This window comes from Lepidochelys olivacea (assembly GCF_965140295.1).
Source record: "Lepidochelys olivacea isolate rLepOli2 genome assembly, chromosome: 24".
Classification (NCBI taxonomy): domain Eukaryota; kingdom Metazoa; phylum Chordata; order Testudines; family Cheloniidae; genus Lepidochelys; species Lepidochelys olivacea.
Window position 1 is genome coordinate 12,347,364 of NC_140434.1, and position 71,779 is coordinate 12,419,142.

At 48.8% G+C, this 71,779-nt stretch overlaps 1 protein-coding gene and 1 long non-coding RNA gene across 2 annotated transcripts; one reads left to right on the top strand and one right to left on the bottom strand.

Annotated features, from left to right (window-relative positions):
* Positions 1–11,030: 11,030 nt before the first annotated feature.
* On the bottom strand, positions 11,031–24,433 carry LOC311512120. The gene is made up of 3 exons (XR_014709399.1): positions 24,267–24,433; positions 15,901–16,006; positions 11,031–11,639 (listed from the first exon to the last, which is right to left on the bottom strand). It is a non-coding gene; the product is annotated as an uncharacterized lncRNA (long non-coding RNA).
* A 2,764-nt stretch (positions 24,434–27,197) lies between these two features.
* LOC311512232 (uncharacterized protein) lies at positions 27,198–32,509 on the top strand. Its single transcript, XM_084613338.1, has 4 exons — positions 27,198–27,288; positions 29,369–29,421; positions 30,136–30,252; positions 31,025–32,509. Exon 4 carries the CDS (start codon positions 31,073–31,075, stop codon positions 31,997–31,999), a length of 927 nt encoding a protein of 308 aa, XP_084469464.1. The 5' UTR covers positions 27,198–27,288; positions 29,369–29,421; positions 30,136–30,252; positions 31,025–31,072; the 3' UTR covers positions 32,000–32,509.
* Positions 32,510–71,779: the final 39,270 nt, after the last annotated feature.

Consider the following 71,779-nt stretch of genomic DNA (forward strand, 5'->3'; position numbering starts at 1 on the left):
GTGAAGAAGAGCTCTGTGTAAGCTCAAAGCCTTGTCTCTCTCACCACTAGAAGTTGGTCCAGTACTAGATATTACCTCACTCACCTTGTCTCTTTGTAACTTATGAATGGAAATACATTGAAAGACCAAGGTCAGGACATTAACTTTTAAGGACTGGCAGCCAAAGGGAGCAGCACACATGAAATCAGTGTGACTGCTGATTGACAGAAATCCACAGGTGTCAGAACATGGTGTTAAGAACTCAGCTGGGCAGTGAAGTGGTGGAGAAATGGAATCCTGGATACACTGGGCTAGAGCACCTGAAGGGAACGGTCTGTGGCTTCAAAATAACTAGTATAGTAGTTTGGAAACACATTTGTTACTAGATTGAGGAAATCTTATATACCTGACCATTTTGGGGTATCCCCTGTTTTCTGGCAGTCTGACCTGAAACTGGTGCTCTTAGCTGTGTCCCATACAAGGCAACATGACAGGGCACACTCCTAGAGAGATGGTATAGAAGAGTGACAAAGTGGGAAATTTTCTGTACTATTTTTATGAGTCCTGTGTGTGCCTTGCTTTGCATTGTTACCTAGTGGGTGGATGTGACACATGGCAGAAAAGGTTAAGCACCTTTCAGGCTAATTGACCCAGATTCAACCTTTAGAGATATATTGGTAGATAACTCTGTTTTTGCATGTTTACATATTGTGATAGACCCAGGCCAGTTTGGTACAGCAGAGTAGCCTTACTGGGATCCAGGAAGTGCTAAAGGATCCCGCCCCCCCCCCAGCCTAAGAGTGGGGTCCACAGGACCTGGAAACCAAATAATTATCGGGGACAACTAATGAAAGAACAGGGACAGGAGTGTGGTCAAAGGGTCAAACGAAGGGAACCAGACGGGGACACCAAGCAGAGAACTCCGGACAGCGCCCACTGCTCCTCGAAGGCATCAAGGGAGTTAGTGGATGCCACCCAGAGGAACTCTGCCTGGAGATGTGAACAGACCGAGGATCAGAAATAGGTCCCACAGTCACAGGAGACTCCATCAGCCAACCTCCTCACCCTGGTTTTATAGATGGCCACTTTAGCCAGAGCCAGGAGGAGGCTGACCAGGAGGTCCTGCGACTTAATGGAGCCACGGATAGGGAGTGCATGGAGATGAGGGGAAAAGTGCAACCAAAATCTTAACAAAATATTTGTGAGGAGCCGGAATAGGGGCTGCAGCCTGGCACACTCCAGGTATACGTGCGCCAGTGTTTCCCTCAAAAGGGGCAGGTATCTGGGATAGGGGTGAACCGCGCCAAGTACATGCCCGTGCTCACAGCCCCATGAATGAGCCAACTGATATCCCAGGCGGGCCTTGGGACCAGGGTGGAATATAGGCTGGCCCACCGGGGCTCCTCACCCTCTAGAGGTGGCAGGGGGTCCCACCACTTTGTGTCGGGGCAGGACACGAGGGTGAGGACATGAAGGATGTGGAGCACAAGCGTGTATAGATGTTTCCTTGACGTGGTCTGGAAACGGACTGGCTGCAAATTGTGCAGCTGGCTCACGGTGAAGGGACGGGGGGGGAGGTCGGTCGGGTCCACGGGGCAGGGGCCCGATGAAAAGGTCCAGAGGGTCTGGGGTGGAGGGTGGGCGGGGCGCGCCCTCTCTTAGGACCTGGTCGAGGCAAACCCGAGCAGCGGGCGGCAAAGCGGCCCTCACCTCCTGAAGTACGCGCCGGGGAGTACGAGGTCTAGAGAGCCCCATGCACTGAGCGAGCGTTAGGAGATCCAGCCAGTCTCCCCGGTCATAGTCCAGAAAGTCTCCGACTCTGGTGACTTCTGCCAGGACCAACCTCAGGCTCACCGAGGGGGACTCCACCACCTGCCCGTAGAGCTGGGGGTTGTGTAGCAGGGGCTCCGCGAGGAGATCTGCCCCCACAGTGGCCGCCACAGATCTGGTCGCTGAGAACAGTTTCCAGGTCCGGAGGAGGTCCTGGTAGAAGACCGGCAGCCCGGAGAAGTCTCATGGAAGACCTCACAGATGGAGATAAAGGAGCTGCCCATCATATCAGAGCCCTTGGAAGCGGCGCAGGAAGGCATGCGCCAGTAGGCTCCACGACAGACTACCTGCAACATAAAGGAGCCTCTGCAGTGCCTAGAGGCAGAAGACATGGACCTAAGTGTGGAGACACTTCATGCCCTGCCCTCCCTCCTCCAGGGACAGATGGAGAACCCCTGCAGAGACCCAGTGCAGTCCTGACCAGAAGAACTCCAGAATCAATGTCCGGAGATTGGCCAGGAAACCCAGGACCGGAACCAGAGGGTTGAGCCGGTACCAGAGCATGGACAGGACTAGCTGATTGAGCACCAGCGCTCTCCCTCGAAGGGAGAGGCACTGGAGTAGTCCTCTCCATTTCCAGAGAAGCTCTATCACCCTGCCATCTAAACCCTGCCAGTTCTCTCATGGAGACGGATGCGTGGCAGAAAGGTAAACGCCGAGATAGAGCAGCAGACCCACGCTCCACCAGATGGCCTGAAGTGCAGGTGGGAGGGAGCTCACCTGCCAGCTGTCCCCGACCACGAGGCCAGAGCTCTTGACCCAGTTGACCCAGGTGGAGGAGGCTGCCAAATAGATGGCCTGACAAGCCTCCATCCACGCCAAGTCGCCTGGGTCCTGGACCACGAGGAGCATATTGTCGGTGTACGCCGACAGGACCAGCTGCAGCTCCAGCTCCCGCAGCACCAACCCTGTTAACCTCCTGCGGAGGAGACAGAGGAAGGGCTCGATCGCCAGAGCGTACAGCTGGCCCGAGAGGGGGCACCCCTGCCGTACTCCTCGCCCGAAGCTGACCAGTTCGGTCAGGGTCAAGTTGAGCCTGACCAGACAGTCTGCGGAGGTGTACAGCACCCGGAGAAAACCCACAAACTGGGGTCTGAAGCCAAATGTTCGCAAAGTGCTCAGGAGATGCCCGTGGTCCATCCTGTAGAATGCCTTTTCCTGATCCAGGGACAGGAGGGCGAATGACAGACCGTCCCTACACCCGAGTTCCAAGAGATCCCGGACCAGATACGGGTTGTCAAAGATGGTGTGGCCCGGGATGGTGTAGGTCTGGTTGGACCACGTCTGCCAGCACAGACCCTAGCCACAGGGAGATGGCTTTCGCTACAACTTTGTAGTCCATGCTAAGGAGCGAGTTGGGATGCCAATTTCGTAAATCGCGGAGGTCCCCCTTCTTCGGCAATAAGGCGAGCACGGCTCGCCTGCACGAAAGAGGGAGGACCCCGCTCTGCAAGGCCTTGGCCCAGACGGTGACGAGGTCTAGGCCAAGGACGTCCCAGAACACGTGGTAGAACTCCATGGTCAGCCCGTCCATGCCCGGAGATTTGTTGGTGGGCATGCAGCGGAGGAGAACTCGGCCAGAGTGAGAGGCAGCTCTAGCCGGTCTCTGTTGCCTGCGCTGACCATCGGGAGTTCGTCCCAGAGCACTCTGCAAGCGTTAGGATTGGTCAAATCCAGGGAGAAAAGGCTTGCGTAGAAGGCTCTCGCCCTCCAGCACATCTCCGCCGGATCCGTGCCATCCTCTGCTTGGAGGCAGGTGACATGTTTCCTGGCCCCCCGCTTTTTCTCCAGGGTGTAGAAGAAGAGGAAGCCGTGATCCAACTCCCAAAGGAGGCGGATGCGGGATCGAACAAAGACACCTCAGGCCCAATGGTCCTCGAGGGCCCAGAGCTCCTCCCACTTCTCCCGGCACACTTCGCACAGGGGCGGATCCTCGGGGCTGGCAGCCAGACGCCTCTCCATCTCTAAGACCTCCAATTCCAACTGCTCTATTGCCACATCGCTCCATCAGCTGGCGCCCCGGGTGTAGTCATGGCAGAAGAGCCGGGCGCACACCTTCCTCATGTCCCACCACCGCCATGCCGAGGGAAAGGCACACCGCTGCCCTCGCCAGCCAGAACTCCCAGAAGGAGGCCACGAAGCCCACATCCTCCAACAAGCTGGTGTTGAAATGCCAATAGGCTGGTCCTGGCCTCTCTGTGCAGAAAGAGGCCGTCACGGTGGCTAAATGATGATCTGAGAATGGGGCCAGCCGGATGCTGGAGGAGTGGGCTCATGAAAGGTGGAAACATGATAAACAGATGCGGTCCAACCGGGAGTGGCACGACTGATGGGCCTCCACCCGGACAAAGGTGAACCGGGTGGTGGTTGCACCAGACGTCCACCAGGGAGTGATGTTCAACTATCTCCAGGAGGACGTCCGTGGCAGCCGGGCACTGCTCGGTCCCCGAGCGGTCCTGTCCTCGAGGGTGGTGTTAAAGTCCCCGCCCAGGACCAGGCACTCGTGAGGATCCAAGGTGCCAATGAAGGCGGACGCCTGCTGTTAGAAACACAGCTGCTCCAGGCCCGATGTCGGGGCATAGACGTTGACGATGTTGACCACAAGCCCCTCCATGTGGACCCAGAGGTGCAGCAAGCGGCCCAGCACAGCCTCGGCAACCTCCAGCACCTCAGGCCGTAGGTCGGGGAAGAACAGGGTCACCACTCCAGCCGTACAAACTGTGAGATGGTTAAAGTAGACCCTGTCCACCCCTTCCAGTTCCCAGCTGTCTTCGCCGGCCAGATCCATATGGGTCTCCTGCAGGAAAACCACAGAGTACCCCCCCTCCCGAAGGAAGGAGAGCACCTGGCACTTGTGGAGACCCATCCTACAATCCTGGGTATTCAATGTTGTGACAATGAGAGGTGCCATAAGGAGGGCTGGGGGGATCCTCGCCGGCAGGGTCGCTTGTGGCCCCCCTCAGGCCGCGCAACAAATCGTGACCTACCCCGTAGGTGAGTAAGGAGTCACAGAAGAGGCAGACCCGCTGGTAGGCCGCGGTGACCTGCTTCCTGGTCCTTCTACCCTGCCCCATGAGGGCCCTTGTGGCCCGGAGGATTTGGTGGAAGTCCCCCCATCGCTGGAGAGCGAGCTGCACCTTGCTACGGGAGCCATGGATGTCCTCAAGGAACTCCTGAAGCTCCTCTCAGTGTATGGGGGGCCAGGGTCACTAGCCCCCAGCTTTCCTCCAGAGGGGCCTCTGACACAGACCTGTGCCCTACCAAGATGGGCAGGCAAGGGGTGGACACCCAATGTGGCACCTGATGGGCTGGCGCCACGTGGCCCCTTCAAACCCCGATTCAGTTGGGGGCAGGGAAAATAGCAGCTCCTGGTGAGTAGGGACAGGGAAATACAGAGGCCGCTCCCTGGGGGCTATCTCTGGGAGCGAGGAGATGATGGCCCCAGGGGCGGCAACGGTATCATGGGAGGTGGAGGGGATAGGGACGGGGTTGGCATCAGGGGCGGGGCAGGGCAGGGATTAAGGGTAGGGGCAGGGCAGGGGTTAGGAGCAAAGTCAGGGAGAGGGGCAAAGGTAGGATCCTGGGTTCCAGTTGTCATGCCGCTGGGAAGTGGTCGCTCTCAGACAGGCTCAGGGATCTGGGGGGTGGGAAGGGGGCCCTCTGTGATGCTGGCTCTGGCTCCATGGCCGGCATGGTAGCGACGGCATCGAAAGGTGGACAGTCTTCAGTGGGATCCCCGCCCGGGAAGGAGGTTGGTTGCCACATACCTATGAGTGACATCCCATGGGGCTTGGGTCCCGGCCCCGTGGCACCGGCCATCGCCTCAGTGGGCTCGGTGTCCAACAGTAGGGTGCCACCTGTGGCCGGGCAGATGGAGGAGCCCAGGGGACCCTCGGAGGCAGAAGCAGAAGCAGCGGTTTGGGGGAGGGAGCATGGGGAAAGGGGGGCTGGGGTGAGGTCGCTCAGATCGAGGCACACTGGCAGAGGGTCGTCCTCCTCCTGGGTGACCGGGGTCAGACCCTGGGCCTTGATCTCCTCGTAGATGGAGGGGAGCTCTCCTTCCACCACCCTGGATGTCTGCCCGCCAGCGCCTGAAGCGACGCTCGCCTCGGGGCTCACAGGAGCTCCAGATGTGAACGGGGCAGGAGGGGCTCCATCGGGGGCCTCTGAGGGAAGGGACTCCAATGGAGGAGCGGTACTGCCCTCCAGTGCTGCCACGTCTTCCCCAGCCTGCACCGGTGGATGAAACGCACCCGTGGGCAAAGCGGAAGGCTTGGCATCTGTGCCCCCCTTCCTGGTCTTCCGAGGGGCTTCAGCATCGGATGGGAGGAGTGGAGCTCGAGCCTTCCGCTTGCCCTGCTTCCCCTGGACTAGGGCCCAGCCCTCCATGGCATTATCCAGGGGCTGGCTAGCAGGGGTCGGGTCAGGGGCGATGGCTCAGGGACTGGGGGGGGGGGTAACGGTAGGGCAGCACGAGGGAGGAAAGATTCCCCCTGGGGCGGGCCCTCTCCCATGCCCAACGGCATCCCTGCCGCACCCTCCTCTAGGGGCCCCACCAGTTTGCATACAGCAGAGGTGGGGCTCTCCCACTTGTCTGGGCACGCTGGGGGAACTACCCTTCAGGCCCGAGTGGGAGCAGAGATGGACTGAGGAGGAGGAGGGGCGGCTCTGGGCACTGGGCAGCCAGGGGTGCTGGCGATGACAGGGCCGGTGCCCTGTCAGGGCTTGGGGGTCCCAGATGCCCCTCCTTGCCGGACCAGGGGGCAGTCCCTCTGGACGTGCCCCATCGCCCAGCAGAGGTAGCACTGGGTCTCCCCCGTAGAATAATGCACCCAGTAACAGGCCCCCTGGTAGGGGACCAAGAATGACCCCTCAAGCATCTCTCCGTCACGTGCCACTGGCGGCAGTTGAAGCTGCACCTGCCGGCAGAACGAGAGGATGTGACGGAGGGCGGGGTCTTTGCAGCCAAATGGGAGAGGGCTGACCATGGAGATGGGTTTCCCCAGGGTGGAGAGAGCGGGTAATAGGGCGACATTGGGAAGAAAGGAAGGGACAGAGGTCAGGACCAGACAGACACCCAGATTCTCTAGTGGCTCTAGGGGGACAAACACCGCCCCCGCCCCGCCAGGCCCTTCTCCACCAGCTCAAGGGCGGCGGCCTCCGATGCTAAGAAGAAGACAATCTTTCCGTACATTTTGGAGGCTGCCACAATGGCCGTGGGCCCCACCACCCTCGGTGACGCCCGCACGTAGGTCTGCACATGGGGCGAGGTGGGCACCAGGAGGCAACGGATGCTGTGCTTCCTGGTCATGGTGGGAAAGGGGCCCCGGCCGCTATAGACGGTAGCGGAGGCGGTGGGCGGGAGAGATGACAGAGCGGCAGGTGGGGTGGCTGCCACCACCTGGGTGAATGCCCTGGGGGCCAGGGGAGGGGCACCCGCAGGGCTGGTGGAGGGAACAGCAGGGAGGGACGCTGTGGCTGGTGGCGGGGTCGCGGCAGTGGGGACAGTCCCTGCCATGGAGGGCTTGCTCTTTTTGGTTGGGCCCTTCCCCTTCTTCTTACCCTGGCCCTTCCTGCCAGCTGGGGGGCCTCCCCCAGAATCTGAGGGGCCGAGGGATGTGGCAGCAGCAGAGATCACCCTGGTGCCTGCTGCTGCCGGTGCCCCGGCAGGGGCAGTGGCAGGTGGTTCGGCAGCAACGGTTGAGGTAGAGGCTTGGTTGGGTGACGGAGGGGCAGGCAGGGGACTGGCAGCTGGGTCTGTTGGAGGTGCCCCACCCACCGTTTCCCCCACCATAATGAACAGGAAGGGAGGGGAAAACACCAGAGAGAGGCAGGGAAAGGGGAAGCAGGTTGACCACTCCTCCCCGCTAGGCTGCAGGCAGGAGAGGAGGGAACCAAAAAGGGTGGGTTGGATGGGGGGCTATCAAGGGCTTGTGGGGAGCAGTCACTAACTCAGGATGGAAATCCGGCTCCTCTAGCTGCACTAGGGGAGGGGGGTTATAACAACGTTAGGGGGGTACAGTGAGATAGGGGCAAACTCAAACAGGGGAAGGGCACAAGCGCATGGGAGGGGGCATGGGCACGTGAGGGGAGTGGTTAATCAGGGCAAGGGGTACCGCAGGGTGGGGGAAAACAACCAGGCTGGAGGTAGGACAGGGAACCAAGGAGCTAGCTTCAGAGGCCGGGGCAGGGCAAACAAACAAAAGCAGCAGAGGGAAAAGGGCGGGGCAGGCAAACAAACTGAAGCTAGTAAGGGGGGGGGCTGGGTCAAATGGAAGGGCAAAAGGGTGCAAGGGGCAAAATGGGGCAGGTAGCAAGGGACAAAGCTGGGGGCTTGCTGAAGGGGGTCAGTCGGGGGCGGGGAGGGGGCATGCACGCCCACGTGTGCTTGCAAAGAGTCAGTTTGGGCTGGCTGCTGCTTCAGGCCCAAAAGGTGGTGAAAGAGCGCAGCAAGCCAAGGAAGCAGCAGAGTCCCAGAGGCAGGAGCTTGAGGCAGATGGTAAGTGTCCACAGGGGGCGGTGGAGGGTTGCAGTGAGCCTCTGAAGCTAGCATAAACCGCCTGGAAGCGCGGGCCCCATGGGGACAAGGTTGGAGCTCTACAACAATGTATACTGTTAAAGGTTGACAATGTAATCAAACAGTTCCTGTCTATGCTGTATTCTGTTAAATCAGAGATCAAAAGGAGATCTTAACATTTAAATGAACTGTAAATATAGTAACATCACCTGCAAATGGTGGAAGATGTTAATCTGTGTAATTAATTACCAGTGATGTTTAGGAAATCGGTCTACTTCAAAGTAGGAATTATTGCCTATTGTTCAGCTGAGGACTCTGTGCTGTCAAGAGAAGGCCTGGAACTGTATAAAGGACCCTTGGGTCCTGATCCTTTTAATCTCAAATCCGCTTATGCTTTATCGGGGAAGCATTGAGCTGCAAGATTGAGGTCTTCAAATGTATTTGGACTGAACCTATGGACTAAATCTAAGAATTCTTTATAACTCCAAAGCTCACCATCTCTGCTATGGAACTGATCTCAGAACTACAGTCATGTCTGTACGGATAATGATCTTTTTAACCAATACTCTTTTTTTTTTTAATAAATTCTAGCTTAGTTAATAAGAATGGTTGTAAGTTTGTATTTGGGTAAGATCTGGAATATTCATTAACCTGGGAGGTGATGTTTCCAATCCTTTGGGATTGGTAGAACTTTCATATTTGATCTGGCTGTCTGAGAGGTAGCCAAAAGGCTGGGTTGCTTCAATAGAATATAGAATATCAGGGTTGGAAGGGACCTCAGGAGGTCATCTAGTCCAACCCCCTGCTCAAAGCAGGACCAATCCCCAATTTTTGCCCCAGATCCCTAAATGGCCCCCCTCAAGGATTGAACTCAACCCTGGGTTTAGCAGGCCAATGCTTAAACCACTGAGCTATCCCTCCCCCCTCAGTAAGGTTTGTGGAAGCTGTTTTGTGGCTGGCTTAATGAATCTGAGTATCACAATAACCATCCGCTTTGGGGATTGTCTGCCCTATTCTTTGCAGTTTGCCCTAATTGAATGATCTCAGTGTGGACCCCTGGGACCCTGGTCACAGTGCAAAGGGACTGTTTGCTCTAGGGGCAGGGTAACACACAGGTTTGAAGATACCTAGCTGTCTGGGACTAAATGGGTCATTGGAAAGGGACTGGCTGGTAACCCCATATCAGTGGAGAATCCATGAAGACAGTACAAATCCGATCACTAGGACACTGAAACCCAGCAACCAGTGACCATAGATTGCCCACCTCTCTGCAGGAAGCCAAGTAGCTTTTCCCCAGCTTGAGAACAAAGGACTGCAGAGGTGTGAGGTGGATGATAAGAGCTGGCTGCTGGAGGCAGTCAGGGGCTCTCACCTGAGTCTGGCCATGGAGGTCAGACAGAGAAAGACAGAGCTTCAACCCAAGGGTTCATTACTCCTTGGGTGGGCTCTGGGCTATGCTTTAATTTCTCTGTGCAAACCCAAGGACTTCCTATGCTGTGTTCCAGATGACTAATAAACCCTTCTGTTCGGACAATGCTGTGTTAGTGTCACTGAAAATGCTGGATGAGGTGCCTGAATAGGGGACAAGTCTCCCTCAGCCGTCTGTCTCAGTTTTACTCACTGAACAGAACTCAGGGTGTGAAGCAGCGGTGCTGAAGGCTCAGAGGTCCAGTCTAAGGAGGTGGTGAAGCTGCATGGCTGACCCTGGTGGAAGAGTGAGACCCCGAGGGGGTCTGGCACACTGAAGGGGATCCTCCTAGAGACTATTCCAAAGCAGGGCCATAGCCATGATCCTATGGATCTGTGACAAAAGAGGCCAGATTGCCCTGTGGATCCATGCCAGAACCTTACCATGGACCTCACAATGCAGAATTAATTCAGCTATGCAGCACTTAGATACGACAATGATGGGCACGCTAAAAACCATCTGAACAACAGGAAAATAAATCTGATGCACAATGGTTTTCATCTTTTTACTCTCCTGTGGCTGTTCAGCATTATACATGGCAGCAGGGGCATGAGAACAGAGAATAAAGTGGATAATGGATACGGAGGTGTTCCTTGGGGGTTGTATGCTGGTTTTGGTCCCAACCTTCAGTATCTAAAGAAAATAACCCTGAATAAAATGTTAAACAATAAAGTTATTCTACTAATTCCATGGAAAGATTAATATCTGGGGAAAGAGAGAGTCTGAGGTAGAGCTAGTATTTTCTATATTGCTGATACTGGGACGACAGACTCCCTTGGACACAGTTCAGCATTTCTTATGGGCTGGCACAGTCTCACCTCAGCATTCACATCTGAGATGTGGTTGTTGGTGCATGTTTCCCGAATGGTGGTGCTAAGAGTTTCTCCGGTTTGATAAGTGTATGGATGAATGTGGCTGTTTAGGTACAGAGATGAGTCCTCATCTCTGTACCCATCATGACCACCTCACATTCGTGAATGATGGGGACTTTCATTTCACAGGTGGACGGATGTTTTCGCAGCTTGGTACGACTGGTACCGATATGATGGAAAAGTTATCTCTAATGAAAAACATACTGATGTCCCATTGAAAATGGGAACTTTTGTGCTGATAGTGGAAATCACTCCATTTCAAGTTGGGTGACCAATGTTCCAATTTTGCTGATTAGTCATGGTTTCCTTTATCTTTTGAAAATTGTTAAGGATTTTGGACAAAGTTAAGATTGGAATTGGCCAGTACGAAAATTTTGCCTTATTTATTAAATACTGAACTTTTGTTGTCTCTTGGGTGTGTTAACAGTCAGAACTTCGTATTCTTTGTAACACTTCTCTTTGCCGTGATGAGGTAAGAAGAAAGCTTTAAACCTAGGGACTACTTTCCCTAAGCCATAACCATTCCTACCAACGAAAACGTTAACTCCTGGGTAGCTTGGAACTGACTTTGGTGGAAAAGAACCATATAATTCTTTCTTCCACTCTAGCACTTCAAAGTTATCCTCATTTACCAACATTCTGAAGTTTGAGGTGCGATGTTCTTGATCAGCATTGGAATAGTAACAATATGGACCTTTGCTTTCAGTGAAAAACCCAACAGAACATCCTGCCTCTGCACAGACATAGTCTGTGCGAGATGCCGCCTCATTCCAGATGGAAACTGCCCCACTTGGAACTGACCCTTCCCACTCAACCCATTTCAGGTGTATGTGGTCATCAAAAATGATCTGGCCCTTGTTCTTTGGAGGTATTTTGCTCTTCTCCTCCTCTGCTGTGTAAGTATTCAGTACAGAGGTCCCTTCCTGGAGGCTGGAGATCAAGAATGGTGCAGCATGGTTGCTGTTTCCCAAGGCTAAAAATGAAAAAAGATGTAAAGCATATGAGTGGAATTTTGCATTTCCATTCATTTTTGGGGGGGTTGGGTGCTCTCTGTTTAGTAGAGTAATCAATGCAGGGATGGATTTTCTACTGTGGTCAGAAGATCTGCCAGTATAGAAATTATCAGTATTTTGGTAGGGTTGATGGTTACTTTGGTGGTAACCTTTCACAAATGAGACTAATCATCCAAGCCTATATGGAAAATCTCCATTTCCAAAAGGTTCCTATTGCCGCCTTCTCTATGAGCACCAGATAGAGTGATGTACTGCACAAAATCTAATGGAAGGCTGGCGGACTACACACCCAGTGATGTCCTCATTTCTCTTCCCACTACTGTCATGAAATCCTGTCCCCAAAAAGTCATTGGAAAGATCCCTATTGATTTCACCCCTTTCCTCTGCTTAAAAATCGACCCTAGTTCCAACCCTTAAGAAATATTCACTTTACAGGGGAAAGCACCTATTTCTTTTTATATTGGGTCCTTACACTCTGAAGATTTACTTAATACACCCAGCACACTGAACAAAGGTAAAAACCTACTATTTAGTATTATAGGTATTTGAGACATTAAAATGATATTTTAACAAACTCTTTAGGACGTAAGCACCTACCCATGTATAATGATACATCACTGTACATATAGGGCACACTATCTGCATGTCTTCTTGCTATTTTATGTATAAGGAACAATGCAATACAAGCTATACAGAGGACCTGATCCAGAGCCCACTGAAGTGAATGGAAAGGTTCCCACTGACTTCAGTGAGCTTTGATCATGCCCAAACAGATTTAATGCACTAAATTCTGGCCTGACTTCCTACTGCCCTTGTAACCATAGATTGTTGTTAGCCCTGTTATCACCTGAATGTCAGGCATCAGTTTTCCAACATGTGCAAAGTGATACATTCTCTATGATGTGTATAGAATACTGATTAAACTTATTTAGAAACGTGGAGAGAGTCAGAAAAATCCCTGTAAAATGGCACTGTGCGGGTCCCTCTTTATTGTCTCAGCTAATTGATGCTCAATTTGCCCTGGTACAGATGAAAAAGGTGTTGTTTTTTTTCCAGTTGCCTGCCCTGTAAGCTCAACCTGGGACCTGAGATCAAGCTGGGTTCTTTTGGGCATGCTCTTCCTCATCAGTAATATAGAGTCTGTAGTTGGAATTTAGATTGGGATTTTCAAAGGCTCCTAGGGAGTTGGGTGCCCAAATCCCTCTGAAAGAACCCCCTTCTGCCCCTGCACAGGCTACCTCGAATCCTTGGGCATGTTTACTTTGAGCCTTTCCCCTAATGCAAGTGAGCAGGTCATGGGGAGTGGGCAGAGAGGGGAGGAGACTTGGCCCCACTCGCTCCACACCTAGCATAGGAGGTCAGAAAGTGTAGGGGAAAAGTGAGAACGGCCAAAAACCAAGATGGACCATGCAAAGGAAATTTAAACCCACAGTAAAAGGTTCTATTGCCACATAAATGAAAAGATAGTGCAGAACGATGGAGAGGGACCACTAAACACTGAGGGTGGGGTGGAGATTAAAGATAATTTAGACATGACCCAACAACTAAATGGATACTTTTCCTCTGTTTTTAATAAGGGTAATGGGGAGCTAAGTATTAGTGGCAGAGAGGCTAATGGAAATGAGGATATAGAAATAGCACACACAAGGTGAAAGCCAAACTCAAACAGTTTAATTGGAGCAAATTGGGGGTCCTGGCTAATCTGCATCCAAGAATATTAAAGGAACTGGCACATGAAATTGCAAGCTCAACAGCAAAGGATTTTTAATGAATCTGTAAACTTAGGGGATGTACCCTATGAGTAGAGAATTGCTAATATAGTCCCTATTTTTATGAAAGAGAAAAAAGTGATTCCATGACTACAGAATTTCTAATATAGTACCTACTTTTAAGAAAGGGAAAGTGATCCAGGAAACTAAAGGCCTGTTAGTTTGACCTTAATTTTATGCAAGGTCTTGGAACAAATTCAGAAAGAGAAAATGCTTAAGAACGGTAACTGGGATAAAATACAAAATGGTTTTACAAAATGTAAATTGTTCCAGACCAACCTGATCTCTTCCTTTGAGAAGATAACTGATTTTTTTAGACAAAGGAAATGTAGTCTATCTAATCTACCTGGATTTCAATAAGGCATTTGATACAGTTCCACATGGGAAATTATTAGATAAATTGGAGAGGATGGGGATTAACATGAGAACTGAAAAGTGGATAATGGGGAGTCTACAACAGGTCATATTGAAAGGTGAACTGTCAGGTTGGAGGGAGATTACTAGGGGACTTCCTCCGGGATTGGTCATATTTTAATTAATGACCTTGACACAAATAGTGGGAGTGTACTAATAAAATTTTTGGATGCAACAAAGTTGGAAGGTATTGCCAATATGGAGGAAGACTGGAATATCATACAAGAAGATCTGGACTACATTGAAAATTGGAGTAATAGAAATGGGATGAATTTTAACAGTGCAAAGTGCGAGGCTATGCAGTTAGAGACTAACTACAAAAAAATTTCTCTACACTGGGGATTTATCAGTTGGAAGCAACAGAGGAGGAGAAAGACTTGGGTGTATTGACTGATCACAGAATGACTATGAGCCACTAATGAGGCTGTGAAAAAGGCTAATGCAGTCCTACGATGCATTAGGTGAGGCACTTCCAGTAAAGATAGGGAAGTTTTAGTACCATTATTCAAGGTATTTGTGAGACCTCACCTGGAATACCATGTTCAATTCCGGTCTCCCATGTTTAAGAAAAATTAATTCAAACTGGAACAGGTGTATAATGGGCTACTAAGATGATAAGAAGAATGGAAAACCTACCTTATGAGGAAAGACCCAAAGAGCTTATCTTGTTTAGCCTAACTAAAAGAAGACTGAGGGAGATATGATTGGTCTTTATATCAGAGGGATAAATACCAGGGAAGGAGAGGAGTTATTTAAGTTAAGTGCCAATGTTGACCAAGAACAAAGGGATATAAACTGGCAATCAACAAGTTTAGGCCTGAAATTAGATGAAGATATCTAAACATCAAATGAATGAAGTTCTGGAACAGAGTTCCAAAGAGAGCAGTGGAGGCAAAAAACCTAATTGGCTTCAAGACTGTGCTTGATAAGTTTATGGAGTGGATGGTGTGCTGGGACTGCCTACAATGGCATGTGGCCCATCTGTGACTCCTAGCAGCAAATATCCCCAGTGGCCAGAGATGGAACACTCGATGGGGAGGGCTTTGAGTTACTACAGAGAATTCTTTCCCAGGTGTCAGGCTGGAGGGTCTTGCCAACATTCTCAGGGTCCAACTGATCGCCACACTTAGAGCCAGGAAGGAATTTTCCCCCGGGTGAAATTGGCAGAGACCCTGATAGATTTCTGCCTTCCTCTGCAGCATGGGTGACGGGTCACTTGAAGGTTTAAACTGGAATAAAAGGTGGATTCTCTGTAACTTGAAGTCTTCAACCCATGATTTGAGGATTTCAGTAACTCAGCCAGAGGCTAGGGGCCTATTACAGAGGGGAGCCATTGATGGACCCATCCTCCATGAACTTATCTTGTTCTTTTTTGAACCCTGTTATAGTCTTGGACTTCACAACATCTTCTGGCAAAGAGTCCTACAGGTTGACTGTGTGTTGTGTGAAGAAACACTTCCTTTTGTTTGTTTTAAAACTTCTGCCTGTTATTTTCATTTGGTGACCCCTGGTTCTTGTGTTATCGGAAGGAGTAAATAGCACTTCCTCATTTACTTTCTCCGCACCAGTCATGATTTTATGGACCTCTATCATATCCCCCCTTAGTCGTCTCTTTTCTAAGCTGAAAAGTCCCAGTCTTATTAATCTCTCCTCATACAGAAACCGTTCCATACCCCATATCTTTTTTTTTGCCCTTTCCTGAACCTTTTCCAATTCCAATATATCTGTTTTGAGATGGGGAGACCACATCTGCACATAGTTTCGAGATGTGGGTGTACCATGGATTTATATAGAGGCAATATGATATTTTCTGTCTTACTATCTATCCCTTTCTTAATGATTCCCAACATTCTATTTGATTTTTTGACTGCCGCTGCACATTGAGTGAATGTTTTCAGAGAACTATCCACAATGACTCCAAGATCTCTTTCTTGTCCTATTAGCTTCATCTCAAACTGTGTCCCTTTGCTAGTCACTGGTCTGTGGCACGTCAGTAGGAAAAGGCTCTGGAGACTACAGTCCCTTTCGAATTACTGACCTTTTTCTTTTTCCTCCCCCATCTTGGAGGCAGATTCGTTCAGACTGATCTTTTCCAAGAGTTCTCTGTCTGCATCCATGGCCATGTCCTTCTTGTAGAATTCCAACTTCACAGAAAATTTCAGGGAGGAAAAGTGAAAAACAATAATTGTTATTACAAGAGGAATTTTAGGTAGAAAAAATATAATTATCCAAGGTACTATCCTGTAAGGATGTCAGTTAACATCACTTCTTGAGCAAAAAAAGATAGGATTGTAATAGATTCAAGTGGTCATAGCCTTGGTTCTATGTCTTTTCCTAAAAAAACTAGAACCTTGAGTAGAATCTTACAGTGAATAGCTACAGACATATACCCTGCAGTCATCTGCTGTGTACGCTTGCAGCTATAAAACTTTCCCAAAACACAGACCTTTACCTGAGATCCATGGGAATTTCTATCACATATCAGTATCCTCCTGCTTCCAGTGGGTGACTCAGTCAGAAACAGAAGTGATTCAGTAAAGGGCGTATAGGGCACGTATACATGTATGACGTGTATAGGGCACGTCTACATGTATGACATGCATAGGGCACATGTGCACGTATGGCGTGCATAGGGCGCTTGTACACGTATGGCGTGCATAGGACGTGTGTACATGTATGACGTGTATAGGGCATGTATACACGTATGACATGTATAGGGCACATATACACGTATGGCGTGCATAGGGTGCATGTACACGTATGGCGTGCATAGGGCGCATGTACACATACAATGTGCATAGGGCGCGTGTACATGTACGGTGTGCATAGGGCGCGTGTACACGTAGGGCGTGCATAGGGGGCATGTACACGTATGGCATGTATAGGGGGCATGTGTACACGTATGGCGTGCATAGGGCGTGTGTACATGTATGGCGTGTATAGGGGCATGTGTACACATATGGCGTGTATAGGGGCATGTGTACACGTATGGCGTGCATAGGGCGTGTGTACATGTATGGCGTGTATAGGGGGCATGTGTACACGTATGGCGTGCATAGGGCGTGTGTACATGTATGGCGTGCATAGGACACGTGTACACGTATGGCGTGTATAGGGGGCATGTGTACACGTATGGCGTGCATAGGGCGCACGTACACATATGAAAAGGTTATAACACCATGGTCAAGAACGAAAGAAAAAAAATGCTGGTTCAGTCAATGATGTGACCTCACCCACCTTGTTTCTCTAGTACCCTGGGGCCAACACAGATACAGCAACACTGGAAGCCTTCTCTCCAATGTCTGGCATTTTTCATATTGTACAAGTCAATGATGTAAACATCCTCCCCCCCTCAAAACACATACACACCTACCCCTGATGTTCGTCAAACAAAGCGCAGTGCTGCACATGAACAACATAATCAATAGAGAAGGGACTTTTACTTTCTCTCCATCATTGCTCACGAGACACACACCCTTGTAATCCTTTGTGATGTACTGAGGAGTTTAGGGAGGTAACAAAAGTCTATGTATAGAATCAAACCTGGGGCAAGGCCTAGAGATAAGCAAGGTCAGTATAGGGCCAGCAGGTGCAAGTGGGTCAGGAGTCATGGAGATCAACCCCATGGGGCAAGATGAGGTAGCAAGATCAGAAAAGGATCAGGACATGGAGGAGTGATGCCTTGGTATGTTAGGGTTAACGAGGACACGGCAGGCTCAGGAAGCAGGGTGGGCCATAGGGTGTTGTGGATGGTGCAAGGTCAGAATCAAGCCAGGTGTGGGGATAGTTAGGGAAAGTTGTGCACAAGTGAAGAGGGATGAAAGGGAAGTCCTAGCAAGTTTGGATTGTAAGTTGGATTGTAAGCAAGTTTGGAGGGCAGGGGGAAAGGAGTGTTAAGAGAGAAATCATGGGACTGCACTAATTTGAGCTGAGGAAGTGAGTAGAAGATGCAGTGTAAAGACTGCACAGGGTAGTGATGTGGAGTAAGAAGGGGCCAGATTATATTCTTTCAATGCTGCTAGTAAGATTCACCCCTTCTGAGATCTGTTATCTCCGCTCTACACACCTTTGGACAAAATCAACTCCATGTTTCAGAGGGTGGGGCCCTACTAGGGTGTACTAGGCCTTTCTAAACTGTAGAGCTGGGAACTCAGCCAAGTTCATGTGGCAACAGGAAATACATTAGACTGCTGATTACTGCCCTGAACAAAGAACTATTGCCAGTTATCTCTTATGTACCTATTTACTACAGTCCTGTGTCCTGGCCCCCTGCGAAGTGCAGACAGCTCCTTGAGGTATTCATTCATATTGCTGAAGAATACAGTGAGATTGGACAAGGAGACCTTATTGAGGCCTGAGGGATTAACCAGGCAGACAGCAGGGGAGAGGATCTCCAGCTCACGTCATGAGTGGGATGCGGTGGGCACAGATTTTTAATACCTCCTGCCTTCATATAATTAAAACCTCTTCTAAAAAATCTCAGAAGCTGGAGATCCAAAGCAGACTTGTCCCTCACTGTGCTCTCTCCAGACTAAATTGTGATGGGCTCCCAGCACTTCCACTAGAAAATTACTCACAATTGAATAGACTTCTCAGGAAATTAAGCTTAAATGTTCCTTTGCTTGGTGTAATCCCTCAGTTCTCCATCCCCTCTTGTACAAGGCTGCACAATCCTTTTCAATCTGTACCATTCATATACCTGTAAGCAGTTATATGATATTCAAAAACAGTCTTAAAAGGATTATAAAAATTGGACTCATGCCCTTTTTTGCTTGTTTACAGGGCTCAAAGAAATCATGACCAGGTTTTTTTCTCTAACACCAGGTCTCAACTATAAACTGACATTGGTAGAACATCCACCCCCCTGAGAGACATCATTATACTGACCTAACTCCCTGTGTAGACAGCGCTTGTGCCAAGGGAGCTACGTTCTCCCGTCAACATAGCTACTGCCTCTCACAGAGGTGGAGTACCTACGTGCTCCCCTCGGCATAGGGAAATGCTACAGTGATGTCATTTCAGAACAGTTCTGGAGGGGACAAAGGTGTGTCAGCATACAGAACAGTACATGTGATTATATTATATCTTTGAGAAGTTGGGTGAGGGCATAAAGCATATAGACTCAGGAAAAGTAGGGGGGCCAAACCAAGGTCGGGGGGGGGAACGGCCCCTCTTGCCTCATAGCAAATGAGGCCTATTCTCCCAGCACAAACATCCAGCCATCATGTCAAACACCCACCTGTCCCTATGATCCATCCCCCATTTTCCTCATATCCCCTCACCAATAACACCTCCCACCTCTAAGAACTCACCCTTGGAGTTTCTTGTGCGGGGAGATTGGGCATTCCCGCTCATATCACCTCTGAGGGTGACCACCTAGCCTGCCCCCCAACACCTTCATAGAGGGGGAGAGAAGGAATCCTGTTCCCCAGCCCATACCATCCTGCCTGCCATCTTCCCAACTCTTTCTCAGACACGCTACAGGAGACTGGCTAGCTGGACAGGCAGCCCATACAGATCAGAGCTGGCTGGGAACTGTCGGTCAGAATGATTTTCCAAAGGAAAATGATCTTTTCACAAAATCAAAATTTTCTGGAGGAAAAATTCAATTTTGTTGGGGGAAAAAATGGTTTTTCCTCAGGAAAATTGAAACGTCCAAACCCTGACTGTCCCACTGCAGGAAGAAGGTAATACCTCATAAAGTGGAAAAGTGCTTCCGAATGACAAACGCTTGCCCATGCTAAAGCATAACAACTAACACAAAATGGCTGCCTACAAAACCATTTCACTAAAAGAGTTATCAACATGCCCCCTAAAACTCAGGACAGCTTTTTTACCCCCATGGTCTGATCTCTGTGGCTTTTTTTAAAATTTGTTTGTCCTCGGTTTAGGTTATAAAAAACAATAAAAAAGAAGAAGGGGGAAAAAAGGGGGGGTCATCTTCAGATAGGCTATCTCTAAGTTTCATGCAGTCACAAAGCGACTGTTTTTGTCTTTTACAATCAGTAAGTGGAATAAAATACTTGTTATAACTTTCACAAAGTATCTTTCAATGCAGCCTCAGCATTTGTTAAAACTTTAACAGCGTTTAAAAAGTTAGGAAAAAAGTCTGAGTAAAAAACCAAGCAAACTGAAGGAGTGACCCCAGAGCCTTGCTAAGGCAGACTATAGTGCATGGACCACTGGCTAGCCTAATTAGGCTTATCTGTTTTTAAAATGTAGAGAAACTAATACAGCTTCAGCCTGTGCTGTATTAGTTTAATAAAATCTATGGACCCAAAACAAACACAGGAGCTTGTCTCTGTATCTCAGCACATGGTTGCAAACATTTAAAAACCAAGACATTCTAATAATGCAACAGAAAAATTCATACTTCAATCTAAAAGTCCTAAGAAAATAAAAGCTTAATATTACTTTTGCATGGATATGTTAAAAAGGGGGGAGGAAAATAAACTTCTCTCTAATCCACTGGGTTACAGAATAAGGGGAATAGAAACTCACTCTTACGAAGGTTCAATGGCTTTCACTCTGGGGTGCTTTCTGCATCTCTTTTTTTTTTTAATTGAAACAAAACATGTAAAAATGTTAAATAAAGGGCTCTGTCTTCATATAGGTTTGTCTTTTAAAGTGTTTATTCCTTTACAAAACTGAATAGAACTTTCACTTGTATTTGTTAAAAAGCAGGCGAAGAAGCAGCCGCCTTCTCTCTGATCCACCGGTTTACAGAGGCTGTTTTTGCTAACAGCTGCAAAAGCATGCTGTTTCAAACTGTCCTTACTAAAAAAATGACCAGTGCTCATCTAAAACAGAGTGGGAAAACATTTTTATCACTATACATTGCTTTTATAAACAGGATTTCTGTGTTTTTAACCCTGGGTTGTTTCTGCAAACTCACATTTTATTGAAACACCTGTTCCAAAGGGGGGCATATAAAGAAATGTGTCTTCAGATAGCCTTGTTCTTCAAAGGGGTCTTCTTCTTTTCTAATCCACTACCTTCAGAAGGCTGTTTCAAGTTGTTCTCGCTAAAACATTGGGGAAAAACTTTTTCTTAGTCAGGGTTTAGGCTCTGGGATGCTTTTTTATTGAAACACCCCTGTAAGTAAAGGGTTGTGTCTTTAGGTGGGTTTTTCTTTTAAAGTGTTTATTTAATAAGTTAGAAAAGAGGGGATTTTAGGCATTACTTTACAAATATACACATTTTTAAATTGTTTATAGTGTGTGCTGGTCACCTTTTGTTACAGGGTCCAGTTTGTTCGGATAAGAGCAGAGCAAGTGGCCTCTAAAAAAAAAGAGGGCAGGAATTCTGGGCTACATACTTTAGCTTTAATGATTAAAAAGCTTTTTTTTAATATAGTAAGCTTATTTACAGTTAAAGTTACTGTTCTTTTTAGTACAAGTCTTTGGTATTATTTTGTTTTAAAAGCAGGCCTTGGGCTTTCTTATTTCTGATCACAATGGCTTCTTTTTTCACATTGTTCTTACTGACCATGTTAGTCTAAAACTTTTTTGTGTTTTTAATTCCTGAACTGTTTCTGCAGGCTTACTTTTTATTAAAACACTTATGCCTCTGGGACTAAATAAAGGAGTGTATCTTTTCAAGGGTTTATTCCTTTACAAGACTTTCACTTCCCTTTGTTAAAAAATGACAAAAGAAACAAACTTCTTCTCTCTGATCCAGGGATTAACAAAATAAGAGAAATATAAACTGTTACTAGAAACCTGGGGTAATTCTGCCTGCTCTATTTTATTGAAACACCCCTGTAAATAAAGGGCTGTGTCTTTTCAAGTCAATATAAAGCAAAGCTTTATTCCATTACAAAACTTAATGTAACTAACTTGTATTTGTTTTTTTGAAGCAGGTAAAAAAGCAAACTTCTTCTTTCTAATCACAGCTATCAGCTGCAAAAGCCTGTTGTTTTATATTGGGCTTACTAAAAAAATAACCAGTGCTAGCCTAAAACCTAGAAAAAAAATTTTTAAATTGTTTGTTACTAAAAGCTTATGGTTTTAACTTTTATGAAAACCCCCTTCTAAAAAACTACATGGTGGGTAAAATGCTGGGGGTCTGTTTCTTTAGATAAGCATAAAGCAGTTAAGGGGGGGCACCCTTGGGCCTATAAAATTGGTTCAGAAAAATAAGCTCTATAATGCCGTTGTAAAACAACCTCTGATTGGCCCAATCCAAAGGCGGGAATAACAAATCTGAAAGTTTCTAAACTGTGCAGCTGCCTCATTTTACAGAAAGACAGGCAAGGTAAAAAATCTCTCTCTCTTTTTGATTAACCATGTGCTCTCTATCTTTCCTTTGTTCTTTCTTTTAATCTACCCTGATACTGAATGCTTTTCAATTCACTTTTTTATCATGTGCTTCCTAAATTTCCTTTTTATAGCTTTTAATGGTTTTTTAGCCAGCATTTGTCCCTGTGCTTACTTAACAGGTTTTTAATATTGTTTAATGCTTTTTTATAATGTGCTTAGTAAATTTCTTTTTTAATCCTGTTTTTATAGTTTTTAATGCCAAACTTCGGCGCCAACAGAAACGGGGTGGGAAGGCAGGACAAACGCCCCAAACGGGGCGTGGAAACCTGTCAAAAAATGCATGATGATGAGTACTATTGAGGTATTACTACTAGCCCCCATTCCCTGGGACATGGACTAAGCAGTGAGGCTGCACCCAACCCTGACACAGCACAAGGGCGGACCTGCCACAGAAACGCCCAGGGGCCCTGCCCCTCTGTGCCAAGCATACCAATATTGCGAGCAAGAGGGACAGAGTCTTGCATGCACATGTAGCTCTGACCCTGATACAGGTATGGGAAGGCAGGCTCAACCTAACAGGATCCAAGTGTTGAGGGGCTTAATATGGGGGGATCCAGGTGTGGGGTGAGAGGATTCTGTGTGGGGCAATTTAGGTGTGGGTGGCCTGGTGTGGGTGGAATCTGGATACAAAGGGGCTTCTTGAGGGGGTTCCAGGTGCAGGGGGAATGGGAGTCTGCAGGGTGGTCCAGTTGATTGTGGTTGGGGCTAAGCAGGAGAGTCTGGGTGCAGGGGGCTCGTTAGGGTGGTCCAGGTGCAGGGTTTGGGTGCAGGGGGCTAAGTGGGGGTGTTCTGGGTGTGGGGGAGTGAGGCTCAGCAGGAGTGTTGGGTATGGGGGGGTCCAGATGCATGGGGGTTTGGCATCGGGGAGCAGCTCCTTGTACAGTCACGGGGGCTTCCTTGTGGCTACAAGTTCATCAGAGCTTCAGCTCAGAACAAGCTGTCATTCTTCCCTGTCTGTCTTATGAGGCCTCAGTAGGCCAAGTTCTCCCGAGCCTACGCTAAGGATTGGGACCCTCCGTGGACCAGGTGTCCTGTCCATTTGCTGGATCAGGAAGAAAGCCCAGAGTCATTTTACGCTCTGTCTCTTCATTCAAAAGTCTTTTCTTTGTCTGTTGGTCTCTGGAGAATCCAGTTTGAACCAGTATATGCGTCTCTCTCTCTCTGGAGAAGGGCAGGCTTCAAAAGCTGATAATGGAGAAGGTTCCCTAGAGAAGGTACATACATTGCCACAACAACACATCCACAATGTACCTGAAGGTATTAACCCTAATTCAAAAAGGTTTAACTTAAGTCAATAGAGTTTATGTGAATTCCATAAAGTTAGTTCAAGATATTGCAAGATATGGTCAGTCTGTCACTTTGCCAACAAGACAAAAAAAAAAACATTTTCATTCTCCCAAAACAGATTTTTTTTTAATTTCTCTCCCACAAAAAATGTGAGGTTCTATTCTTTGTCCTGAATTGGGATGAAATACTTCCAAAACCTTCCCATTTTCCACAGGACAGAAATTCTGTTTTCTGGCCAGCTCTACTAAAGAGAATCTAAGTAGGTCCCTTAAACCCACTTTGCTCCCTGGCCCTAGAAGATCTGATCTGATCTGCCCTTGGTCTCATGGACCTGCTCGGCTTCAACAAACCAGTCTCCTCTCTGGCAAATCACAGAAGCATCATCCATGTCAAACACACACGTGAACACAGAACACAGACAGACATGCAAAACATACCCGCAGAAATTCAATTACTGATTAAACACTATTTACAAGTTAAACAGAAAAAACAGATCTTCCCAAAGCAAAGTGCCAAGAAAAGGAAAGGGAAATGCAGAGGAAAATAAGGTTTAAAATGCAGAACTAATGAGAAAATGAAAGAAAAAAACTGCAGGGCACATGAATAACAAAACCTCTTAGTGTCTCACTTTCTTCACTGTTAGACACCTCCACTAAATGCTCCTTTCCTTAAAACATGTTTCTGTTTGAAATACCCCTGGGATTCTCCTTCCAAAACCTCAGCTGAAGTACATCGTCATTGCACAGAGGGAAGTGCAGATTGTGCGTTCAGTTGCAACTTCAGACAGAAACCTCACCTTCCAGTTTTCATTCCATCGCGTTAAAGATCACAAACTGCTAAAATAACCAAGTCATTCCTTAATTCTCCTTCTATAATATGGCCCCACGCATCTGCCCCTGGGGCATGTGGTCCTCCTTCCCTGCAGACTGGTACTGTCGACCCCTTTTGCCTCTCTCCGAGAAGTATACAGGAAGATGAAAGTAAAACTAACAGGCACAAAGGGCAGAACTCTCCTCTGTGCTGGGAAGTGGGGGAGAGCTTGCACAGCGTGCTTAGATTCAGAAGGCATCTTAGTGGCTTTCAGGTTTTGTTCAATTTTATATTTATAAATGAAGTTTAAATACCATAAATTGACATCAGTTTTCCCTCTGATCCTCCCCAAACCTGTATCTGTTCAGTGCAGAGGACAAAGCTGAATTGTCTAGTTTATTCTCATGCTATTTTCAACTAGTTTTCTATTCCAAATCCTTCCTTTGGTCATTTCCCCACAGAGCCTAATGTAACAAAGTTCTAAACTGTTCTCCAAGGTCTACACTGGCTGCTCAAGTGCTTATATACGAATGCACAAAGCCTTGGAAACAAGCAGGGAGAACTGGAGGTCCTGGTGATGTCAAGGAACTATGACGTGATTGGAATAACAGAGACTTGGTGGGATAACTCACATGACTGGAGTACTGTCATGGATGGTTATAAACTGTTCAGGAAGGACAGGCAGGGCAGAAAAGGTGGGGGAGTAGCACTGTATGTAAGGGAGCAGTATGACTGCTCAGAGCTCCGGTACGAAACTGCAGAAAAACCTGAGTGTCTCTGGATTAAGTTTAGAAGTGTGTGCAACAAGAGTGATGTAGTGGTGGGAGTCTGCTATAGACCACCAGACCAGGGGGATGAGGTAGATGAGGCTTTATTGCGGCAGCTCACGGAAGCTACTAGATCACATGCCCTGATTCTCATGGGTGACTTTAATTTTCCTGATATCTGCTGGGAGAGCAATACAGCGGTGCATAGACAATCCAGGAAGTTTTTGGAAAGCGTAGGGGACAATTTCCTGGCGCAAGTGCTAGAGGAGCCAACTAGGGGGGGCGCTTTTCTTGACCTGCTGCTCACAAACCAGGTAGAATTAGTGGGGGAAGCAAAAGTGGATGGGAATCTGGGAGGCAGTGACCATGAGTTGGTTGAGTTCAGGATCCTGACGCAGGGAAGAAAGGTAAGCAGCAGGATACGGACCCTGGACTTCAGGAAAGCAGACTTCGACTCCCTCAGGGAACGGATGGCCAGGATCCCCTGGGGGACTAACTTGAAGGGGAAAGGAGTCCAGAAGAGCTGGCTGTATTTCAAGGAATCCCTGTTGAGGTTACAGGGACAAACCATCCCGATGAGTCGAAAGAAGAGTAAATATGGCAGGCGACCAGCTTGGATTAATAGTGAAATCCTAGCGGATCTTAAACATAAAAAAGAAGCTTACAAGAAGTGGAAGGTTGGACATATGACCAGGGAAGAGTATAAAAATATTGCTCGGGCATGTAGGAATGATATCAGGAGGGCCAAATCGCACCTGGAGCTGCAGCTAGCAAGAGATGTCAAGAGTAACAAGAAGGGTTTCTTCAGGTATGTTGGCAACAAGAAGAAAGCCAAGGAAAGTGTGGGCCCCTTACTAAATGAGGGAGGCAACCTAGTGACAGAGGATGTGGAAAAAGCTAATGTACTCAATGCTTTTTTTGCCTCTGTCTTCACTAACAAGGTCAGCTCCCAGACTGCTGCACTGGGCAACACAAAATGGGGAAGAGATGGCCAGCCCTCTGTGGAGATAGAGGTGGTTAGGGACTATTTAGAAAAGCTGGACGTGCACAAGTCCATGGGGCCGGACGAGTTGCATCCGAGAGTGCTGAAGGAATTGGCGGCTGTGATTGCAGAGCCATTGGCCATTATCTTTGAAAACTCGTGGCGAACCGGGGAAGTCCCGGATGACTGGAAAAAGGCTAATGTAGTGCCAATCTTTAAAAAAGGGAAGAAGGAGGATCCTAGGAACTACAGGCCAGTCAGCCTCACCTCAGTCCCTGGAAAAATCATGGAGCAGGTCCTCAAAGAATCAATCCTGATGCACTTGCATAAGAGCAAAGTGATCAGGAACAGCCAGCATGGATTCACCAAGGGAAGGTCATGCCTGACTAATCTAATCGCCTTTTATGATGAGATTACTGGTTCTGTGGATGAAGGGAAAGCAGTGGATGTATTGTTTCTTGACTTTAGCAAAGCTTTTGACACGGTCTCCCACAGTATTCTTGTCAGCAAGTTAAGGAAGTATGGGCTGGATGAATGCACTATAAGTTGGGTAGAAAGCTGGCTAGATTGTCGGGCTCAACGGGTAGTGATCAATGGCTCCATGTCTAGTTGGCAGCCGGTATCAAGTGGAGTGCCCCAAGGGTCGGTCCTGGGGCCAGTTTTGTTCAATATCTTCATAAATGATCTGGAGGATGGTGTGGATTGCACTCTCAGCAAATTTGCGGATGATACTAAACTGGGAGGAGTGGTAGATACGCTGGAGGGGAGGGATAGGATACAGAAGGACCTATGAAGGGTTAATGTCTAGCTATTCCACCTGGAAGCAGGCGGGTCACACCCTGACTGTTTCCTAGGAGCAATGCATACATTGCTCTATCCAAGGACAAGGGCTAGATATGAACCCTGAGAACTTGATTGTTTGGACAGCAACTGTGGGAGGTTTCTTTAGCCTGGGCTCAAGGCCTGAGAACCAGGATTGTAGTAGATAGAGGATGGTAACTAAGCATATGAATCAACGTCATACATTCCTTTGTGTAGCAGTGTGTAATGCTTAGGGGGAGAAATATAATAAAAGGAGAAGGTGGAAGGCAGGGGGGGCAGAACAGCCCATCTCCGCTGACCAGCCTGTTTGCTTGCATAAAGCTGTGTTCTGTCTCATCACTGAACCGCAACAACTGGCGCCCAAACGTGGGGCCCTCAGCACTCACCTCGCCCGGCAAGGGTTTCAGACGCGTCACTCATCCACTTCGTGGATCCCGGTGAGTATTTTTCATTGTGGTAAGTATAGGAAGCTCCCTCTCTGCTTTGCAAGTGCAACACCGCAATGAGCTGCAGTATTTGCTGCGTAAGGCTCAGCATGACTGCCCGGCTCGAGAACTCACTCTCCTGCTACAGGAGGTGCGTGCCAAGTGCCCATGGTATCCTGAAGCTGGAAGCCTTAAGCTAGCAGACTGGGAGCGATTGGGCCAGACATTGCACGAAGAGCCTCGGGCGCCCGTGCAGGCTTTACATGCCTGGCACCTCTGCCGTGACGTGGTACAGCGTGTCGCCTCGGACAGACCCTCCCTCGCGAGGCTGGTGCTCTCGCCGCCCCCGTCCGCCCCTGCAGCCATCCCCGCTCCTGGCGATGCGACACAGCGTGTCGCCTCGGAAAGGCCCTCTCCAGCACCAACAGAGGAGCTGCCGATCCTGCCACCCCCGTCCACTCCTGCAGCCATCCCTCCCCCTGCTTCGCCCCCAGTGCCTCTATTACCACCGCCTCCCTGGCCTTCCCCACCGGAGCCGGTGTGTGATCACCCTCCCGCCGTGGGGCCCCCCGGAGGGTCATCTGCATCTGCTCAGAAGCTTTCGCTGGTGCAACACATGGTTCACGCAGCGAAAGCTCGATCAGATCTTACAGCAGAGGAGCTGGCTGATCTGGTCTCCGTTTGCCCGGTGACCTGGCAGAATGATGACCAGGGCAACCCCGTGGGCACCTGGACCACTCTGCCATACTCGGTGGTTAGAGAGGTAAAGAAAGCAATTCGTGAATTTGGCCTGACTAGCACCTTTGTGCGTGGTCTCATTGAAGGGATGGGTACTGGGTACTCCCTAATCCCTGAGGATTGGAAAACGCTGCTGCGCATGATGTTGTCACCCAGTCAGTATGTTATTTGGCTTAGTGAGTATCGGCAGATGGCAGAACGCCAAGCTCAGGTACATAGAGAGCGCGGTATCATTTATGAGCATTTGGCAGGGGAGGGCCCGTTTGCTACTATTGAGATGCAGTCTCAACTCCCTCAGGCCGTCTTCCCCATTATTTCCACCTGTGCCCAGCATGCTTTCAAGAAGGTCCCGGATTCAGGCAAGCCTACCAAAAGCTTTGTCAGTATCCGTCAGGGTGCCTTAGAGTCCTTTTTGGATTTTACCAACAGATTGCAGGAGGCTATCCTCCGACAGGTGGATAACACTGAGGCAGCTCACGAGCTCCTGTTAAAATTGGCAGTTGAAAATGCAAATGAGGATTGCCGCCGTGCTCTCCAGGCAGCACAAGCCTCTGGTATTTTAGAGCTCTCAGACATGCTGCGGGCGTGCCAGAACATTGGCACACAAGCCCACAAGGCTGGAGTTCTGGCTGCCGGCCTCAGAAAAACTGGGAAGGAGGGGAAGCGCTGTTACCGCTGTGGTAAGGAGGGTCATTTTCAGCGGGAGTGCCGCTCATCTAAGGCACCAGCCCGACCCTCAAAGAAGTGCCCCAAGTGTGGGAAAGGTTATCACTGGGCTAATCAGTGTCGTAGCGGGTCGGGAAACCGCGCGACGGGTCCCCCCCAAACCCAGGGCCAAACAGGGGTGTTTCCTACTCAGGCAATCGCTCCTCTGCCTTGGAATCCGTAGACTCTATGAGGGCAGCGACTGCTGGAAGTGCAGGGCTTGATTTGATCATGCAGGAGGACACTGACTTTCAGCTGCCAGGGGAGGTCTGTGCCATACCTACACAGGTGACGGGACCTCTCCCTGCCGGCTTTGTAGGTCTTGTTCTCCCTCGCTCACATGCTGGGAAACAGGGCTTTTTTGTCATTCCAGGGGTCATTGATGCTGATTACACTGGCATTATTAAGGTTCAGGTATGGACTCATCTTCCACAGTCGCTCCCGCGTGGACGGTCAATTGCACAATTGATTTTAGTCCCCTATCAGGTGCCAGCTGCCGAGGATCGAACTCGGGGCGGAGGCGGCTTTGGATCGACATTGTCTCACTCGCCGTCTCACAGCGCGTCTTCTCCACTTGTTGCTCTGACAATGTCAGTCCGCCCCTCGAAACCTCAGTTAACACTTCTCTTAAATGATGTTCCTTTTACAGGGCTGGTGGACACTGGAGCTGACGTTACAGTGATTCGTGATCTGGAGTGGCCGGTTAGTTGGCCTACGGTTCCTTCTAAAGAGTTGTGGGGGATTGGGGGTAGCAAACCCGGGCGCCAAAGTTTGTCTTGGGTCACGGTCTCTAAACCAGGAGGCCGTGCCCTTGCTACAATCCGCCCTTTTGTGCTCCCTGTCCACCTCAATATCTGGGGCCGTGATTTACTTACAAAGTTAGACACCACCCTCGATATTAACATCTGATGGCCCAAAACCCTCCCTCACCCACCGTGCCCTCTGCCTTACCCTTGGTATGGCAATCCTTAGAGCCCGTATGGATTGACCAGTGGCCCCTCCCTCTAGAAAAGCTAAAAGCGCTTCATTCACTTGTGCAGCAGCATTTGCAAGCACAGCGACTGGAGAGCTCCACTAGTCCCTGGTCTCAGGTGCTTGGCGGCTGTTACATGATTTAAGGGAAATAAATAAACGCATCCAACCCATGGGCCCCTTGCAATTTGGCTTGCCAAATCCAAATTTAATTCCTCAAACCGATCAACTTTGTGTGTTAGATTTAAAAGATTGTTTTTTTACCATCCCCCTTTGCCCTTAGAATTAGCTGCTGTTATTTTGGCCTTTCAACTTTTTGCTGATTGTCCCTTTAATTTAATTGTGGATACCCATTATGTTTATCAGGTAATTGATCATTTACCCCTTGCCCTTATTACCCCTCAGGTTGATGCAGACCTCCTTCACCTGTTTTTGTCTTTACAGCATCTTCTTGCCACTCGTCATTTCCCTTACTTTGTTGCTCATATTCGCAGTCATACCCCTCTGCCTGGGCCACTCACTGAGGGCAATGCACGCGCCGATCGCGCGTTGCGTGGTCAGGTAAATTCCCTTTTTTCTGACCCCATTGAAAGCCATGCCTTTTTTCATCAGTCTGCCTCTGTTTTGGCCCGGCAGTTTCACATTCCTGCTGATCATGCACGTTCCATTGTTCGTTCCTGCCCCCACTGTGCTGCTGCTGCTCCTACTTTCTCTTATGCCGTTAACCCCCAAGGTACCGCAGCAAATCAGCTGTGGCAAATGGATGTTACTCATGTGCCACAATTCCGCCCCTATTCATTTTTACATGTTTCCGTTGATACTTATTCAGGCTTCCTTTGGGCAACCCCACAACGTGGGGAAGCCACTAACAAAGTTATTCACCATTTGCTGGCCTGCTTTTCTGTTATGGGTCGCCCTTGCCAAATTAAAACAGATAATGCCCCAGCCTACTGCTCTGCAGCCCTCTCCACCTTTTGTGCCCGCTGGGACGTCCGTCTTAAACACGGAATCCCTTATAATTCCACGGGCCAAGCCATTGTTGAACGTGCCAATCGCACACTCAAAACCTTGCTAGATAAACAATTAAAACAAGGGGAGCTGCGTCTCCGAACCTTAGGAGACATTCAACAACAAATGCATATCCTCTTGTTTACTTTAAATAATTTAACACTGAATGCAGATCAGCAGACCCCTGCGGATCGGCATTTTCACAAATCTGAGGTACTGGAAAGACCGCGTGTCTTTTACCGTCAGCTGCCCGATCCACAGTGGCTGGGCCCAGCACCTCTAATCACTTGGGGTCGGGGATATGCTGCTGTGTCTCTCCCTGCAGGACCGTTGTGGGTTCCAGCCCGGTGTGTGCGACCGGCACTTAAACAACATGGCATGGCACCAGGGGCTGTCGAATCCCATACCAGAGTTTCAGCTGACCTTGGAGGAGACGGCGTTGCCCCCCGAGTCGACAACGGCGGGACGGAAACGGAGGAAGCGTAGCGTCCCAAGCCAGCCCGTGACATGGGGAGCAGTAAAAGCATTGGTCGCCACGGCTCAACGAAAACTGGCAGCAGATCAGCAGCCAGAAACTCCTAAGACTTTGTTTGTGGCGATTCTCGCCCAAATCACTGCTAATTCTGTGATGATTGTGTGCCTTTTGTGCCTGCTATTTCCTGTAGGGGTTGGCTCGGAAGCGCCTCCCCCGTTACAAGCCCGAATGACATATAACATATGGGAAAGATTGGCTTCGATAGCAAATGTTACCCACTTTTGTTTATCTAATTCTGTAGCAGCCGGAGATTTGTTAGGTACATGCCTTATTCCAGTATGTCATCACCCTGAAGAGATGGAGAATAAGACACTGTTCTCTGCTTATGCTAATCTTTCCTCCCAGTACTCTAGCATGGCTAATTGGGGCCCGGCCAACTATACTCTGCCTCGCACGGCTATATCCCTCCACACACCGTACCCGGCCGGGGCTCACAATGTCACCTGTGCGCGTGTAGTTAACTGCACTAGTGCAAAGGTGCCCTTGGGCTGTCAAAAAATTTCTCAATCCCTTTTAAATTGTTCCCATGCTGTTAATGTTTCATATAATTATGGCCATATCATCCTACCATCAGGATGGGTTTTTACTTGTGGTTCATGCACCTTTAATTATATTCCTGCAAATTTAAGTGATGGCACCCTTTGCTGTCTTAGTAGAATGATACTTATATTGCCTTTTGCTGGTCACAATTGTAGTAAAAGAAGTGTACCCCTTTTAGATGATTATATTGCAGATGTTAAGCTTTTGGTTATTTTGTGTTTGTAATCATTGGGCTTATTTTTTTTGTTGCTGCTGTGTACAATGTATTCCTTCCTTGTTAAGACTTTGTAAAATTTTTGCCCTGGAAAGCTCCCCAGGTTATGTCCTTGTCTGTCTGGGAGTTAAATAGCATGACAAAACAAATTGGCGGCTACCATGAGATGGCCAACTATCAATAAACAAAAAAAGGGGAGATGAAGGGTTAATGTCTAGCTATTCCACCTGGAAGCAGGCGGGGCACACCCTGACTGTTTCCTAGGAGCAATGCACACATTGCTCTATCCAAGGACAAGGGCTAGATATGAACCCTGAGAACTTGATTGTTTGGACAGCAACTGTGGGAGGTTTCTTTAGCCTGGGCTCAAGGCCTGAGAACCAGGATTGTAGTAGATAGAGGATGGTAACTAAGCATATGAATCAACGTCATACATTCCTTTGTGTAGCAGTGTGTAATGCTTAGGGGGAGAAATATAATAAAAGGAGAAGGTGGAAGGCAGGGGGGGCAGAACAGCCCATCTCCGCTGACCAGCCTGTTTGCTTGCATAAAGCTGTGTTCTGTCTCATCACTGAACCGCAACAGACCTAGACAAATTGGAGGATTGGGCCAAAAGAAATCTGATGAGGTTCAATAAGGATAAGTGCAGGGTCCTGCACTTAGGATGGAAGAATCCAATGCACCGCTACAGACTAGGGACCGAATGGCTAGGCAGCAGTTCTGCGGAAAAGGACCTAGGGGTGACAGTGGACTAGAAGCTGGATATGAGTCAGCAGTGTGCCCTTGTTGCCAAGAAGGCCAATGGCATTTTGGGATGTATAAGTAGGGGCATAGTGAGCAGATCGAGGGACGTGATCATTCCCCTCTATTTGACATTGGTGAGGCCTCATCTGGAGTACTGTGTCCAGTTTTGGGCCCCACACTACAAGAAGGATGTGGATATATTGGAGAGAGTCCAGCGAAGGGCAACAAAAATGATTAAGGGTCTAGAACACATGACTTATGAGGAGAGGCTGAGGGAGCTGGGATTGTTTAGCCTGCAGAAGAGAAGAATGAGGGGGGATTTGATAGCTGCTTTCAACTACCTGAAAGGGGGTTCCAAAGAGGATGGCTCTAGACTGTTCTCAATGGTAGCAGATGACAGAACGAGGAGTAATGGTCTCAAGTTGCAGTGGGGGAGGTTTAGATTGGATATTAGGAAAAACTTTTTCACTAAGAGGGTGGTGAAACACTGGAATGAGTTACCTAGGGAGGTGGTAGAATCTCCTTCCTTAGAGGTTTTTAAGGTCAGGCTTGACAAAGCCCTGGCTGGGATGATTTAACTGGGAATTGGTCCTGCTTCGAGCAGGGGGTTGGACTAGATGACCTTCAGGGGTCCCTTCCAACCCTGATATTCTATGATTCTATGATTCTATTATTCTATTTTTAACAGCATAGTGTCCACTGCCTGTCCACCGCTGGAGCCTTTCCCCATTGCCTCCTTCTTGCTGGGGCCTGTCACTGCTGCATGTAGCTACACACTGGAGTGACAAGAAGCAATGGTCTCAAGTTGCAGGGGGGCAGGTCTAGGTTGGATATTAGGAAACACTATTTCACTAGGAGGGTGGTGAAGCACTGGAATGGGTTACCTAGGGAGGTGGTGGGATCTTCATCCTTTGAGGTTTTTAACGTCAGGCTTGACAAAGCCCTGGCTGGGTTGATTTAGTTGGGGATTGGTTCTGCTTGAGCAGGGGGTTGGACTAGATGGCCTCCTGAGGTCCCTTCCAACCCTCATATTCTATGATACTCTGAGTGTGGATTCAGCCTGCCTTTCACTGTGGCATGTAGCTACCCATATCCTACATGCTGCTGCCAGTGCAGACAAGGTCTAAGAATGGAATTCACAGAAATCAGCAACCTGGGTGGGGTGCAAGGAAGACCCCCACAAGCTCTGGTGGCCAGGCCAAACAATAGTCTCAGTCAGAAGAAGCTCCCACCAACTGACAACATTGGCACAAAGACACAGGTAGCATCCCCTGAAATACAGATCCCAGGACACTGACAAAGCCCCATCTACCTTCCTAGGCCCCCACTTCCCTTCCCCTGCAGCACCTCTTTGGACAGGGAACACCTAGCACAGCAGGCTCCAGATGCCATGTGCACAGACAGCAGACAGCACTGCTCCAAGACAGTGCAGGGACATGTGATACAACATGGAGGGGACAGGGTAGAAGGTAAGGAGGCTACAAGAAACAGGAAGAGAGAAGGGAGATCGGGGGAGCAGAGCTTCAATTCTACACGTATGCCCCCCCAAAACTTACACCAGTGCCCCATTCCTCTTCTCCAGGCTCCACGTGCTGCAAGGAACATACTCCCAGAAGTCACCCTCAGTCACGACCCAGGACACTTCAAGAATCCTTGGCATCTCATGGCAGGCTGACGCCCCATGGGTCTATGCCCTAAAAATCTTCAAGCAGGTAGTGGATATGGAGCTCATCCAGCTATGGCAAGGTGCCATCTCACACTGTGGGGGCAGGAACAGGGTAGAATTGCCCATTGAAGTGTTTTTAAGCCTCGAAGATACGGTGATGGACAAACAGGCAAGGGTGACTGCAGCCCAATGGAAAAGAATCCACTCAGCTAACAACAGCTTCCTTTGCTGAGATATAGGCAGCATCCAGGCTAGGGGGCAGCCCAGCTCAGAAAGGCAGAGAATGCACCCCTCCTAGCCATTCCCACACTCCTCTGTGTCCAGCGGATCCCAGACTGTAGCGTGTGTATCCCCTGGAGCAGGGAAATCCCAGGCTCTGGGGGCAGGTGTCCCAGGAGATACCAGGCTCTGTGCAGCAGTGCTCCATGTGGGGTGGGTGCATGGCATGGGGGGAGGCAGGGCAGAGGCTGCCAGAGTCCCCAGGATCAGCTCGCTGCACTCTGGCCCCTGCACTCAGCACTGAAGCTGCTGCAATCTGCATCTGAAAGATGCAAAGTTCCATCCCGGTCACTGCAGGAAGAAGAGCCCAGGGAAGTCACAGCTCCAGCGCTGTCCAGGGCAAAGAAAGAGAGCAAGTGCCCAGGAAAAGCCCCCTTCCAGCAGCCCTGGGAGCGAGCTGCGGAGCGGCCTGGGCGCTGGGGGCATCCGAGTCTGCTGGGAAGGGGGGAGAGGGGGTCGGATAAGACACAGATTTAAATGCTGCCTAAAGGGCAGTGAGAACCGAGGTGGGCCCCTGGAGGCAGGCATAGGTGTACATAAGAACATAAGAACAGCCATACTGGATCAGACCAATGGTCCATCTAGCCCAGTATCCTGTTTTCTGACAGTGACCAATGTCAGGTGCCCCAGAGGGAATGAACAGAACAGGGACTCATCAAGTGATCCTTCCCCTGTCGCCCATTCCCAGCTTCTGGCAAACAGAGGCTTCGGACACTCAAAGCATGGTGTTGCAGCCCTGACCATCCTGGCTAACAGCCATTGATGGACCTATCCTCCATGAACTTACCTAATTCTTTTTTGAATCCTGTTATAGTCTTAGCCTTCACAACATCCCTGGGTGAGGAGTTCCACAGGTTGACTGTGCATTGTGTGAAGAAATACTTCCTTTTCTTTTGCCTATTAATTTCATTGGATGACCGCTGGTTCTTGTGTTATGAGGCGTAAAAAACATTTCCTTGTCACTTTCTCTGTACCAGTCAAGATTTTATAGATCTCTATCATATTCCCCCTTAGTCGTCTCTTATCCGAGCTGAAAAGTCTTAGTCTTATTAATCTCTCCTCATATGGAAGCTGTTCAATATTCCTCATCATTTTAGTTGCCCTTTTCTGTAATTTTTCCTATTCCAATATGTCTTTTCTGAGATGGGATGACCTGATCTGCGTGCAGTATTCAAGATGTGGGGGTACCATAGATTTATATAGTGGCATTATGACATTTTCTGTCTTGCTCTCTGTCCCTTTCCTAATGGTTCCCAACATTTGGTTTACTTTTGGCCACTGCTGCACATTTAGTGTTAGGAGGCTTATTCCTTCACCCACTTACTTCCCTGGTCCTTCTCGCATGAACAGAGAGCAACAATACCCGAAGTCCAAAGGTGCAAACAATTTGATGTTTATTGGGGTGAACTTCCAGCAAGCATGATTCCAGTTTCCTTCCTTAGTATCCTCCTTCCCAGCTCTGACACCACAGAGCCTTACACCTGTGTCCCTGTTCCCATTCCTACCCTTAGCCAAACATGATTCCAACTTCCTTACTCCCATTCCCTGTTCCCATTTCCCCCTTTAGCAAAACATGATTCCAATTTTCTTACCCCCATTCCCTGTTCCCATCTCCCCCTTTAGCAAAACATGATTCCAATTTTCTTACCCCCATTCCCTGTTCCCATCTCACACACCCACATGCCCACCCCCACCTCCACCCCAGTCACTTCCTCATTGACTACAGATTATATAGTAAAACTTGAGTTCTGCTTAGCTATACCTTAACCAATCATTTTCCTGAAATTTAACTAACCAATCCTAACATATTGTAACATGATTATGTAACCAATTATATCCCACCACCTCAATTAGTTTACACCCAGCAAAATTAATTATACAGCAGACAGGAACAATCACAGAACCAGACAGAGATTATACAGACAAACAACAGCAAAGTGGGAACTATAATGACAAAACAATACAGAAGTGAGGATTTCACATCCCAGCTATTGATAAGTGAGTTCTTGCCAGACAGGATGCTATCAAACTAAGTTTCCTTTTACATTTTCTAGGCACTTCCCTTTCTCTGGAGGTGATAGGGATACAATCCTGTCCTGATAGTGCCTAACAGCCCAATAGCACCTTATTTCAATGTGACTAGGTTGGAATGTGAGGATGTGACCGTTCGCTTCCCAGCTTATGGCTGCCTCTGCTGCTTAGCCAAAGGCCTGAGCCTAAGCACAGAGCCACAAACTGTCACAGTAAGAGCAGGCCCTTACACCAGCAGACAGTGATTTTGATTCTTTCTTTTATACCTCTATCACTAGCCAAGTGATAAGAATACACCTAAATTCTTAGAGTACAGGCCTTTGCAGACAGGCCTGAATATCTATATCCTAACACTCCACCCCTTTTTTTTCTTTTTCTTTTGGGATCCTCCTGCCCAGGTATCCCTGGAAAAGCATAGGACATATGGCGACACATTTCCTGATAGGGCCAGGCATCAAGGTGGAAGGTGTCGATATTCCATTTGTCCCACTGCCCCTTGTGTAGTATTGTGCCCTGCACCTTCTCTCATACGGGCATACCACACCTATTCCAATTAGTGTTCCAGACTTCCCATTAGAGTGGGCCTGAGAAGGTTGGGTCCGGGTTGTCTAGAACACTGCAGGGTTTGGAGAGCTTATTACATTCCTAATAGGTTATCTCCCTATGCAATGTAACACAAGTACAGTTAACAATACAAAATCCACAGCAACACCGAGTCCTGACCACTGCAGTATGGTCCAACATCCGAGACACCCCCAAAATACTGCCTCTCCTCCTTCGATGGGGTCACGATCTTGTGTCCAGTTGCTGGCAGTTGCAACAAGCTGCTCCTTCAAGTTTTGTATGCTTTTGTCCATATCACAAGTCCATTGAATGTTCACAGAGAAATGGGATATTGTCCAAACCAGCTTGACCACTTGGTATGGAATCAGGCAGTAAGCCCTGGCTTATTCACAGCAATAAGATTCACAGATCCATTTGTGCACCAAAGTCCATATAGCAGCATGTAGATGGGTATAGTTTGGTTATGGGCTGGTGTAATTGTGCCCCCAGTAATATGTACATTCCCAGCAAAACACCTTATACACAGTACACCCAATTGTCCACCCCTTGCATAGGCCATTGATCCCGCTCCTCTATAGTCATAGGAGAGGGGCACATCCAAACATCTTCTATTAATTTACACTATTTTACACACACCCCCATTGATTTCCAGTGAGCTCCTCCCCTTCTCATTATTTCCATAGGGCTTGTGGGGGCCACCTTAGTTGCCATTCCATTTCCAGGTATCACGGTAGCTATTACACAGGTGCTGGCCTCCTAGTTGAGAATTTGCATTCCCATACACATCTTCCCCCCCAAGGCCAGCCTTTGGAAGCCATCCCCCACCCACATCATGAGGTTTTCTGTTCATTAAAACACAACAATGCTAGCAACAAGACAAACACCACAGACAAACAACACAAAACATAGATCCATGGTATTCTGGGTTATTTTTCCCGCTGGCGCCAGCTTGCTTGTAGAGTGTCTGAAAAACAAAAGAAACAATTTCCTTCCCCATGGTGGGGACAGATTATTGCTTAATAATAATACCACTTTCTTTTACAAATGTCCTTGCTACTTGCAGGAAAAACAGAAGAATTACCTCCAGACTGTCCTTATTTTGTTCTATAGTCAGGCTAGTGAATTACCTCACTCACTGGTCATTTATGAAATTTATGAGATGGTGTACCTCAGTTTCCCCTCTTGTACAACAGACCAAGTTTGCAATAGTTTCTCTGCTGTACCAAGCTTTAAGTTTATTCTCAGATAATAGCTGAGACACAGCTTCAGATTTTAGCACTGTACACACACACACACACACACACCCCTTAAGGTTAACCTGTCCCCCTTATTTTCAGGCTTGACTTGTTTTTTTCACCTCCCTTTCCTGAAGGGCCATAATCTGAGTCTTCTAGTAGCTTGTTTGCTGACTGGATGTATTCATTATTTGCAGCTCCTTTGTGCCCATCAGCTAGGTAATTTGCATTTACACACAGAGGCTTACTAGCTTGCTTTTGGATCCAAAGCTGTTAGCAGCTCAGACACTGTCTTAAAAGGGAAGCATTTTACTTCCACCAGAGTTCTGATTACTTTCCACTTTCATCTCCTGCTCCAAAACACAGTGATCTGAAAAAGAAAGCACAACCTATTGTGGCTCCTTTTGGAGCCCTATTAGGATTTTAATGAAGTACCATGTTTTATTTGCATTTCTTTTACTCCTTTTCCAATATACACTGCACATGTCCTGGGAAAATGCAAATTCCTTCCATATAGTTTAACCTCCATAACATCATATTAGCCAAATTAATTTTACACAAGGTATAACTGCCTCCCCCATGCCTACAAAGTTTTCATGCAGAACCCACCAAAGCAACAATCTGATCCCCCAGAGCCATCCCAAGGCTCAGTGTTCCCATCATTCCTCCCCTTTTCCTTTTCTTTTACCTGTGCACACATACACACAAAATTCTGTTTTGCCTAACATCCCTTGCACTGTAATTACTCTTTTTACATAACTGTACCCCGATTACACTTCCATCTTGTACAACTAGACACAACCAGGGGCAGCCAAGTTAAGTTCCAAAAGAAACCTCTTCCATCCTTTAGTGATTTTGATTACATTACCCAATAGTCAAATAATTTTGCTCAGATTCTCTCTCTACCTGCTGCCTGCAGCAGTCCCTTATAGACCATTTCTGTGGGAAAAGGGCCCAATTTCCCTCAGAATAGCTATAAAGGCTTCTGTGGACAGAAGCATAGTGGTGATAGTAGCCACTCTACCTGACCCCCTTGGAAAATTTAATGACCAAGCTTCCATCCAATGTGACTGCACAGAGTTGCACATACAGTTACATTTATATAACTGGGTTTTATCATTAAACAAAAACTTCCTTCTTGACATCTCACATAAGTATCCAAAGTACCCTCCATTAAAACTTCAGAAAAACAAAAGAGTGTGGAAAGGCAGGTTGCACTTTGAAACTTTTTTTTTTTTCCTCTACTCCCCCAGGACCAAGTCTCAGATCCAGTCTCTAAAGGTGGTCTGTTAACTCTGCTTTTGACCTTAAACCCTTTTGTGCCAAATCATCTTTCACTACCCCTAACTAATTTACAACCCTTCAGCAGCCCTTGCTGAAGCAGCACCAAACTTGAAAGATTACTGGCAGCTTCCCATAATGCTGCCCTTACTTCAAACCTCTCAAGCAGACTGAAGTGCCTCTTTTCCCTGGGAGGCATTCAGTCCCCATGGGCAGGGACCTTCTTCCCCTACCCATATACCAAGGAGGGTGGGCTCCTCAGCCACCCCCCATACCTCTGGGTCCCCTAACACTTCCTCCATTTCCTTTTTAATCTTATCCCAGGTTGACCCCTGTACCTGGTATGGGCCCTGGTCCTCCCTTATCCATTTATCCAAAAAATCCTTTACCCTGGCTTGCCAGAACCCGCAACTACCATCACGAGAGTTCGCGATACCCCCTCCAAGCAGCTGCGCGGACTGTTGGGGAGGGGGACTTACAGGCTGCCACTCACCTATCCAATGCGATGCATCCGAGTCACCGGCACCAAGATGTTAGGGGGCTTATTCCTTCACCCACTTACTTCCCTGGTCCTTCTCGCATGAACAGAGAGCAACAGTACCCGAAGTCCAAAGGTGCAAACAATTTGATGTTTATTGGGGTGAACTTCCAGCAAGCATGATTCCAGTTTCCTTCCTTAGTATCCTCCTTCCCAGCTATGACACCACAGAGCCTTACACCTGTGTCCCTGTTCCCATTCCTACCCTTAGCCAAACATGATTCCAACTTCCTTACTCCCATTCCCTGTTCCCATCTCCCCCTTTAGCAAAACATGATTCCAATTTTCTTACCCCCATTCCCTGTTCCCATCTCCCCCTTTGAGCATAGTTTGACTGCTATATTTGGAGGGGCAGCACAAGCACGTGTGCACTGAAGCCAGTTGCCCATGCTCACTGGCTCTCTCCCCAGCCTGGAGTGATATTTGGGCTGCTGGTGCTGGCTTAACAGGGGAGCCCCAGCTGCTGCTGTGGTGACCTGAGCAGGAGAGCTGCGGACACTCCAGCACCAGCTGCTGCAGGGAGCCAGCAATGCCACCACTCTGGTGCCTCCTGGTGCTGCTGTGACCTGCCTTCCTGCTGGGGCTGCTGCTGCTGCAGAGGGAACGCTGCATGCCGGGCTCCCACTCCCCCACCCCCATTTCTCTATCCCCTTCTCTTTCTCACCCCTTCTCCCTCCCCATTGTCCCACCCCATCTCCTTTCCTCTCCCAACTGTCCTCTGCCCCATCCCCCTCCCCCCATTACCTTATCCCCTCTCCCCCATTCCCCTATCCCTTGTCTTCCGCACTCTTTCTTCCCCACCCCATCCCCTTCCCCATCCCATGGCACCAGCTCCATCCCCTCCCCCTTCCTCTCCCCACTGCCCCCTGCCCCCTGCCCTATCCCCTCCCCCTTCCACTCCCCACCACCCCTGCTTAGGGTGACCAGGTGTCAGGTTTTCAACCGGAACATCCAGTCGAAAAGGGACCCTGTTGGGTCCAGTCAGCCCCGCCAAGTGGGCCGTTAAAAGTCCGGTCGGTGGTGCTGTGAGGCAGGCTAGTCCCAACCTGTCCTGGCTCCACGCTGAACCCCAGAAATGGCTAGTAGGTCCAACTACTAGGCAGGGGGCCACAGGGCTCCGTGTGGTGCCCCCACCCCAAGCATCAGCTCTGCACTCCCATTGGCCGCAAACTGCGGCCAATGGGATCTGCGGTGGCAGTACCTGTGGGCAAGAGCAGCGCGCAGAGCTGCCTGCAAGCCTCCACTTAGGAGCCGGAACTGCTGGCCACTTCCGGGGCGCAGCACAGAGTCAGGACAGACAGGACGCTTGCCTTAGCCCTCCTGCTGCACCGCTGACCAGGAGGTAAGCTCCAACCCCCTGCCCCAGCCCTGAGTCTCCCTCCGCAGCCTCAAGTCCCCTCCTGCACCCCAAACCCCTCATCCACGGCCCCACTCCAGAGACTGCACCCCCAGACAGAGCCCTCACTCCCCCTGCATCCCAACCCCCTGCCCCATTCCAGAGCCCCTTCCCACACCCTGAACCCCTCTACCCACCCCCCAGCCTGGAGCCCCTTCCTGCACCCCAAACCCCTCATTCTGGGCCCCACCCCAGAGCCCACATCCCCAGCTGGAGCCCTTACCCCCTCCCACACCCTAACCCCCTGCTCCAGCCTGGAGCCCCAGCCCACACCCTGAACCCCTCATTTCTGGCCCCACCCCAGAGCGCACACCCCCAGATAGATCCCTCCCCCTCTCCCACACCCCAACTCCCTGCCTCAGGCAAGTGAAAGTGAATGAGGGTGGGGGAAAGTGAGAGTGAGAAGGAAGGGGAATGTAGTGAGTGGGGGGCAGGGCCTCGGAGTAGGGGCGGGGCTAGGGTGTCCGGTTTTGTGTGATTAGAAAGTTGGCAACCCTACCCCTGCTCCATCCCCTCCCTTTCTTTCCCCATCCCATCCTCCTACCTCTCCACACTGTCCCTTTTCCCTATCCCCAGTAGTGGCTTAATACATGGGCCCTGTGCCTGGGAGTCACCAGGTCCCTGTGTCTTCTAGGCGCACGGGCTGCCAGACAGCTCTCTGTGGTGCATGCTGCCTTCACGTTCACAGGCGCCACCCTCCCGCAGCTCCCATTGGTCGCAGTTCCCAGCTAATAAGAGCTGCAGAGCCGGCACTGGGGCAGGGGCAGCACACGGAGCCTCCCAGTCCCTGGCAGACCCAGCACCTACGGGCCAAAGGACCTGGTGGCTGCTTCCAGGAGCAGTGCAAGTCCAGGGCAGATAGGGAGCCTGCCTTAGCCCTGGGGACCTGTTGCACCACTGACCGGACTTTTAATGGCATGGTCGGCTGTGCCAACCAGAGCCACCAGGGTCCCTTTTTGACTGTGTTCTGGTCAAAAACTGGATACCTGGCATCCCTACCCAGCCAATTTGGGGGCCCCTGCAGGAGCACTGGACCCTGTATAGAGGTGGGAAAGCCACTGGCACCAGAATTGTGTCCTTGCCCCTGCTCCTCCTCTTCCCCCTGAGGTCCCACCCCTGGCCAGGCCGGAAGCTGGAGCCAGGCTGTGGCAGGTGACCATATCTCCCTGCGCAGCTGGCCTGAGCTCCCTCCCGCTCCATGCAGAGCTGGCCCAAGGCCTCCTCCTCACCCCATGGAGCTGGCCCTAGTTGCTCACCTGAACTTCCCTCCCCCTCCCGCACAGAACTGGCCCAAGCCAGTCACCCTTCTCCCTGCCCCCCATATGGAGCTGGCCCAAGCCCCGCCACGTGGGCCTGGCCCAAGCCCCACCACTCAGCCCCCAAACCCCTTTTTGGCAAAACTGGGCATTTGTCGTGTTTGCTCTTGCCAACTGATTTTCTGTTGGGACACAATCAGAAGCCCCGCACCCTCTGTGGTCCTACCCCCTGCTCCTCCTCTTCCCCTTGAGGCCATGCCACATGCCCCAACTTTTCCTCCCTAAATTCCCCTGAAAAACAATGCTGTGACTCTAACAAAGTTATAAGCCCACGCTTTGGAGTCTGTTGGCCTTCATCACCACCCATCCTTGAAGTAAACATATACCTGAGGTGCTTTAGAATGCCTCATGCAAAAAGGGTTGGTGAATTTGTCATCCCTGCATGATGATTGGGATACCTAGAAGCTCCTGCTCTTGGGAACACCAAATGCCTCCTCTAATGTTTCTTCCTCATCCACCTCCCCCCTTCTCACCATCTCTGTCTAAACCCTCAGGTAAAGATGTTCCACACTGCAATTTGATATTGTGCAGGATGCAGCATTGTGACCCTAAAACCCCCTCAGAGTTCACAGTTCTGTAACAGCAACACAAATGATTTTAGGCACCTACAGAGCTTGGGGGCAGCCTAGTGGGGTTTTATGAATCCCAGTGGGGCCTGATTCTTGGATTTAGAGCCTAAAGTGGCACTTAAGCACCTAAGTCACTTTGTGAATCTAGCCTTGTAGACTATTGCCAGGATAACAATGTGTTCAGTGGCAGGGTCCAGTGGCCACCTATGTTCTTGAAGTTGTTTGCTCTCACTGTAGTTTTGAGAAAGGAACCAGTCTGGTATATTTTTTATGGATTTTATTAAGAGAATAAACAGGGCAGAGACCCCAAGCTGGTGATGTGTTCATAATTAGATTTCACCAATCCAGTAACAAATGTGAACTCCTGGATCACAATACCAGTCTTACCATGGAGTCACAGCCAGTCCCCTTAGACTCTCCAGTCTATCTTGCCACCCAGACAAACTGAACTTCATGATAAAAGGTCACTTAAAACAAAAATCACACCACGTCAGGTTGTTCCCAGTCCCAAGAGACCAGTCACCTACCCTAGATCAATGGGTACTCTAGATCTTACACCAAAGACAATGCTGGTAGCCAATTCTATAGTAAATTAACTTAAGATTTATTAGCTAAGAAAAGGAAATGAGAGTTTTTGAGAGGTTAAAACAGGTAAAATATATGCACAAGTGAGTCACAGTTTGTAATTCCTAACTGTGGCAGTGATGTAATAAACTGTCAGTTTCCCAAAAGTCTATTTGGGGTACCCAGATTGTCTATGGGGATCTCCGTTTTGCATCTGGTACACTTCCCTATAAGACTCCAAACTGTCCAGAGATCTTTCCTTGAACCCATATTTATAACCTTTTCTGACAGAAAACAAGCTGACAGTGTCTCTACCCATGTGCAGCGGCATATTAACACCTAGGCCAACAAATTTTCAGGGGCGGCAAATTTATAATAGCAGCCAGAGGCTGCTTCCCCCGTCGCCGGTTTGCGCCCTCCGCCCCCAGCCCCGCCCCAACTCCACTTCTTCCCTGCCCCCTCCCTGCCCCTATTGGTCCCCTTCCCCAAATCCCCACCCCGGTTCCGCCTCCTCGCCTGAGCGCGCTGCGTTCCCCTCTCTTCCCCCTCCTTTGTGAAGCTGTTTCGCGCACAAGCACTGGCCGGGAGCGGGAAGAAGCAGGACCCGGCTGTGCGCTCAGGGGTGGAGGTGGAGCAGAGGTGAGCTGGGGTGAGGCGGCTGGCAATTATTTCAGGTCCTAGGGGGCGGCAAAATCTTTAATCCGCCACTGCCCATGTGGGCTTTTCCTTTGATGATGGTGACTGAGGAACGCACTTTGAGTCTTTGACCTCTAGTCATCACACACAATGGCCACTTGCTGTGATGGGTTAGATCACAGAAACCCCCTCCTGCCAGAACAGGCACCCCTCCACTCCTGTCTTGCTAAGTTAAGACACTCCAGTCAGTTTCAGCACAGACACAGAGGTTGGGCCACACCCATCTGCAGTTCACTGAAACTTGCACTTAGCTAACAGAGACTTTCCCAGTGCCCAGTGTTCAGCTTTTCTGGGCGATTTACAACCTGTTCAGTTTTAGCTTCTTCTGATCTTCCCTCTTACTTATTTTGCTTCCTTTTCTGTCCGTACTTCCCTTAACAAAATAACAAACCAGTAACCACTTTGTATGTTCTCCAGCCACCACACTTAAAACTCACTTAAAATCACTACCAGTACCTCAAAGCAATCAGCTGTGCACAGATCCTGCTCGACTACTGTAACAATGCTGGTTCTGGTGGGACCCAATTGAGAATGGCAATTCAGGAGAAATTGCTTCAAGCAGGGCAGTTACAGCCCAAGGCTGGGCTTTGTCCACCTCTAAGGCAAACCAAACCAGCCAGACAGAGAGGAATTTGGTCTCACCCCACTGGCTAACCATAAGTCACACAAGCAATTCCCTTAGACACTCCAGTTTCCCAGTATCACCACCAGTGCCACTCTTTATGGGGACAAATGGTTATGAAAACCAAACACCCCAGTAAAAGAAAATACGTTCTCTCGATCCCAAAGGACCAAGCCCAAGATCCAGGTCAATATACAAATCAGATCTTACCCACAAATCACGCTGTTGCCAGTCCTTCAGAATCTAAAATCTAAAGGTTTGTTCATAAAAGGAAAAAGATACAGATGAGAGCTAGAATCGGTTAAATGGAGTCAAGTACACACAGTAGTGGCAAAGTTCTTGGTTCAGATTTGCAGCAGTGACAGAATAAACTGCAGATTCAAACCAAGTCTCTGGAGAACATCCACAGCTGGGATGGGTTTTCAGTCCTTTGTTCAAAGCTTCAGTGCAGCAAAGTCCCTCCAGAGGTATGAAGCAGGATTGAAGACCTGATGGAGGAGCTGCAGCAGCTTTTTTATATTCTCTTGCCATGTGGTCTCTGCTTTCTTTGTTCCAAAGACAAGCTGTCCATCACATGGCATGGAAAAACCTCAGAGTTCTGTCCATAGGCATGTCCCTGCACACCTTGCTGAGTCACAAGGCGTGTCTGCCTTCTCCCCATGGGTCAATTGCATACCTGATGGTCCTTAATGGGCCATCAAGCAGGCTTGGCAGAGCTGACACCAACTTGTCTGGGGTGTCACCCAGAAGCATAGCACAAGTTTGAACTACAGACAGTATAGAGCCAATATTTATAACTTTAAATACAAAAATGATACATGCATATAGAATCATAGAATCAAAGAATATCAGGGTTGGAAGGGACCACAGGAGGTCATCTAGTCCAACCCCCTGCTCAAAGCACGGCCAATTCCCAACTAAATCATCCCAGCCAGGGCTCTGTCAAGCCTGACCTTCAAAACTTCTAAGGAAGGAGATTCCACAACCACCCTAGGTATCGCATTCCAGTGTTTCACCACCCTCCTACTGAAAAAGTTTTTCCTAATATCCAACCTAAACCTCCCCCACTGCAACTTGAGACCATAACTCCTTGTCCTGTCCTCTTCTTCCACTGAGAATAGTCTAGAACCATCCTGTCTGTAACCACCTCTCAGGTAGTTGAAAGCAGCTATCAAATCCCCCCTCATTCTTCTCTTCTGCAGACTAAACAATCCCAGTTCCCTCAGCCTCTCCTCATAAGTCATGTGTTCCAGACTCCTAATAATTTTTGCTGCCCTTCACTGGACTCTGTCCAATTTATCCACATCCTTCTTGTAGCGTGGGGCCCAAAACTGGACACAGTACTCCAGATGAGGCCTCACCAATGTCGAATAGAGGGGAACGATCACGTCCCTCGATCTGCTCGCTATGCCCCTACTTATACATCCCAAAATGCCATTGGCCTTCTTGGTAACAAGGGCACACTGTTGACTCATATCCAGCTTCTCGTCCACTGTAACCCCTAGGTCCTTTTCTGCAGAACTGCTGCCTAGCCATTCAGTCCCTAGTCTGTAGCAGTGCATGGGATTCTTCCGTCCTAAGTGCAGGACTCTGCACTTGTCCTTGTTGAACCTCATCAGATTTCTTTTGGCCCAATCCTCTAATTTGTCTAGGGCCCTCTGTAGTCTATCCCTACCCTCCAGTGTATCTACCTCTCCTCCCAGTTTAGCGTCATCTGCAAACTTGCTGAGGGTGCAATCCACACCATCCTCCAGATCATTAATGAAGATATTGAACAAAACCGGCCCCGGAACCGACCCTTGGGGCACTCCACTTGATACCGGCTGCCAACTAGACATGGAGCCATTGATCACTACCCGTTGAGCCCGACAATCTAGCCAGCTTTCTATCCACCTTATCATCCATTCATCCAGCCCATACGTCTTTAACTTACTGCCAAGAATACTGTGGGAGACCGTGTCAAAAGCTTTGCTAAAGTCAAGGAACAACACGTCCACTGCTTTCCCCTCATCCACAGAGCCAGTTATCTCGTCATAGAAGGCAATTTGACTTGCCCTTGGTGAATCCATGCTGACAGTTCCTGATCACTTTCCTCTCCTCTAAGTGCTTCAGAATTGATTCCATGAGGACCTGCTCCATGATTTTCCCAGGGACTGAGGTGAGGCTTACTGGCCTTTAGTTCCCAGGATCCTCCTTCTTCCCTTTTTTAAAGATGGGCACTACATTAGCCCTTTTCCAGTCATCCAGGACCTCCCCTGATCGCCATGAGTTTTCAAAGATAATGGCCAATGGCTCTGCAATCACATCCACCAACTCCTTTGACCATGGGATGGTGTTCTGTGAAGGAGGAGTGCTGGGCAGAGACGGGCTCCACCTTACGAAGTGAGGGAAGAGCATCTTTGCGAGCAGGCTGACTAACCTAGTGAGGGCTTTACACTAGGTTCACCGGGGGAAGGAGACCAAAGCCCTGAGGTAAGTGGGAAAGCGGGATACCAGGAGGAAGCACAGGCAGGAATGTCTGTGAGGGGAGGGCTCCTGCCTCATACTGAGAATGAGGGGCGATCAGCAGGTTATCTCAAGTGCTTATATACGAATGCACAAAGCCTTGGAAACAAGCAGGGTGAACTGGAGTTCCTGGTGATGTCAAGGAATTATGATGTGATTGGAATAACAGAGACTTGGTGGGATAACTCACATGACTGGAGTACTGTCATGGATGGTTATAAACTGTTCAGGAAGGACAGGCAGGGCAGAAAAGGTGGGGGAGTAGCACTGTATGTAAGGGAGTAGTATGACTGCTCAGAGCTCCGGTACGAAACTGCAGAAAAACCTGAGTGTCTCTGGATTAAGTTTAGAAGTGTGAGCAACAAGAGTGATGTAGTGGTGGGAGTCTGCTATAGACCACCGGACCAGGGGGATGAGGTGGATGAGGCTTTCTTCCGGCAGCTCGCAGAAGCTACTAGATTGCATGCCCTGGTTCTCATGGGTGACTTTAATTTTCCTGATATCTGCTGGGAGAGCAATACAGCGGTGCATAGACAATCCGGAAAGTCTTTGGAAAGCGTAGGGGACAATTTCCTGGTGCAAGTGCTAGAGGAGCCAACTAAGGGGGGAGCTTTTCTTGACCTGCTGCTCACAAACCGGGAAGAATTAGTGGGGGAAGCAAAAGTGGATGGGAATCTGGGAGGCAGTGACCATGAGTTGGTTGAGTTCAGGATCCTGACACAGGGAAGAAAGGTAAGCAGCAGGATACGGACCCTGGACTTCAGGAAAGCAGACTTCGACTCCCTCAGGGAACAGATTGGTAGGATGCCCTGGGGGACTAACATGAAGGGGAAAGGAGTCCAGGAGAGCTGGCTGTATTTCAAGGAATCCCTGTTGAGGTTACAGGGACAAACCATCCCGATGTGTCGAAAGAATAGTAAATATGGTAGGCGACCAGCTTGGCTTAACAGTGAAATCCTAGTGGATCTTAAACATCAAAAAGAAGCTTACAAGAAGTGGAAGGTTGGACATATGACCAGGGAAGAGTATAAAAATATTGCTCGGGCATGTAGGAATGAAATCAGGAGGGCCAAATCGCACCTGGAGGTGCAGCTAGCGAGTGATGTCAAGAGTAACAAGAAGGGTTTCTTCAGGTATTTTGGCAACAAGAAGAAAGCCAAGGAAAGTGTGGACCCCTTAATGAATGAGGGAGGCAACCTAGTGACAGAGGATGTGGAAAAAGCTAATGTACTCAATGCTTTTTTTGCCTCTGTCTTCACTAACAAGGTCAGCTCCCATACTGCTGCGCTGGGCATCACAACATGGGGAATAGATGGCCATCCCTCTGTGGAGAAAGAGGTGGTTCGGGACTATTTAGAAAAGCTGGACGTGCACAAGTCCATGCGGCTGGACAAGTTGCATCCGAGAGTGCTAAAGGAATTGGCGGCTGTGTTTGCAGAGCCCTTGGCCATTATCTTTGAAAACTCGTGGCGAATGGGGGAAGTCCCAGATGACTGGAAAAAGGCTAATGTAGTGCCCATCTTTAAAAAAGGGAAGAAGGAGGATCCTGGGAACTACAGGCCAGTCAGCCTCACCTCAGTCCCCGGAAAAATCATGGAGCAGGTCCTCAAAGAATCAATCCTGAAGCACTTACATGTGAGGAAAGTGATCAGGAACAGTCAGCATGGATTCACCAAGGGAAAGTTATGCCTGACTAATCTAATCGCCTTCTATGATGAAATTACTGGTTCTGTGGATGAAGGGAAAGCAGTGGATGTATTGTTTCTTGACTTTAGCAAAGCTTTTGACACGGTCTCCCACAGTATTCTTGTCAGCAAGTTAAAGAAGTGTGGGCTGGATGAATGCACTATAAGGTGGGTAGAAAGTTGGCTAGATTGTTGGGCTCAATGGGTAGTGATCAATGGCTCCATATCTAGTTGGCAGCCGGTATCAAGTGGAGTGCCCCAAGGGTCGGTCCTGGGGCCAGTTTTGTTCAATATCTTCATAAATGATCTGGAGGATGGTGTGGATTGCACTCTCAGCAAATTTGCGGATGATACTAAACTGGGAGGAGTGGTAGATACGTTGGAGAGCAGGGATAGGATACAGAAGGACCTAGACAAATTGGAGGATTGGGCCAAAAGAAATCTGATGAGGTTCAATAAGGATAAGTGCAGGGTCCTGCACTTAGGACGGAAGAACCCAATGCACAGCTACAGACTAGGGACCGAATGGCTAGGCAGCAGTTCTGCGGAAAAGGACCTAGGGGTGACAGTGGACGAGAAGCTGGATATGAGTCAGCAGTGTGTCCTTGTTGCCAAGAAGGCCAATGGCATTTTGGGATGTATAAGTAGGGGCATAGCGAGCAGATCGAGGGACGTGATCGTTCCCCTCTATTCGACATTGGTGAGGCCTCATTTGGAGTACTGTGTCCAGTTTTGGGCCCCACACTACAAGAAGGATGTGGATAAATTGGAGAGAGTCCAGCGAAGGGCAACAAAAATTATTAGGAGTCTGGAACACATGACTTATGAGGAGAGGCTGAGGGAACTGGGATTGTTTAGTCTGCAGAAGAGAAGAATGAGGGGGGATTCGATAGCTGCTTTCAACTACCTGAGAGGTGGTTACAGACAGGATGGTTCTATACTATTCTCAGTGGTAGAAGAGGACAGGACAAGGAGTAATGGTCTCAAGTTGCAGTGGGGGAGGTTTAGGTTGGATATTAGGAAAAACTTTTTCACTAGGAGGATGGTGAAACACTGAAATGCGTTACCTAGGGAAGTGGTAGAATCTCCTTACTTAGAAGTTTTTAAGGTCAGGCTTGACAAAGCCCTGGCTGGGATGATTTAATTGGGGATGGGTCCTGCTTTGAGCAGGGGGTTGGACTAGATGACCTCCTGAGGTCCCTTCCAACCCTGATATTCTATGATTCTATGATTCTTTAGCACTCTAGGATGCAGCGCGTCTGGCCCCATGGACTTGTGCTCGTCCAGCTTGTCTAAATAGTCCCGAAACACTTCTTTCTTCAAAGAGGGCTGGTTACCTCCTCCCCATGCTGTGGTGACCAGTGCAGCAGTCTGGGAGCTGACCTTGTTCGTGAAGACAGAGGCAAAAAAAGCATTGAGTACATTAGCTTTTTCCACATCCTCTGTCACTAGGTTGCCTCCCTCATTCAGTAAGGAGCCCACACTTTCCTTGACTTTCTTCTTGTTGCTAACATACCTGAAGAAACCCTTCTTGTTACTCTTAACATCTCTTGCTAGCTGCACCTCCAGGTGTGATTTGGCTTTTCTGATTTCACTCCTTCATGCCCTAGCAATATTTTTATACTCTTCCCTGGTCATTTGTCCAATCTTCCACTTCTTGTAAGCTTCTTTTTTGTGTTTAAGATCAGCAAGGATTTCACTGTTAAGCCAAGCTGGTCGCCTGCCATATTTACTATTCTTTCTACACATCGGAATGTTTTGTCCCTGTAAGCGATTCTTTAAAATACAGCCAGCTCTCCTGGACTCCTTTCCCCCTCATAAAAAGAAAAGGAGTACTTCTGTCACCTTAGAGACTTAGGCATCCGATGAAGTGAGCTGTAGCTCACGAAAGCTTATGCTCAAATAAATTGGTTAGTCTATAAGGTGCCACAAGTACTCCTTTTCTTTTTGCGAATACAGACTAACACGGCTGCTACTCTGAAACCTTTCCACCTCATGTTATTCTCCCAGGGGATCCTGCACATCAGTTCCCTGAGGGAGTCAAAGTCTGCTTTTCTGAAGTCCAGGGTCCGTATTCTGCCTCTCTCCTTTCTTCCTTGTGTCAGGATCCTGAACTCGACCATCTCATGGTCACTACCTCCCAGGTTCCCATCCACTTTTCCTTCCCCTACTAATTCTTCCCGGTTTGTGAGCAGCAGGTCAAGAAGAGCTCTGCCCCTAGTTGGTTCCTCCAGCACTTGCACCAGGAAATTGTCCCCTACACTTTCCAAAATCTTCCTGGATTGTCTGTGCACCGCTGTATTGCTCTCCCAGCAGATATCAGGGAGATTGAAGTCTCCCATGAGAACCAGGGCCTGAGATCTAGTAACTTCCGTTAGTTGCCGGAAGAAAGCCTCATCCACCTCATCCCCCTGGTCCGGTGGTCTATAGCAGACTCCCACCACGACATCAGCCTTGTTGCTCACACTTCTAAATTTAATCCAGAGACACTCAGGCAGTACAGAAAAGGTGGGAGAGTTGCATTGTATGTAAGAGAGCAGTATGACTGCTCAGAGCTCCCGTATGAAACTGCAGAAAAATCTGTCCTTCCTGAACAGTTTATATCCGTCCACGACAGTACTCCAGTCATGTGAGTTATCCCACCAAGTCTCTGTTGTTCCAATCACATCATAATTCCTTGACTGTGTCAGGACTTCCAGTTCTCCCTGCTTGTTTCCCAGGCTTCTTGCATTTGTGTATAGGCACTTGAGATAACTTGCTGTTTGTCCTGCCTTCTTAGTATGAGGCAGGAGCCCTCCCCTTTCGCGCTCTCCTGCTCGTGCTTTCTCCTGGTATCCCACGTCCCCACTTACCTCAGGGCTTTGGTCTCCTTCCCCCGGTGAACCTAGTTTAAAGCCCTCCTCACTAGGTTAGCCAGCCTGCTTGCAAAGATGCTCTTCCCTCTCTTTGTTAGGTGGAGCCAATCTCTGCCTAGCACTCCTCCTTCTTGGAACACCATCCTATGGTCAAAGAATCCAAAGCCTCCTCTCCGACACCACCTCCGTAGCCAGTCATTGACTTCCACAATTTGACGGTCTCTACCCAGGCCTTTTCCTTCCACGGGGAGGATGGATGAGAACACCACTTGCGCCTCAAACTCCTTTATCCTTCTTCCCAGAGCCACGTAGTCTGCAGTGATCCACTCAAGGTCATTCTTGGCAGTATCATTGGTGCCCACGTGGAGAAGCACGAAGGGGTAGCGATCCGAGGGCTTGATGAGTCTCTGCAGTCTCTCCGTCACATCGTGAATCCTAGCTCCTGGCAAGCAGCAGACTTCTTGGTTTTCCCGGTCTGGGTGGCAGATAGATGACTCAGTCCCCCTGAGGAGAGAGTCCCCGACCACCACCACCCACCTCCTTCTCTTGGGAGCGGTGGTCGTGGAACCCCCAAACCTACAACAGTGCATCTCATGCCTTCTAATTGGCGGAGTCTCCTTTTGTTCTCTTCCTTCAGATGTATCATCTAGTCCACTCTCCGCATTAGTACCTGTGGAGAGAACATGAAAACGGTTGCTTACCTGTATCTAAGCTGCTGGTACATGGACGCTCCCCTTTCTTCTTCTGGAGGGCACATGCTGCCAAATTTCTTCACCGTCCTGTCCCCGCTGCGCAGCCTGCTCTGAATCTTCAGAACATTGTGCCCGTAGAAGCATATCCTGAAATCTGTCCAGGAAATCTTCAGTTTCTCTTATGCAACACAGGGTCGATACTTGTTTCTCCAGACCTTGAACCTTCTCTTCCAATTTGGAGACTGGCTTGCACTTTGTACAGACAAAGTCGCTTCTGTCCTGTGGAAGAAAGACAAACATGGCACATCCAGTGCAGGTCACAACAGCTGAACACTCCCCATCCATATTACCTTCCTCCTGAGAGCTTCCTTAGGAGTTGTAGTAACTACTCAGAGAAGCTGGCAAGATGTAAGCCTCAGTGGGCTCTCCCCAGGCGAACTCCAAGGCAACTTCCCTCTGTTAGCCTCTCTGCTGTTCGCCGCTGAGCTGGTTTGCAGCTGACTGGCTTTTTATAACAGTCAGGCCCACTCAAGGATCACCTGGAACAAAGCACTCCCAATTCACACTTTTCAAACAACCAATCAAGCACACGGTCAAACTGTCCCCACAACAGACACTCAGATACTCACCAACACAGCCTCAACATAGCATAATCATAACCAGAAAATCATAACCTTGCCTTAGACACCTTATTTGACCCCCTTTATACAAGATTTGGTGCCACTACAGGATCTTGGTTGCAACAATGTTCTATATGGTCCCAGTCAAGTCAACGCCACTGTGACTGGTTGGATCACAGACACCGCCGGGGGTTGCCACCTGATGTGCCAAGACTAGTTCTGCTCCTGCTTTCCTGCCCTGTCAGTTTAGAACTTCAGTGCCCTGCCTGGTTTGAGCCAGACCCGCTAGCCTGCTGCAAACCCAGACCCAGGTCTGAACCATGTCCCCTAACATCTGTAGGCTTAATTGAAAGCAGCTTACAGAAGTGTTCCTGTCCTTGACACTCAGATGCCCAACTCCCAATGGGGTCCAAACCCTAAATAAATCTGTTTTACCCTGTATTAAGCTTATACAGGGTAAACTCATAAATTGTTCGCCCTCTATAACACTAATAGAGAGATATGCACAGCTGTTTGCCCCCCCCCCCAAGTATTAATACATACTCTGGGTTAATTAATAAGTAAAAAGTGATTTTATTAAATACAGAAAGTAGGATTTAAGTGGTTCCAAATAGTAACAGACAGAACAAAGTGAATTACCAAGCAAAACAAAATAAAACACGCAAGTCTAAGTCTAGTACAGCAATAAAAACTGAATACAGATTTAATCTCACCCTTAGAGATGTTTCAATAAGTTTCTTTCACAGACTGGACTCCTTCCTTGTCTGAGCACAATCCTTTCCCCTGGTACAGCCCTTGTTCCAGCTCAGGTGGTAGCAAGGGGATTCCTCATGATGGCTCCCTCACTTTGTTCTGTTCCACCCACTCATATATCTTTGGTATAAGGCAGGAATCCTTTGTCCCTCTGGGTCTCCACCCCCCACCCCCTCCCCCAAATGGAAAAGCACCAGGTTTAAGATGGATTCCGGTACCAGGTGACATGGTCACATGTCCTATGAGACCCCCCCCCCCAAGCCTTCATTCTTTCCAGCCTGACTCACAGGAAGGTCTGCCTGCAAACAGAGCCATCCACAGTCAATTGTCCTGGTTGACGGGAGCCATCGAGATTCCAAACCACCATTAATGGCCCACACTTTGCATAACTACTATAGGCCCTCAGAGTTATATTTCATATTTCTAGTTTCAGATACAAAAGTGATACATTTATACAAATAGGATGACCACACTCAGCAGATTATAAGCTTTGTAATGATACCTTACAAGAGACCTTTCGCGTGAAGCATATTCCAGTTACATGAAAATCACACTCATCTGCATATTTTCATAAAATCATGTAGAGTCACAGGCTTTTCCTTTGATGACGGTGACTGAGGAATGCACTTTGAGTCTTTGACCTCTAGTCATCACACACAATGACCACTTGCTTTGAAATTAGCAGTTTTCTGTTGAAGTTCTTCATTAGCATTCAACAAGGCTTACATCGGATTATACATAATGTAAATGTTTGCTGCTGCATTATAACAGGATGCAGATATGTGAAAATAATGCAAGTAATGTCCCATTAGTTTTATAAAATCTAAACACCAAATACACTTTTCTACCTTTAACAATCACTTTGATCTATAATAATACACGAGTGAATTGGCCTGAACAAACTCTGGCATGACCTGGTCTGCCAGCATCACAAAATTAATATCATTTCCCTGAGTGAACTGAGGATGGAACAATATAATGATAAATTCAAGGCTACAATTGAGGTTGAACCAATAAATCAATGAATTAACAATAATGTGGAATGGGATCAACAAAGTCAACCCAATCAATAATCAAATCATGAGGTCAATTTGATGAACCTTGCACAGACTAACCCCGAGACAATCAAATGTAGTTTCTTTCTCAGCCCCTAAGATATTACTACACTCCTTCATAGCACCATTGGTTGACTGATGTACTCCTTCTACTCCTCTTCCAGCTCACTTCTCCACTTTCAACAGAGTGATGATCAGCAACTCATGAGTCCCCTTGCAGGCAGAGGAGTTGAACACTGACACCCTTAAGAACTCAGGATGACACTGTGATCCAGGGTAGGATTTGCTTAGAATTTGGTTTGTAAATTTAGATTTAGGCATGAACTAATCTAAATCATTAGGAAAGGGCTAGATAATAAGACGAAAAATGTCATAATGCCTCTATATAAATCCATGGTACACCCATATCTTGAGTTCTGTGTGCAGATCTGGCCACCCCATCTCAAAAAAGATATATTGGAATTAGAAAAGGTACAAAGAAGGACAACAAAAATGATCAGGGGTATGGAACAGCTTCCATATGAGGAGAGATTAATAAAACTGGGACTTTTCAGCTTGGAAAAGAGAGAATTAAGTGGGGATAAGATAGAGGTCTATAAAATCATGATTTTTGTGGAGAAAGTAAATAAGGAAGTGTTATCTTCCCATAACACAAGAACTAGGGGTCACCCAATGATATTAATAGGGAGCAGGTTTAAAGCAAACAAACGGAAGCACTTCTTCACACAATGCACAGTCAACCTATGGAACTCTTTGCCTGAGAATGTTGTGAAGGACAAGACTATAACAGGCTTCAAAAAAGAACTAGATAGGTTCATGGGGGATAGTACCATCGATGTCCATTAGGCAGGATGGGAAGGGATGCAAAACCATGCTGTGAAGTGTCCCCAGCCTCTGTTTTCCAGAAGCTGGGAATGGGCAACAGGGGATGGATCACTTGATGATTACCTGTTCTGTTCATCCCCTCTGAAGCACCTGGCACTGGCCACTGTCGGAAGACAGGATACGAGGCTAGCTGGATCATTGGTCTGACTCAGTATGGCCATTTTTATGCACTTTGTAAACACAAACATACACATTCAAATTCACTCACTCACACCGTAAATAGTCAGAAAAAAATCAATAAAATAAGTTCATGGTCTCTGTAACTATATATTGTAAGAAAATAAATAATAATAATAAAAGATCTGCTCTTCAGCTTGCTCCATTTTAGGAATATCAGAGTCAGAACTGCAGTGTAGGGCTCAGATAATATTGTTTCTGGCTTGGTACCTTATGCTCAAGGCCTTTTGTTTTAAGATTTTATTTTGTTTTAAATTTCCTAGGAATATTTCAGTGTTTCTAAATTTAAAAAAAAAAGTATGAAAATCAGTAAAAACTGAAAACAAAGGGCAGTAAGTAGAAGAGGCGGGCAGGGGAGTTTGGTACTCTTGGAGGCTTGGGGCAGGTGAGGTGGGACACTCGGTGCTCACCAGGGCCAGGAGTGGGGTGCTCACAATGTAGTAGTCATATCTCAGCTGCCAGAACCCAGCCCCCTGCCCATCTTGCTCCCTGCACTGTACAGAGGAAGCAGACAGGGGCCTACTGAAGGGTTAGGGTCAGGAGGGGAATGGAGGGCTGCATACCTAGCCTCTGTTTGTCAGAGGGTTAAGATGGATGGCAGGAGAGAGATCACTGGATCATTACCTGTTAAGTTCACTCTGGGACACCTGCCATTGGCCACTGTCGGCAGACAGGATACTGGGCTGGATGGACCTTTGGGCTGACCCAGTATGGCCGTTCTTATGTACTGGCCCCCTGCCAGACACAGTCCCCTGCTGACCCCACCAGCCTTTCAGCACAGCCCCGTCCGGTTCCCCTGCAAAAAGTTTCCAGGTCCTGAAAAAGCCAAAATTCAGATTAAAGAAAAGAGGGGGTAAAACCCAAATATTGGCTTTTTCAAAACTTTGGGAATTTTTCAGGGAAAATTGATGAATACCAACAATAATGGTCTTTGCTTATGTTTTTCAGCAGGCTTCCTTGGGGCAATTGGCTGGGCAGGCAGACATGGCCTATGATGGTCTTTCTTTCTTTAGGACCAGCCATGGGAAAGTAAGCGCCATCCTTAGTGTCACGGTGGTGGCCGGAGAGGCACACACTTCTTCCACATTGATCTTGACCCTTAAGGTTGCCATTTGAGCTGGTTATGCCCCATGGTATCTCCCAGAAGATCTTTTGAGCAAATAAGGGGATCCCAAGTGTCTCACCCCAATAGTGTGGTCCAATCCAGGTTGTGCATAATCAAGCTTAACCTTTGGTCTGCTTTAGCTCCCCTCCCCCCTTTCCGCCCCTCAGATTGGGAGTTCCTAGACCTCAAGCACTTGCTTGATCTTAACAGAAATCTCGAATCAACAGGAGATGGTGACTTCAATCCCCTCCTCTGAATTAACAGCGAAGGGGTACAGCTGGTTCCTAGTCTGGTAAGGCCAGGGATTAAATTTATGGCCTATAGAAAAATGTCATTGTTTGTAGCCCACTCAGATACCTGCTGATAGCGGGTACAATTTAAAGGTTTGGCCACCCCCAGAACAGCTCAAATCACGCCCCCTACCCCAGGTGCCCCCTCATTACCCTCAGTCTCCCCTTTTGGAAAGCAGCGGGCCCTCCCTGCACCTCCCAGCTGTTGCTCCTGCCTCCCCACAGGGAATAGCTTGCAGCTTGCAGCTCACCAACTCCAGCAGCTGCTGTGCAAGGAGGGGGTCCAGCCACACCATGTGACCAAGTAGGGCTCGCAAACCCTGGCAGAAATCTGGGGGAGCATGTGACCCCACATGCTCCCCCTCATATATCGCCTCTGAGCCCACTCACACATCTCACTCACTCACTCAGTACTTAAAGTACTTAAAGTACTTTTTGGAGCCCCTTACCACAGCTAGAAATTAGGGAACTGTCAATTTGTGGGTTAACTCAGGGCTTGTTTACATGAACACTTAGTGTGCACCAAGCTGGGGTGCAAATCTACCTTATAGTAGTCTGCACACACTAAATGATCATGTGGGGCTGCCAGGCACTTAAAAGTTCTCCAGTGCACTTTAATCTTCTGCTCCCAAATTAAGTTGATCAAAGTGCACTAGGAAGCTTTTAATGCATGGCAGCAGGGACCACATGGACACTAGGTCCCAGCTTTCTAAAGATGTTTAGTGTTGCTGTATTCAGCATTGTAGGAGCCAAAATCCCATTGATGGTTGATGTGATTTAGACTCTTACGTGTCTAAATCTCTTTGAAAAAGAGATATAGGCTCCTAAATTAGTTAGGTATTGTGATGTTGAGCACAGAAATGCCTGAACACCTTTACAAATCTGGGCACCACTGCACTGCAAGCTAGTGTGGGGTAGATTTACATCCCAACTTGCCGCAAAGTAAGTATTTCTATAGACAAGCCCCAGGTAAAAGTTCCCTTTATTGTTAGCTGGACCTAGCAACAGAGCTGCCTTTGAGATCCTGTTAGTCTAAATCCCATTTTAAAAAAAGCAAATTAAAGTTTATACTCACTACCAAAGGCCCATATACCGTACATGATGTTCAAGTCACCTCTTCTCTTGGATAAACTAAACAGATTTAGTGACCATCAGGATCTGGAGTTCCCCTTCACTCAGCCAGTCTCATGTTGCTTAACGTACTGTTCAGATTTTTTATAAGCAAAATCTTTCTAGAAGCTCGAAATATTAAAAACTGAACTATAGTAATAGTTCAAACCCAATTGTTTTAGAACGATCTGCAGCGCTGCACGTTACACTCACACTGAAATTGGCAGGTTCACTTTTTTAAAGTTTCAGTTCCCTGCACACCACTTAGCCCTGGTCTACACTAGAAGTTTAGGTCTAATATAGCAGCGTTAAATCGATGTAAACCTGCACCCGTCCACACGATGAAGCCCTTTCTTTCGACTTAAAGGGCTCTAAAAATCGATTTCCTTACTCCACCCCGACAAGTGGATTAGTGCTTAAATCGGCCTTGCCGGGTCGAATTTGGGGTACTGTGGACACAATAAGATGGTATTGGCCTCCAGGAGCTATCCCAGAGTTCTCCATTGTGACCGCTCTGGACAGCATTCTCAACTCAGATGCACTGGCCAGGTAGACAGGAAAAGACCCACGAACTTTTGAATTTCAATTTCCTGTTTGGCCAGCATGGCAGGCTGCAGGTGACCATGCAGAGCTCATCAGCAGAGGTGAGCATGATGGAGTCCCAGAATCACAAAAGAGCTCCAGCATGGACTGAACGGGAGGTACGGGATCTGATTGCTGTATGGGGAGAGGAATCCGTGCTATCAGAACTCCATTCCAGTTTTCAAAATGCCAAAACATTTGTCAAAATCTCCCAGGGCATGAAGGACAGAGGCCATAACAGGGACCTGAAGCAGTGCCACGTGAAACTTAAGGAGCTGAGGCAAGCCTACCAGAAAACCAGAGAGGCAAACGGCCACTCCGGGTCAGAGTCCCAAACATGCCGCTTCTATGATGAGCTGCATGCCATTTTAAGGGGTTCAACCACCACTACCCCAGCTGTGTTGTTTGACTCCTTCAATGGAGATGGAGGCAACACGGAAGCAGGTTTTGGGGATGAGGAAGATGATGAGGAGGAGGAGGTTTTAGATAGCTCACAGCAAGCAAGTGGAGAAACCAGTTTTCCCGACAGCCAGGAACTGTTTCTCACCCTGGACCTGGGGCCAGTACCCCCCAAACCCACCCAAGGCTGCCTCCTGGACCCGTCAGGCAGAGAAGGGACCTCTGGTGAGTGTACCTTTTAAAATACTATACATGGTTTAAGAGCAAGCATGTTTAATGACTAATTTGCCCTGGCATTCGCGGCTCTCCTGGATGTACTCCCAAAGCCTTTGCAAAAGGTTTCTGGGGAGGGCAGCCTTATTGCGTCCTCCATGGTAGGACACTTTACCACTCCAGGCCAGTAGCACGTATTTGGGAATCATTGTACAACAAAGCATTGCAGTGTATGTTTGCTGGCATTCAAACAACATCCGTTCTTTATCTCTCTGTGTTATCCTCAGGAGAGTGATATCATTCACGGTCACCTGGTTGAAATAGGGTGCTTTTCTTCAGGGAACACTCAGAGGTGCCCGTTCCTGCTTGGGTGTTTGCCTGTGGCTAAACAGAAATGTTCCCCTCTGTTAGCCATGGGGAGGGGAGAAGGGGGACGGGTTAGCCACGTGGTGGGGGGAGGCAAAATGCGACCTTGTAACGAAAGCACATGTGCTGTGTTTGTAATGTTAACAGCAAGGTTTACCCTGAAAGAGTGTAGCCACTGTTTTATAAAATGTGTCTTTTTAAATACCACTGTCCCTTTTTTTTTCTCCACCAGCTGCATGTGTTTCAATGATCACAGGATCTTCTCCTTCCCAGAGGCTAGTGAAGATTAGAAAGAGAAAAAAACACACTCATGATGAAATGTTCTCTGAGCTCATGCTGTCCGCCCACACTAACAGAGCACAGACGAATGCGTGGAGACAGACAATGTCAGAGTGCAGGAAAACACAAAATGACCGGGAGGAGGGGTGGTGGGCTGAAGAGAGTAAGTGGCGGGCTGAAGACAGGACTGAAGCTCAAATGTGGCGGCAGGGTGATGAGAGGAGGCAGGATTCAATGCTGAGGCTGTTGGAGGATCAAACCAATATGCTCCAATGTATGGTTGAGCTGCAGCAAAGGCAGCTGGAGCACAGACTGCCGCTACAGCCCCTGTGTAACCAACTGCCCTCCTCCCCAAGTTCCATAGCCTCCTCACCCAGGTGCCCAAGAATGCGGTGGGGGGGCCTCCGGCCACCCAGCCACTCCATCACAGAGGATTGCCCAAAAAACAGAAGGCTGGCATTCAATAAGTTTTAAAGTTGTAAACTTTTAAAGTGCTGTGTGGCCTTGTCCTTCCTTCCTCCACCCTCAGCACCCTCCTGGTGCTTCTCTCCTCCACCACCCCTCCTGGGCTACGTTGGTAGTTATCCCCCTATTTGTGTGATGAATTAATAAAGAATGCATGAATGTGAAGCAACAATTACTTTATTGCCTCTGCAAGTGGTGATCGAAGGGTAGTGGGGTGGGTGGTTAGCTTACAGGGAAGAAGAGTGAACCAAGGGGCGGGGGGTTTCATCAAGAAGAAACAAACAGAACTTTCACACCATAGCCTGGCCAGTCATGAAACTGGTTTTCAAAGCTTCTCTGATGCGCACCGCGCCCTCCTGTGCGCTCCTAACCGCCCTGGTGTCTGGCTGTGCGAAACCAGCAGCCAGGTGATTTGCATCAACCTCCCACCCCACCATAGACGTCTCCCCCTTACTCTCACAGATATGGTGGAGCGCACAGCAAGCAGTAATAACAGTGGGAATATTGGTTTCGCTGAGGTCTAACTGAGTCAGTAAACTGCACCAGAGCACTTTTAAACATCCAAATGCACATTCTACCACCATTCTGCACTTGCTCAGCCTCTAGTTGAACAGCTCCTGACTACTGTCCAGGCTGCCTGGGTACGGCTTCATGAGCCATGGCATTAAGGGGTAGGCTGGGTCCCCAAGGATAACTATAGGTATTTCAACATCCCCAACGGTTATTTTCTAGTCTGGGAATAAAGTCCCTTCTTGCAGCTTTTGAAACAGACCAGAGATCTTGAAGATGCGAGCGTCATGTACCTTTCCCGGCCATCCCACGTTGATGTTGGTGAAACGTCCCTTGTGATCCACCAGTGCTTGCAGCACTATTGAAAAGTACCCCTTGTGGTTTATGTACTCGCCGGCTTGGTGCCAAGATAGGGATATGGGTTCCGTCTATGGCCTCACCACAGTTAGGGAATCCCATTGCAGCAAAGCCATCCACTATGACCTGCACATTTCCCAGGGTCACTACCTTGATATCAGCAGATCTTTGATTGCTTTGGCTACTTGCATCACAGCAGCCCCCACAGTAGATTTGCCCACTCCAAATTGATTCCCGGTAGCTGTCTGGCGTTGCAAGCGTCCACAGGGCTATTGCCACTCGCTTCTCAACTGTGAGGGCTGCTCTCATCTTGGTATTCATGCGTTTCAGGGCAGGGGAAAGCAAGTCACAAAGTTCCATGAAAGTGTCCTTACGCATGCGAAAGTTTCGCAGCCACTGGGAATCGTCCCAGACCTGCAACACTATGCGGTCCCAACAGTCTATGCTTGTTTCCCGGGCCCAGAATTGGCGTTCCACCAGATGAACCTGCCCCATTAGCACCATGATGCCCACATTGGCAGGGCCCATGCTTTGAGAGAAGTCTGTGTCCATGTCCTCATCACTCACGTCACCGTGCTGATGTCGCCTACTCACCCGGTATCGCTCTGCCAGGTTCTGGTGCTGCATATACTGCTGGATAATGCGTGTGGTGTTTAATGTACTCCTAATTGCCAAAGTGAGCTGAGCAGGCTCCATGCTTGCTGTGGTATGGCGTCCACACAGAAAAAGGGCGCAGAACAAATGTCTGCCATTGCTCTGACGGAGGGAGGGGCAACTGACGACATGGCTTACAGGGTTGGCTTACAGGGAATTAAAATCAACAAAGGGGGTGGCTTTACATCAAGGAGTATTTCAGGCAGGACTTCACGGAGGGACGGAGGAAGCAAATGAGTACAAAACAAATCTGGTCTATTTCTTGTTTTGATCCACTCCATCTATCTTTTACATCTTTGGCTGGCAGCAGATGGTGCAGAAGGACTGCAAGCCATCCACATCTCTTGGCTGCTCGGCAGAAGATGGTACAATTGGACTGCTAGCCATCCATATTGCCTGCCTGCTCACCAGAAGATGGCAGAATAGGACTGGCTGCAGGACTAAAGAGAGTGACCTGGTCGAGTCACTTCTAATGTAGTCCCTGCACCCATGTGTGGACAGGAGCACCTCGGACATGACGATGACAGCTACCCATCCTATTGTACCATCTGCTGCCACAAGGCAATGGGTTGCTGCTGCTGTGTAGCAATGCAGTACCGCATCTGCCAGCACCCAGGAGACATACGGTGACCATGAGCTGAGCAGGCTCCATGCTTGCCATGCTTTGGCGTCTGCACAGGTAACTCATGAAAAAAGGCACAAAATGATTGTCTGCCGTTGCTTTCACAGAGGGAGGGAGGAAAGGAGGGCCTGATGACATATACCCAGAACCACCAGCGACAATATTTTTTGCCCCATCAGGAATTGGGATCTCAACCCAGCAGAGACTGCGGGAACTGTGGGATAGTTACCCACAGTGCAACACTCTGGAAGTCGACGCTAGCCTCGGTACTGTGGAAGCACTCCGCCGAGTTAATGCACTTAATGCACTTAGAGCATTTTGTGTGCAGATACACACAAATCGACTATCTAAAAACGATTTCTAAAAAAACGACTTCTATAAATTTGACCTAATTTCGTAGTGTAGACATACCCTTAGAGCAGTGAGTGCACAGGTTGGAGGCAGAGGAGGGACCCATCGGAAGTATCTATAAATGAACTGCTCCAAGTAGAGATGGTTGGGAATTTTTTGTCGGAAATGCTGATTTGTCAAACCCAAAACATTTTGTGGAAACTTCTTGGATCTGACAAACTTTCATCAAATCACAGGCAGGGTTCCGGTGGAATTTTTCCTGAGCCCACCTCCTGGGTAGTGGTCTGCACAAATTGTCAGGGCCAGGATATGGGAAGCCAGGACTACTGATTGGAACAGGAGTCAGAGCCAGGAGCCAAGCCAAGGTTCAGAGCCAGGATCAGCGATTCAAGCCAAGGGTCAGAGCTAGAGTCAGAAATCAGGGCAAGAATCAGGAACAAGGCTAGAAGGCAAGAATCAGGAGAAGGTCTGGAAAGGAGGATCAGGATCAAGGCAGGGAATCAGGGAAGAAGGCAGGAGCCAGTGTAACAGCCAGGTAGAGCCTAGTTGTGCAGACACCTTCTTGCACCTCTCTTTGGGTTTAAATAGGAAGCCCTGACCAATCAGGAGTCTCAGTGTTCCTCCACTCATGGTTCAGGGGAGGTCTCCTTGACATAGCTTCAGGTTCCATGGTCTTTCCACTAAGTTGGTTAGTAATCAGCTGCTGGATGGGAGTAGGGGGGCAACCATCAACTGGGAACCCTGTGGACCCAGCTTTGAGACTCACAGGGTAATGAGAGGAAGTTGATAATAATAAACATAAATCAGATGCTAGGGATTTTAGAAAATTGATACGGGAAGCAAAGAGACACAAAGCGAACTCTATTGCTATCAGAGTTAAGGACAATAAGAAGGAGTTTTTAAAGTGTATATTAGGAACTAAAAGAATCCTGACAATGGTATTGGTCCATTACTAGCTGGAAATAGTAGAATTATCAATAGTAATGCAGAAAAGAGAAATGTGTTCAATTAATACTTCTGGTCCATATTTGGGGAAAAAACAGATCATGTAGTCATATCACTACCGGACTCTTTCCAGTCCAGTAGTATCTCTGAAGGATGTTAGACATATGTGTCCGTCTGTTTGTGTCAGGGAAGCCTGGCTGTTTAAAAATAGCCAGAGCTTCGCGAACCAGCTGAGCGGCGGCGAACCAGCAGAGCAGCGGGGGACAGTAGAGCAGCTCACAGCCGGAGTTTGCCTGGGAGTTCGCCTGGAGTGAGCCCAGTGAGGCTTTCGTCTTGCAAACTGCTCTGAGGAAGCTCATAGTAGGAAGGTGATATGGAAGGGGGTGGGGTTCAGCTGTTGTGACCTGCACTGGATGTGCCATGTTTGTCTTTCTTCCACAGGACAGAAGCGACTTTGTCTGTACAAAGTGCAAGTTGGTCTCCACATTGGAAGAGAAGATTGAAGGTCTGGAGCAACAGATAACAACCCTGCGTTGCATACGAGAAACTGAGGATTTTCTGGACAAAACTCAGGATGTGCTTCTAGGGGCACAAAGCTCTAAAGATATAGAGCAGGTTGCACAGAGGAGCCAAGAGGCCAGTGAAGAAGCTTGGCAACATGTGACCTCCAGAAGAGGTAAGCGGAATGTCCGGGTTCCAGTAACACAGACACAGGTAACTAACCGCTTTCATGTTCTCTCCACAGGTACCGTTGCGGAGAGTGGACCAGATGATATGTCTGGGGCGAGAAAGCAGAAGGAGACTCTACTGGTTGGAAGGCATGAGATGCGATGTCCTGAGGTTGGGGGTTCCGCGACCACCACTCCCAAGAGGAGAAGGCGGGTGGTGGTGGTCGGGGACTCTCTCCTCCGGGGGACTGAGTCATCTATCTGCCGCCCTGACCGGGAAAACCGAGAAGTCTGCTGCTTGCCAGGGGCTAAGATTCACAATGTGATGGAGAGACTGCCGAGACTCATCAAGCCCTCGGATCGCTACCCCTTCCTGCTTCTCCACGTGGGAAGAGCATCTTTGCCAGCAGGCTGGCTAACCTAGTGAGGAGGGCTTTAAACTAGGTTCACCGGGGGAAGGAGACCAAATCCCTGAGGTAAGTGGGAAAGCGGGATACCAGGAGGAAGCACAGGCAGGAATGTCTGTGAGGGGAGGGCTCCTGCCTCATCCTGGGAATGAGGGGCTATCAACAGGTTATCTCAAGTGCTTATATACGAATGCACAAAGCCTTGGAAACAAGCAGGGAGAACTGGAGGGAGAACTGGAGAACAGAGACTTGGTGGGATAACTCACATGACTGGAGTACTGTCATGGATGGTTATAAACTGTTCAGGAAGGACAGGCAGGGCAGAAAAGGTGGGGGAGTAGCACTGTATGTAAGGGAGCAGTATGACTGCTCAGAGCTCCGGTACGAAACTGTAGAAAAACCTGAGTGTCTCTGGATTAAGTTTAGAAGTGTGTGCAACAAGAGTGATGTAGTGGTGGGAGTCTGCTATAGACCACCGGACCAAGGGGATGAGGTAGATGAGGCTTTCTTCCGGCAGCTCACGGAAACTACTAGATCGCATGCCCTGATTCTCATGGGTGACTTTAATTTTCCTGATATCTGCTGGGAGAGCAATACAGCAGTGCATAGACAATCCAGGAAGCTTTTGGAAAGCGTAGGGGACAATTTCCTGGCGCAAGTGCTAGAGGAGCCAACTAGGGGGGGCGCTTTTCTTGACCTGCTGCTCACAAACCGGGTAGAATTAGTGGGGGAAGCAAAAGTGGATGGGAATCTGGGAGGCAGTGACCATGAGTTGGTTGAGTTCAGGATCCTGACGCAGGGAAGAAAGGTAAGCAGCAGGATACGGACCCTGGACTTCAGGAAAGCAGACTTCGACTCCCTCAGGGAACGGATGGCCAGGATCCCCTGGGGGACTAACATGAAGGGGAAAGGAGTCCAGGAGAGCTGGCTGTATTTCAAGGAATCCCTGTTGAGGTTACAGGGACAAACCATCCCGATGAGTCGAAAGAATAGTAAATATGGCAGGCGACCAACTTGGCTTAATGGTGAAATCCTAGCGGATCTTAAACATAAAAAAGAAGCTTACAAGAAGTGGAAGGTTGGACATACTCTTCTCCAGGGAAGAGTATAAAAATATTGCTCGGGCATGTAGGAATGATATCAGGAGGGCCAAATCGCACCTGGAGCTGCAGCTAGCAAGAGATGTCAAGAGTAACAAGAAGGGTTTCTTCAGGTATGTTGACAACAAGAAGAAAGCCAAGGAAAGTGTGGGCCCCTTACTGAATGAGGGAGGCAACCTAGTGACAGAGGATGTGGAAAAAGCTAATGTACTCAATGCTTTTTTTGCCTCTGTCTTCACTAACAAGGTCAGCTCCCGGACTGCTGCGCTGGGCATCACACAATGGGGAAGAGATGGCCAGCCCTCTGTGGCGATAGAGGTGGTTAGGGACTATTTAGAAAAGCTGGACGTGCACAAGTCCATGGGGCCGGACGAGTTGCATCCGAGAGTGCTGAAGGAATTGGCGGCTGCGATTGCAGAGCCATTGGCCATTATCTTTGAAAACTCATGGCGAACGGGGGAAGTCCCGGATGACTGGAAAAAGGCTAATGTAGTGCCAATCTTTAAAAAAGGGAAGAAGGAGGATCCTGGGAACTACAGGCCAGTCAGCCTCACCTCAGTCCCTGGAAAAATCATGGAGCAGGTCCTCAAAGAATCAATCCTGAAGCACTTGCATGAGAGGAAAGTGATCAGGAACAGCCAGCATGGATTCACCAAGGGAAGGTCATGCCTGACTAATCTAATCGCCTTTTATGATGAGATTACTGGTTCTGTGGATGAAGGGAAAGCAGTGGATGTATTGTTTCTTGACTTTAGCAAAGCTTTTGACACGGTCTCCCACAGTATTCTTGTCAGCAAGTTAAGGAAGTATGGGCTGGATGAATGCACTATAAGGTGGGTAGAAAGCTGGCTAGATTGTCGGGCTCAACGGGTAGTGATCAATGGCTCCATGTCTAGTTGGCAGCCGGTATCAAGTGGAGTGCCCCAAGGGTCGGTCCTGGGGCCGGTTTTGTTCAATATCTTCATAAATGATCTGGAGGATGGTGTGGATTGCACTCTCAGCAAATTTGTGGATGATACTAAACTGGGAGGAGTGGTAGATACGCTGCAGGGGAGGGATAGGATACAGAAGGACCTAGACAAATTGGAGGATTGGGCCAAAAGAAATCTGATGAGGTTCAATAAGGATAAGTGCAGGGTCCTGCACTTAGGACGGAAGAATCCAATGCACCGCTACAGACTAGGGGCCGAATGGCTAGGCAGCAGTTCTGCAGAAAAGGACCTAGGGGTGACAGTGGATGAGAAGCTGGATATGAGTCAGCAGTGTGCCCTTGTTGCCAAGAAGGCCAATGGCATTTTGGGATGTATAAGTAGGGGCATAGCGAGCAGATCGAGGGACGTGATTGTTCCCCTCTATTCGACATTGGTGAGGCCTCATCTGGAGTACTGTGTCCAGTTTTGGGCCCCACACTACAAGAAGGATGTGGATAAATTGGAGAGAGTCCAGCGAAGGGCAACAAAAATGATTAGGGGTCTAGAACACATGACTTATGAGGAGAGGCTGAGGGAGCTGGGATTGTTTAGCCTGCAGAAGAGAAGAATGAGGGGGGATTTGATAGCTGCTTTCAACTACCTGAAAGGGGGTTCCAAAGCGGATGGCTCTAGACTGTTCTCAATGGTAGCAGATGACAGAACGAGGAGTAATGGTCTCAAGTTGCAGTGGGGGAGGTTTAGATTGGATATTAGGAAAAACTTTTTCACTAAGAGGGTGGTGAAACACTGGAATGCGTTACCTAGGGAGGTGGTAGAATCTCCTTCCTTAGAAGTTTTTAAGGTCAGGCTTGACAAAGCCCTGGCTGGGATGATTTAACTGGGAATTGGTCCTGCTTCGAGCAGGGGGCTGGACTAGATGACCTTCTGGGGTCCCTTCCAACTCTGATATTCTATGATTCTATGATTCTATTTAAATCAGCAGGTCTGGAGAACTTGCAACCAAGAGTTTAAAAGAGTTGTCTGAGGAGCTCACTGGACTGTTAATGTTGATTTTCAATAAAGTCTTGGATCATTGGGGAAATTTCAGAAGACTGGAAGAAGGATAATGTTTAGTTGAGGCCAGCATGCTGGAGGAGTGGGTTGAATCCAAAGGAGGTCCATATGGACTCCCCAGAGATGTGTTAGGGGGAGTCTGGGACTGGGTGGAAAAGGAGCTTCAACAGATAGCACTGGATAAGAAACCTAAAAGGAACAAGCAAAAGACTATGTTGTTACTGGGAATTGGAGCCTTGGATCAGCAAGTTAATGATTTAATATTTGTATTAATGATCTGGAAGAAAACAAAATCATCACAAGTAAAGTCTGCGGAGGACACAAAAATTGGGGGAGTGGTAAAATAATGGGGAGGATAGATTGTCTGGATTGCTTGGTAAGATGGGCGCAAGCAAATAGTATGAGTTTTAATATGGCTAATGGCAAATGCATATATCTAGGAACAAAAAATGTAGGCCATATTTACAGAATGGGGGACACTAGCTTGGAAAGCAGTGACCAAAAAAGATTTGGGGATCTTGATGGATAATCAGCTGAACATGAGCTCCCATTGCAACACTGTGAACAAAAGGGCCAATGCGATCTTGAGATGCATAAATAGGAGAATTTCAAGTAGGAGCGAGTACCTCTGTATCTGGCAGAAGTGCAACTGCTGCTGGAATCATGTGTTCAGTTCTGGTGCCCACAGTTCAAGAAGGATGTTGACACATTTGAGAAGGGTCAGAGAAGAGCCACAAGACTGTTTAAGGGATTAGAAAACCTGCCTGATAGTGATAGCCCCAAAGAGCTCAGTCTATTTAGCTTAACAAAGAGAAGGTTCAGGGGTGACTTGACTACAGTCTATAGGTATCTACATAGGGAACAAATATTTAATAATGGGCTGTTCAATCTAGCAGAGAAAGGTCTAACACGATCCAATGGCTTGGGCATTAAAGCTAGACAAATGTAGACTGGAAATAATGTGCACATTTTTACAGTGAGAGAAACTGACCACTGGAGCAACTTACCAAGGGTCATGGTGGATTCTCCATAACTGACAATTTTTAAATCAATATCGGATGCAGTGGTCTGGTGGAAAAATATAGCATGTGATCATATCATTAAAGGCTGTATCATAATGCATAGGCGACACATGGGGGGGCATGCAGGGTCAAGTCCCCCCCTCCCCCCCGATTTCTGCTTGGCCTGCAGGGCAGGGAGGGAGAAGGTCTCTGTCCTTGTCCCACTGCACCAGCCCCCCCGCACGCTCATCCCCTGTCCCTGGCAGCTCGGCCTGGGTGGGCAGTGGAAGGGGCAGGACCAGCCACTTCTCATGTCAGCCTCTCTGGGTAGCTGCTCTGTGCAGCATGGCAGTTGCCTGAAAGAGAGCCCGTCTGGAGAGGTGGCAGCAATGGCCCACCCTCTCCTCTCCCTGCCTGGACCCAGCTGCCAGGGACAGTGGTCAAACTTGCGGCGGGGGAGGTGCAGCAGGAGAAGAACAGAGGCCCCGGTAACTCTGGTGGGGTGGGGACAGTGTGGCAGTCTCTGGCTATGCACAGGGTGGGGTGGGAGGGCTCTGGGGAAGGTGCTGGGAGCAGGTTCCCTGGCCTCTGCTCAGCTGAGGCTGGGGCTGGCCCCACCTGGGCCCAGAGGCATATGCTTCCTGCTTCTGTGGCCTCAGCCCCCCCGGAGCTAGAGGGATTAGCTGCCCTGGCCCAGGGAGGTGGGGCTGGAAGTTTCTCCCAAAGGAGACAGGTGGGGCAGTCACATATCCTCCCCTTTACAATGTGCCCCCAGTATCAGGAGGCATGAGTCGTCTATGTCATAATCAGTGTTCCCTCTAATTTTTCCCCCTCCCCCACACCCATGTGCGGAACAAATGTTGTTTTGTGCACCAACATGGAGGTGATGTGTGACACATCACCTTCATATCGGTGAACATAACAACATTCATGTGGTTGGGGTGGGCCGAGGGGTTTGGAGTGTGGGGGGGGCTCAGGGTTGGGGTTGCAGGGAGGGCTCCAGCTGGGAGTGCAGACTCTGGGGTGGGGCTGGGGATGAGGGGTTTGGGATGCAGGAGGGAGCTCTGGGGCTATGGTGGGAAGAAAGGGCTCCCTCCAGGTCTCTTTCCGCACAGCAGCACCTGGGCTGAGGGGGAGAGGCACCTCTCCCGCCGCAGCAGCTCCAGGGCTGGGGCCGCAAGATAGGCACCTCTCCCTTGGCCCCTGCAGGTCTGTGACAGGTCCGGGCCAGACAACCCAGGTTTTCGTGGCTGGGTCCAGACTACACCACAATGCCACAGCCATTGCTGGGTCCGGACTGTGCCATGATGCCCTGGCTGCAGCTGAGGCCAGGCCTGGCTGCACTGCTCCAGTTGCATTTGGACCAGGGTGGGGGAGGTCCAGACTGTGGCATAGCTGAGGCCGGGGGACCTCCCCAGCCTTGGCAGGTTGGAGTCCGAGCTAGGTTGGGACTGGGGGAAGGGTGCCCTCCTCCAGCTGTGGCAGGTCTCTGGGTGGGTTCTCTGAGCACCTGCGTGGCACTAAATAGACTGCTGCATGACCACGCAGCTTACAGGAAACTTAGGTCATAATGTATATGCACAAGAGGGCCAAATTAAGGTGGCACAGGCTTCCTTCATAGAATATCAGAATTGCAAGGGAGCTCAGGAGGTCA

Coding starts and splice junctions, on each gene's coding strand:
- LOC311512232 (XM_084613338.1), top strand. CDS start 31,073: ATGGCATGGCACCAGGGGCTGTCGAATCCCATACCAGAGTTTCAGCTG.